The sequence below is a fragment of the Bos taurus genome, unplaced genomic scaffold (genome assembly GCF_002263795.3).
Source record: "Bos taurus isolate L1 Dominette 01449 registration number 42190680 breed Hereford unplaced genomic scaffold, ARS-UCD2.0 Leftover_ScbfJmS_1713, whole genome shotgun sequence".
Lineage (NCBI taxonomy): Eukaryota > Metazoa > Chordata > Mammalia > Artiodactyla > Bovidae > Bos > Bos taurus.
In genome coordinates this window covers 1-54417 of record NW_020190812.1, presented here as the reverse complement: position 1 = coordinate 54417, position 54417 = coordinate 1, and the positions used below count along the sequence as shown (strand labels likewise).

The 54417-nt window shown below is 42.3% G+C and overlaps 1 protein-coding gene across 1 annotated transcript; it reads left to right on the top strand.

Annotated features, from left to right (window-relative positions):
• Nucleotides 1–20381: 20381 nt before the first annotated feature.
• LOC112445525 (ATP-binding cassette subfamily C member 4) lies at nucleotides 20382–43718 on the top strand. Its single transcript, XM_024989038.2, has 4 exons — nucleotides 20382–20880; nucleotides 30887–30997; nucleotides 31531–31651; nucleotides 43655–43718. Exons 1-4 carry the CDS (start codon nucleotides 20807–20809, stop codon nucleotides 43700–43702), a joined length of 354 nt encoding a protein of 117 aa, XP_024844806.1. The 5' UTR covers nucleotides 20382–20806; the 3' UTR covers nucleotides 43703–43718.
• Nucleotides 43719–54417: the final 10699 nt, after the last annotated feature.

Genomic DNA, 54417 nt, shown 5'->3' with positions numbered 1-54417 from the left:
TCCTCTTTCACTTTCTGCCATAAGGGTGGTGTCATCTGCATATCTGAGGTTATTGATATTTCCTCCCGCAATCTTGATTCCAGCTTGAGCTTCTTCCAGCCAGCGTTTCTCATGATGTACTCTGCATAGAAGTTAAATAAGCAGGGTGACAATATACAGCCTTGACGTACTCCTTTTCCTATTTGAAACCAGTCTGTTGTTCCATGTCCAGTTCTAACTGTTGCTTCCTGACCTGCATACAGGTTTCTCAAGAGGCGGGTCAGGTGGCCTGGTATTCCCATCTCTTTCAGAGTTTCCCACTGTTTACTGTGATCCACACAGTCAAAGGCTTTGGCATAGTCAATAAAGCAGATATAGATGTTTTTCTGGAACTCTTTCTTGCTTTTTTGATGATCCAGCAGATGTTGGCAATTTGATCTCTGGTTCCTCTGCCTTTTCTAAAACCAGCTTGCACATCTGGAAGTTCACGGTTCACGTATTGCTGAAGCCTGGATTGGAGAATTTTGAGCATTAATTTACCAGTGTATGAGATGATTGCAGTTGTGCAGTGGTTTGAGCATTCTTTGGCATTGCCTTTCTTTGGGATTAGAATGAAAACTGACCTTTTCCAGTCCTGTGGCCACTGCTGAGTTTTCTATATTTGCTGGCATGTTGAGTGCAGCATTTTCACAGCATCATCTTTTAGGATTTGAAATAGCTCAACTGGAATTCCATCACCTCCACTAGCTTCGTTCATAGTGATGCTTCCTAAGGCCCACTTGACTTCACATTCCAGGATGTCTGGCTCTAGGTGAGTGATCACACCATCGTGATTATCTGGGTTGTGAAGAGCTTTTTTGTACAGTTCCTCTGTGTATTCTTGCCACCTCTTCTTAATATCTTCTGCTTCTGTTAGGTCCATACCATTTCTGTCCTTTATGGTACCCATCTTTGTATGAATGTTCCTTGGTATCTCAAATTTTCTTGAAAAGATCTCTAGTCTTTCCCATTCTAATGTTTTCCTCTATTTCCTTGCATTGATGGCTGAGGGAGGCTTTCTTATCTCTCCTTGCTCTTCTTTGCAACTCGGCATTCAAATGGGTATATCTTTCCTTTTCTCCTTTGCTTTTCACTTCTCTTCATTTCACAGCTATTTGTAAGGCCTCCTGAGGACAGCCATTTTTGTCTTTTTTAAAAAACTATATTTGGAGGCTAATTACTCTACAATATTGGAGTGTTTTCTGGGTGATGGTCTTGATCCCTGTCTCCTGTACAATGTCATGAACCTCTGTTTCTTAGGTCAGGCATCCTGCCTATCAGTCTAGTCCCTTAAGTCTATTTCTCACTTCCACTGTATAATCATAAGGGATTTGATCTAGGTCATACCTGAATGATCTAGTGGTTTTCCCCACTTTCTTCAATTTACATCTGAATTGGGCAGTAAGGTGTTCATGATCTGAGCCACAGTCTGCTCCTGGGCCTGTTTTTGCCGAGTGTATAGAACTCAATTTGAAGGAAGGATGTAGCTGGTTCTCATCCACTCCCCAGTTGGAAGACACATATTCATCTCCCTCTATGGCATTCTCTCACTCTGGCTGTAGAACTCCATAAGCCTGTTTTCTCCCTCTTTCTGAATTTTTCAGACTCCAAGTGGGAAATTGGGGTTTTTTACTTCACTCATAACACAGGCTTATGGCATGGGAATCTCCTCTACAAAGCTGATAATGCTGCTGGCTTCTAGCAGGAGGTAAGGCATGAGCCATACTTGAAGGGGTTTCTATCATACCCTGTGTCCCCTCTACTTTGGGTTGGTCATCACTGGGGACAGGCCTCTCCAGCTTTCTGCCTCTCATTCCCAGACCTTTACTCGCCTCTGACTTGGGTTTTGATCTCTCTTCTGTGGAGGAAGTCTTGGTTGTCTGTTTTCTTGCCAACTGTGCTCTTTATAACCAGCTAAGGTTATATATACCTTAGCTATAACCTCAAGAATTCCATGTTCATTCCTTTTACACAAGCATTCACACCACAGCAAGGGACAGTCAATTTAATACTCTGGTAAAATAGCTTGCTGTAATAGTTTCTACTTACTGATTTTCTCTTCTGTGCTATGAACTGCAGTAAGCACTTTCACATCAACAATAACTCCATGAAATTGATATTACTTTTCAGTATGCAATTTACAGATGAGAAATCTCATTCAGAGAATATAATTATCAACTGGAGTTTGGAAGAGTGCCCGTTTTAGGAGGTAGCCTCCCTTATTTATCTGATAAATCTGCTGGGAACCTAAGAGTTTCCAGTTTTTGGAGGAATCAGGTAGAAAGAAAAGATATGTTTTAATTATACTTACAAAGGTCTAATTTTCCAAATTGTTTTTTTTTTGTTGTTGTTGTTTTAAATAAATTTATTTATTTTAATTAGAGGTTAATTACTTTACAGTATTGTATTGGTTTTGCCATACATCAACATGAATCTGCCACAGGTATATACGTGTTCCCTATCCTTAACCCCCTTCCCTCATCCCTCCCCGTACCATCCCTCTGAGTCGTCTCAGTGCACCAGCCCCAAGCAACCAGTACCATGCATTGAACTTGGACTGGCGATTCATTTCATATATGATATTATACATGTTTCAATGCCTTTCTCCCAAATCACCCCACCCTCTCCCTCCCCCACAGAGTCCAAAAGACTGTTCTATACATCTGTGTCTCTTTTGTTGTCTCGCATACAGGGTTATCGTTACCATCTTTCTAAATTCCATTTATATGTGTTAGTATACTGTATTGGTGTTTTTCTGTCTGGCTTACTTCACTCTGTATAATAGGCTCCAATTTCATCCACCTCATTAGAACTGATTCAAATGTATTCTTTTTAATGGCTGAGTAATACTCCATTGTGTATATGTACCACTGCTTTCTTATCCATTCATCTGCTGATGTACATCTAGGTTGCTTACATGTCCTGGCTATTATAAACTGTGCTGTGATGAACATTGGGGTACACGTGTCTCTTTCAATTCTGGTTTCCTCGGTGTGTATGCCCAGAAGTGGGATTTCTGGATCATAAGGCAGTTCTATTTCCAGTTTTTTAAGGAATCTCCACACTGTTCTCCATAGTGTCTGTACTAGTTTGCATTCCCACCAACAGTGTAAGAGGGTTCCCTTTAAGTCTTCATTATCTTGAAAGGAAGGGTTTCCTTATATCTGGAAAATGCTAGCTAAAACCAGTAATATTTTAGACAAAAGTCATAAAAATCATAACCATATTCACAAGTTCACTCAGCAACTAGTCCTCTTTTTGTTAACAGTTTTATGAATACATCAGACTTTCTGTTAGAATCATATAATTCCTTACAAAGTTTAGCAGCAAGGTCTGAAATTTATCAGAAACCTGTATTTGTCAAAAATCCTTCCTATGAATCTTCCTGAAGATGAAGCACTTTGTAATACTATCTGAGTACAAAAATAACAATCTGTAAATGATAGAAGATCTTTCCATAAGTGTGCATTCTATACAAGTTAATAAACTGTATTTCTCTTGTTCATCTGTCTTACATCGTTTGAATCTCCAAGGCCTCAGCCAGAGAGCCTAGAAGAGTAAAAGAAATTTTCCTCTCCCCTACGCCGTAAAATATACAGAATGTAAAATGAACAATTTCCACCATTTTTTAAAATGTACTGCTCTATGGTATTAGTTATATTCACATTGTTGTGAATCCATCTCTAGAACGTCTACATCTTCCCTTTAGATTTTATTAGGTTTGTCATAGCTTTCCTTCCAAAGAGCAAGTGTCTTTTAATATCATGACTGCAGTCACTGTCTGCAGTGATTTTGGAACCCAAGAAAATAAAATCTCACTGCTTCGTCTTTTTCCCCATCTATTTGCCATGAAATGATGAGACCAGACACCACGATCTTAGCTTTTTGATTGTTGAGCATTAAGCCAGATTTTTCACTCTTGTCTTTCACCCTCATCAAGAGACTCTTTAGTTACTCTTTGCTTTGTGCATCTACAGTGGTATTATCATCAGTTCAGTTCAGTTGCTCAGTCGTGTGTGACTCTTTGTGACCCCATAGACTGCAGCACACTAGGCTTCAACTGCATATCTGAAATTATTGATATTTCTCCTGGCAATCTTGATTCCAGTTTGTGCTTTATCTAGTCTGGCACCTTGCATGATGCTCTGCATATGAGTTAAATAAGCAGGGTGACATTATACAGCCTTGTCATACTCCTTTCCCAATTTTTGTTTGTCTGAAGAAGTATTCATTTTTCCTTTACTTTTGAAAATCATTTCACAAACTATGGAATTCTAAATTGGTGTTTTGTTTTGTTTTGTTTTCTCTCAACATTTAAAGCTTTTCCACTCTACTCTCTCCTTGTTTTGGATGATTTCTGAGTAGAATTGGATACAATTCTTATCTTTATTCCTTTATAGACAAAGTGTTTTTCTTTAATTTGAAAATAATAAGCATAGTTGTAGGGTTTTTTCTTCTTTTCTGTTACACTGCTGTTTATTTCTAGCATCTCTTCTTTGTTCCTTCTTAGAATCTACATCTTTCTGATTCTATTGCCCATCTATTTTTGCATGCTGTATACTTTATCCTTTAGAGCCCTTGATATATTAATCATGTTATTATCACTGTTGTTTAGTCACTCAGGCATGTTCAACTCTTTTGTGACCCCATGGACTGTAGCCCACCAGGCTTCTCTGTCTATAGGATTTCCCAGGGAAGAATACTAGAGTGGATTGCCAATTTCTTCTCCAGGGGATCTTCCTGACCCACGGATTGAACCCAGGTCTCCTGCATTGGCAGGCAGATTCTTTACCACTGAGTCACTGGGGAAGCCAGAGTCGCTTTTATTTTTTATTTTTAATTTTAATTGGAGGCTAATTACTCTACAATATTGTAGTTGTTTTGACATACATTGACATGAATCAGCCATGGGTGTACATGTGTTCCCTATCCTGAACCCCCCTTCTAACTCCCTCCCCATCCCATCCCTCTGGGTCATCCCAGTGCATCAGCCCTGAGCATCCTATTTCATGCATTGAACCTGGACTGGCGATCTGTTTCACATATGATAATATACATGTTTCAGTGCTATTCTCTCAAATCACCCCACCCTCACCTTCTCCCACTGAGTCCAAAGACTGTTCTATACATCTGTGTCTCTTTTGCTGTCTCGCTTTTAGGGTTATCATTACCATCTTTCTAAATTCCATATATATACGTTAGTATGCTGTATTGGTGTTTTTCTTTCTGGCTTACTTCTGGTCTGATGTTTCCAACATCCCTGCTATGTCTGGTTCAGATGATGCTTTGTCTCTTCAAAAAAAAATTTTTTTTTCTTTTGCCTTTGCTGTGCCTTGTAACTTTTTCTTGAAATGTGGACATGATGTCCTGGATTAAAGGCACTGCTATAAGTGGGTTTTAGTAATGAGGAGGTGAGGTGTGAGGGCAGGCAGATCCCATTGCTCTCAGTGAGCCTCTTCCTCTGGACTGTAAACCTCACAAGTGTTTCTCATTTTTCTCTCCCCCACCCCTTCTCTTATATGGGACAGAATAGCTCAAGCCAGCTGGAACTGGGTATTCCCTTCCCCAGGTCAGTTGGCTCAGTTAATACTCTAGAGGATTAGACTCTAGTACTAGTTTTCCCCTGGGAAAGGCCTTCTTCAGAAGACTGAGTGTTCTGATTATTTCAAATTGGCTCCTCCCCATCCCCCCACTCCCAGCAGGAAGGCTGAGGGGACTTTCCCTGGTATTTCTTGTAGGATCCCGGTGAAACTCCTGGAGGTAAGGTTCACAGTATTATGAGTCCCTTCATTACCAGGTCCCCCTGGGGTTTTTACTCTCAGATTGTTCACACTGAGCCTCCAGCAGTTTTTCGGTTACGGCTCTGGTTTCCTCTCCAAGCGCAGGCTCCCATGGTGGTTTCACCCTGAGAAGCCTCAACTTCCTCTGTTCACCTGTGGGCCTCCCCAGTCTTGGGGGTGGCAGTTTGCCTCCTCTGACAGATGCAAAAGGAAGTCTCCCTTTCCTTTTTTAAATCTACACTCACCTAAGTTATCTTATCCAATACCAAGGACTGTTTTTCATTTTTTTACACTTTTGGTTTTTTAATTTTTTTTCTTTTTGCTCCCAGGTTTATAGAAGACTGACTCCTTGGCTTTCATGTTTTGGCTATTTCTTATCTGAGTAGCCTTCTTGACTACCCAATTAAAATCAGGGCTTGCCAGCCATCTCTAGCTACTCTCACTTCTTGTTCTTCATCAGTCCAGATTAGTCACTCAGTCGTGTCCGACTCTTTGTGACCCCATGAATCGCAGCACTCCAGGCTTCCCTGTCCATCACCAACTTCCGGAGTTTACCCAAACTCATGTCCATTGAGTCGGTGATGCCATTCAACCATCTCATTCTCTGTCGTCCCCTTCTCCCCCTGCCCTCAATCTTTCCCAGTATCAGGGTCTTTTCCAATGAGTCAGCACTTCTGATATTATCTTGTTCATTCATTAACTTGTTTACTGTCTATCTCCTATGAATTCAATGTAAACACGGTGAGAAGATAAACCTTACATGTTTTGTAAGCCATTGATTCTTAGTTCTTTGAAGGGTATGTGATGTGTGATAGATGTTCAAAAGCACTTATTTAAAAATAATTCCTAATTTATTTAATCATGTTGCTGTTGCTAAACTTGGAAGTTAGGGTGTTTCTAAATTCTATTATAATTTAATAATAATCATTGCTCTGAGAAACATTTGTATATAAATAAAGTTGTGCATAAACAGTTTTCTGTAAGTGACTTTTTTGCCTTCATCATCTTGTAGGTAAACATCCTATTGGGTAAAAGAAGGTGAACAATTTAAGGCTTTTAATAAATATCGTCAAATTATTAACTAAAAAGACTATTCTAATTTATAGTTTACCAATAGTAGATTACAGTGCCTATCACACTTTTAATTAGCATGGGATGGGCTGGATAAAGCACAAACTGGAATCAAGATTGCTGGGAGAAATAGAGTAACATCAGATATGCAGATGATCTTATGACCAAAAGTGAAGAAGAACTAAAGAGCCTCTTGATGAAAGTGAAAGAGGAGAGTGAAAAAGTTGGCTTAAAGCTCAACATTCAGAAAACTAAGATCATGGCATCCAGTCCCATCAACTTCATGGAAAATAGATGGGGAAACTGGAAATAGTGGCTGACTTTATTTTGCTATGCTAAGTCACTTCAGTCGTGTCCAACTCTGTTCGACCCCATAGACGGCAGCCCACCAGGCTCCCCCGTCCCTGGGATTCTCCAGGCAAGAACACTGGAGTGGGTTGCCATTTCCTTCTCCAATGCATGAAAGTGAAAAGTGAAAGTGAAAAATGAAAGTGAAGTCGCTCAGTCGTGTCCGACTCTCAGTGGCCCCATGGACTGCAGCCTAGCAGGCTCCTCCATCCATCGGATTTTCCAGGCAAGAGTACTGGAGTGGGGTGTCATTGCCTTCTTTATTTTGGGGGGCTCCAAAATCACTTCAGATGGTGACTACAGCCTTGAAATTAAAAGACACTTACTCCTTGGAAAGAAAGTTATGACCAAACTAGACAGTATATTAAAAATCAGAGACGTTACTTTGCCAACAAATGTCCATCTACTAAAGGCTATGGTTTTTCCAGTAGTCATGTATGGATGTGAGAGTTGTACTATAAGGAAAGCTGAGCACTGAAGAACTGATGCTTTTGAACTTTGATATTTGAAAAGACTCTTGAAATTCCCTTGTACCTCAAGGAGATCCAACCAGTCCATCCTAAAGGAGATCAGTCCTGAGTGTTCATTGGAAGGATTGATGTTGAAGCTGAAGCTCCAATAATTTGGCCACCTGATGTGAAGAACTGACTCATTTGAAAATACCCTGATCCTGGGAAAGATTGAAGGTGGGAGAAGAGGACGACAGAGGATGAGGTGGTTGGATGGTATCCCAACTCAATGGACATGAGTTTGGGTAAACTCTGGGAGTTGTCGAGGGACAGGGAGTCTTGGCATGTTGCAGTCCATGGTGTTGCAAAGAGTTGGACATGACTGAGCAACTGAACTGAACTAATTCTGTTTTTTTAAAAAGTGTTGCTAATTTAATAGGTGAGAATGAATATATTTGTATGTTTATATTATCTTATTGCAGATGGTGATTGCAGCCATGAAATTAAAAGACGCTTATTCCTTGGAAGGAAAGTTATGACCAACTTAGACAGCATATTATAAAGCAGAGACATTACACTGCCAACAAAGGTCCATCTAGTCAAGACTATGGTTTTTCCAGTGGTCATGTATGGATGTGAGAGTTGTACGGTAAAGAAAGCTGAGTGCCAAAGAATTGATGCTTTTGAACTTTCGTATTGGAGAAGACTCTTGAGAGTCCCTTGGACTGCAAGAAGATCCAACCAGTCCATCCTAAAGGAGATCAGTCCTGGGTGTTCATTGGAAAGACTGATGTTGAAGCTGAAACTCCAATACTTTGGCTACCTCACGTGAAGAGTTGACTCATTAGAAAAGACCCTAATGCTGGGAAGGATTGGGGGCAGGATGAGAAGGGGATGACAGAGGATGAGATGGCTGGATGGCATCACTGACTTGATGGACACGGGTTTGGATAGACTCCGGGAGTTGGTGATGGACAGGGAGGCCTGGCATGCTGCGATTCATGGGGTCTCAAAGAGTTGGACACGACTGAGCTACTGAACTGATTATCTTATTATTTGTATTACTTTGCTATAATTTTCTTTTTACTTACTCTTTTTCTAGATTGTGAGCCTAATGAAAACAGGGATTTCATCTTTTTAGGTATATTCTTTTCTGCTGCTGCTACTGCTGCTAAGTTGCGTCAGTCGTGTCTGACTCTGTGCGACCCCATAGATGGCAGCCCACCAGGCTCCCCTGTCCCTGGGATTCTCCAGGCAAGAACACTGGAGTGGGTTGCCATTTCCTCCTCCAATGCATGAAAGTGAAAAGTGAAAGTGAAGTCGCTCAGTCATATCCGACTCTTAGCGACCCCATGGACTGCAGCCTACCAGGATCCTCCACCCATGGGATTTTCCAGGCAAGAGTACTGGAGAGGGGTGCCATTGCCTTCTCCAAGGACACCTTTATCAACTCTTAGCAGTTTCTGGACACTTATCTAAATAATGAACTAGTTTTCCAAAAGGCTGGAATCAAAATAACTGAAAATCCCATTTTTATTATGATATCTTAATGTGGTTTAGTCAGTCGTTCTCTTTTGTGACCCCATGGACTGTAGCCTGCCAGGCCTCTCGGCCCATGGGATTTCCCAGTCAAGAATACTGGAGTGAGTTGCTGTTTCCTTCTCCAGGGGATTTTCCCGACCCAGGTATCAAACCGGAGTCTACTGCTTGGCAAGCAGAGTCTTTACCACTGAGCCCCCAGAGAAGTCATTGGCTCACATTGAGCAGTTTTGCTTCAGTTTTTACATCAGGGCTCTATATGATAGTATAATGATGCACATACGACTGAGGGCCAGTGGGAAGTAACACAGGTAACACATTACTAATAACAAAGTTCTGAAATGTGTGTGTGACTTCTTTTCATGAATTAGATCACATTCAAGATTTAAATACTCTCATGATACTTATTTACTTTCTTAAGTGGGAGATAAATTTGTGGTGTTAAATTCTGTCCATTGGTTATAGCAGTGCTGTCCACAGAAATATATAGTGAGCCACATCTATAAATTTAAATTTGCAATAACCATGTGAAAAAGTTAAAAGGGACAAGTTAAAGTAATATTAGTAAGACCTTTTTGAAACTATGTGTCAAAAATACATCAGCATGTAATAAACAGGAAAAAATCATTGAGACAAAAAAGTTTTATGCTATATTTGAAATCTGTGGTGTACTGTACAGTTAAAGCACGCCTCAATTTGGACCAGATGCATTTATGTGCATTATGTGAATAGTGTTACTGTATTTGACAACCCAGGTTTATAATATTAATAAGGATTTTCATGGGTTCAATGGAGTGAATGTAGTTTTCATAATTGGAAGCATGTTCCTCATAGGTGTCATAGTTTGGGTTCCCCCAGTAGCAGACCGTGAGGCAAACATTTGCATGAAAGTGGTTTATTTTAGAAGTGATCCTAGGAAAACACATGTATGGAGTGGATAAGTGAGACAATAAAGGGAAGGAAACCGATAAAGTGTGTGTTATCAAGAAAGTTACTGCTTTTGCCACTGGGTTCCTTCCCTGAGTTACCCTGGGAGACAGAATTATTCCAGTTGACAGGCAAGGGCACTGGGGCATTTATCTACCCACTCCCCATCCATCACTGGTTAAGGGCTGAATCCAAGGTTTTTTACTTGCTTTGCATATGGCCCCAGTGTGGTTCCATAGCTAGAAAGAGGCCCTAAGTGGAGAAATGCAGATAAGCAGTGAGCTCCTTGGTCCTGGAGAAGAGTCAGAGGACACAAGCTAGAAAGTAACAGCTTCTGCTCCAGCAGGTCACATCATCCAAGGAGGGATCCTGTTAGCCTCAAGAGCCCTAGGGACTTGATGTCACTGAGATTCTGCTTTATACCAATCGTGCTGTTCACTTATGTATCCCTAGTTCCTGGAATAGTAGGTGTTCAATAAATAGTTGTTGACTGTATGACTTTCCCTGAGTACCTGCTCTACTCTTTCAGGCTCTCCATGTAAATAAATGGGGCACATGGTTACCAATCATGTGTCATGTCCTTAAAACTCCCTCATCAGAAAGGAAAGAGAGGTGTTCTCTTTCTAGCTCCAGCAAAAAAGAAAACAGAAATTACCCCCGCTCAACATTCTCAAGGAAGAAATCCAGTTGGTCTGGTTAGCCATGAGGTTATCTGTGGGCCAAGGCCTTTGCATATTGACATGGCTTTTATGATTGGCTAGATTTCAGTTGGGTGCCCAGCCCTGAGTTTACAGAGGTAGATATATTTCTAGAAGGAGGAGTGATAGAGAGATTGTCACCATATTCAGAGCTATGGATACCCACAGGATTATGTTTAAATTGTGAATCCCATTTGTCCTGTATGTCTTGATAGAAAAATGCTTGAGGACCAACCAGCCCTGTCCCACCTGAGCCATTTTAGTTCTGTTGTTAAACCTGCTGCAGATTTAACACAGCTTTGACCATATGTCAGAGATCCTATTGCCGGGGCCCAGCTCCGGCTGATCCAGGGTATTCGAAGGAGAGACAGCGTAGGCGAAGATCAGGAAACAATTACTTAATTAAATGTTAATTAAGGATATAAGGAGTAATAGAATGAGGATAGCTCAGTAGGAAAATTCAGTGGAGAAAAGAGGCTGAAATAAGAATAGCTCAGTGAGGAAATTCAGTGGAGAAAAGAGGCTGAATAATTCAGCCAGAAGGTAAGAGAAAGAACGACATGGGGAGACCAAGTTTCAGTGAACAAGGCCCTCACTTTTTTTTCCAAAGTAGTTTTTATACCTTAAGTTATGCATAGAGGATAATGGGGGAAGGGGTAGAGTCCTGCAGCAAGCCAGGCTTTCTTCCTGCAAACTTATCATATGCAAAAGCTTAGGTGATTTGCATCATCTTCTGGCCCGGAGGCCTGTTAACATTTTAAGACCCTTTCTTCAGAAAACTTATTTTTCTCTAAAGGTGATAAGTCAAGCGCCACCCTCCAAAAGCATTAGATAAAGTTGCATTCCTACAGAGCAAAGGTGTGGTGGGCTATAACAAGAAAAAGAATTAACTCAAGGGTCCTAGGTTACAAACATTAAAGCTACTACTTACACCAATTATATTAATCAATACACTGCCAGGGACACAGCAGGTAAGGGATATGGAGACTTAGCAGCAAACATTGGGCCCAACCAAGTGAAAATCCGCTGTCCACCAATTACAATTTCTAATCAATCTTTTAACTGCTCAAAGGAACTGGTATTTAGACAGCTTTAGAACATCTCCTGCCTCTCACAGTTGGGAGGCTCTGAACAATCACATGTGGCCGGAAAAACCCTATCAGGCAAGCTAGAGGATTTCCAAAGGAGTTTTGTAGGTTTAAACACTGTCACACCCAGGAATTATTAACTGGAGCTGTAAGCTAACTCTTTTTTCAGAGAGAGGTAGTGGGGGACAGCCCCCATAAAGTCAGAGGTGTAGGTGAAGGCACAAAGCAGAAAGTAGGCAGACTCTGGTTTTGGGTGTAAATGCTCGAGAATTTCCAGGGGGACTCCTGAGGCTCGATCCCACCTTTGCGTATGCCGAGCCTCCTTCCTCATGACCTTTGTCATGGGTGGAGCTCCTCACACTGGCTCCCGGCAATGATAGAATTCCAGTTGAGCTATTCCAGATCCTGAAAGATGATGCTGTGGAAAGTGCTGCACTCAATATGCAATATGCACTCAATATGCAATATGCCGGCTCCCGGCATCCTATAGACCAGTGGTCTCCAACCTTTTTGGCACTAGGGACCAGTTTCATGAAAGACAGTTTTTCCATGGACCAGGGAGGGTGGGATGGTTTTGAGATGATTCAAGCTCATTACATTTACTGTGTACTTACTTCTTTTATTATTATGTTGTGACTATATAGTGAAATAATTATACAACTCACCATACTGCAGAAGCAGTGAGAGCCCTGAGCTTGTTTTTCTGCAACTAGATGGTCTCATTTTGGGGTGATGGGAGAGACTGACACCTGAAGTGTGCTGTTTATGTCCAATCTACTCTGCAATCACATTTTGGTTGCTGTCACTGGCAGAAAACCCTGCTTCCCAAAGAATATGGAAGCAGACTTTTCAGTGCTTTGTGGCAATCTCAGGACATTCTGTCTTTAATCTAGAACATATAGAGATTTGAAATTGTCTCAAACATACTTTTTAGATCATCATCATTTACAATCTCAAGAAGGTGATCCTCTCTTACAACAGATAAAGTCGATGCACCTTGCTTATTTGCAGATGGATCACAGATCCATTCCTTTCCAGTTCAAGACTGTTTCGTGGTTGGGAAGTAATGCTCAAACTCTTTCGAAAGCTGAAATAGGTGATCACACACCAGCCAGGATGAAGAAGGCCCTGGCTCAGTCTCTTTTAAAATCTCTGTTAATATTTGAAACATGTCAAAACCCCAGTGTTCACTTGTTACCTCCATAACTCCAGTTTGGCATTCAATGCAGCCACTTTATCTGCTGACTTAAACACAGTTGTCCTTCTCCCTCAAAGTGATAGATAGATTGAGTTCATTGAGGAGGTATAGTATGTCACACAGGTAAGCAAGGTTTGCAATCCCTTCTGTGTCACTGAAAGGTGCTGCCAGAAATATCTGGAGCATCTCTTGTATGTCAAAAACTCTGGCCAGTGATCTACCTTTGAAAGTCTTCTCACTTTTTTGTACATAAGAAATGTGTGTGCTCTGCATCCATTTCCTCACAGAACTGCATGAACAGATGTGAGCTAAGGTCATGCACTGTGATGTAGTTGATCATTTAGTCACATCCTGCAAACATTGTTAAGTTCAGGTGACACTTTTCAACTAGCCAGCATTTCTCTATGGATAACAGTGTATATTGACTCACATTTAAAAGCGATCTCTTTGACTCAAGTAGTGAAACAAGAAAGCCATCCAGTCATGGCAACCACTGTGTACACAGACCAACACAAAATGACCAATTCAGTTTTCCTGATATGTAATTTCAAAGACTTAAATAGTTCTGTGGCTGTGGTATTGGTTGGCAACAAAAGTGCCCACAACATATCCTCATGCACAACCACCTGAAAATATAGCTCATAGAAACAAGCATTGTTGCCTTTTTATCAACATCAGTAGACTTGTTAAGTTGGATTGCATACCACAGTGACTCATTAATCTTTCCTACAATTGTGTTTCAATATCCTCTGCTGTTTCACCAATTCATCTAGCTATGCTGCTACTGGTAAGTCGCTTCAGTCATGTCTGACTCTGTGCGACCCCGTAGATGGCAGCCCACCAGGCTCCCCCGTCCCTGGGATTCTCCAGGCAAGAACACTGGAGTGGGTTGCCATTTCCTTCTCTAATGCATGAAAGTGAAAAGTGAAAGTGAAGTCACACAGTTGTGACCGACTCTTAGTGACCCCATGGACTGAAGCCCACCAGGCTCCTCCGTCCATGGGATTTTCCAGGCAAGAGTACTGGAGTAGGGTGCCATTGCCTTTTCCGTCATCTAGCTATGGTACTAGCCAAAAGAGGGAACGGTGCCACCTTTTGAACTGCAGCCTCTCCTAAAAGTTCATGAAAGCTGTCCTCAGCACCAGGAAGGTTTGACTCTTCAGTAAGAGTGAAGGACTTTTTAACTTTAGCAATGATGTTCACCACTAAGAAAGATGCTCTCGGTGCAGACACATTTGATGAAGTTGTGGCCATCACTAATTGCTTCTGTTCTTCGTGTTCACATATTTCCTTTTGAAAAACTCCAAAGGCTTGTCTTTCAATGCAGGGTGCTTGTTTTCCATGTGAAAACAGTTGTGACAGTTTTGTGGCTTCATTGCATAACTGGTTGCAAATACATGTGTTGCAATTAACCTGTAATTGAAGTAGAACTCTTGATATTTTATCTTAATTGAAGTTTTCTTTTGTTGGCAGTCTTAGACTCTTTTGCTGTCTCATCATTGGGTCTCTCCCCCTTATCAAAGAAGCTCTGACTCTGTTTTTTACTCATTTTGGCTAAAGTTAGCTTGTGGGCTTACCAAAACTGTGACAGAGACAAGTATGCAGTGCAGGAAAGAGGCACTGATGGAAGTAATGGGCAGGCCTTGTGCACAGTAAAATTAGTGTCGGATTCTGCCTTAAAGACTGTCACGAGATGCAGCTGTGCAATTGAAGTACCAACTCATGTGCTCCTGTACGGCCTGCCAACAGATGCAGCTTGTCACTTGCCACTCATTGAAAAGGTCTTGATATGAATCTGCAAGCAAATGGCTTATTACAGACCCTCTGCTGTCAACCTCTCTGCTAATGATAATTGTACTTGCAGATGCTCCCCAGTGCTAGCATCATCACTTCAGCTCCACCTCAGATCATAATTAGATTCTCACAAGGAGTGCTCAACCTAGATCCCTCACATGAGCAGTTCACAGTAGGGTTCATGCTTCTATGAGAATCTAATGCTGCTGCTAATCTGACAGGAGGTGGAGATCAGATGGCAATGTGAGTGATGAGAAATGGCTCTAAATACCCATCAAGCTTCTCTTCCTCACCCATTGCTCACCTCTTGCTCTGTGGCCTGGTTCCTAACAGGCCATAGATCAGGGGTTGGGAACTCCTGCTGTAGACCATATAATAATTTATAGTTTGCACAGATACAGATTTCCCCTATGATCCCTTAGATTTATCTGGAAACGAATCATCAAGTCCAACAAGATTTAATTTCTCCTTAGATGTTGTTTTGTCAATGGCTGGCTTCATTAACTCAGCATAATATGTTCAATGTTCATCCATGTTGTGGCATACATACATGTATCTATCTTTACAAATAATATCCTATTGCATGTAATACTAGATTTTATTTATCCATTCATTAGGTGGTGTACACTTGCTTCCTCCCACCCCTAACACCCCTAATTATTACCTTTTTATGAATAATGGTGTTATACCATTAGTAACTAAGTTTTCATGTGGGCATATGTTTTCATTTATCCTGAATAGATAACTATGAGCAGAATTTCTGGGTTATGTGGTAACTTTGTGGTTGTACCATGTTACATTCCCACCAGCAATATATGAGAATTCCAGTTTCTGTACATCCTTTCCATCACTTGTTATTGTTCTTTTAGTTGTAGTATTGAACAATTTCAGATCAGTAAATAAGGGCAGATAGAGGTCTTATGACATCTCCCCCATGTTTGTAAGCTCTGTGTCTGGCCTAGAGGTCCTGCGCCTGAAAGGCATTCACTGAACACCTGTTCAAAACAAAAAGTTTTTTGTTGTTGTTTTTTAATTGAAAGGTAATTGCTTTACAGAATTTTGTAGTTTTCTGTCATGCATCAACAAGAATCAGCCATAGGTATACCCATGTCCCCTCCCTCCTGGATCTCCCTCCCATCTTCCTCCCCACCTCACCCTTCAGCCTTTCGCAGAGTCCATGTTTGAGGTCCCTGAGTCATACAGCAAATTCTCATTGGCTATCTATTTTATATATGATATTGTGAATTTCTATGTTATTTTCTCCATACATCTCCCCTTCTCCCTCCTCTCCTCCCATTCTATCCATAGGTCTGTTCTTTATGTGTGTTTCTCCATTGCTGCACTGAAAATAAATTCATCAGTGACATCTCTTCAGATTCCATATATATGTGTCAGTATACAATATTTATATTCCTCTTTCTGACTTACTTCACTCTGCATAATAGGCTCTAGTTTTGTCCACCTCATTAGAACATATTCAAATCTGTTCCTTTTCATGGCTGAGTATTGAGAAGGAAATGGCAACCCACTCCAGTGTTCTTGCCTGGAGAATCCCAGGGACGGGGGAGCCTGGTGGGCTGTCATCTCTGGGGTCGCACAGAGTCGGACACGACTGAAGCAACTTAGCAGCAGCAGCAGCACTAGTCCATTGTATGTATGTGTGCCGCAGCTTCTCTATCCATTTATATGTCGATGGACATCCAGGTTGCCTGCGTGTTCTTGTTATTGTAAACAGTGCTGCAATGAACATTTGGGCACGTGTGTCTTTTCAGTTTTTATTTCCTCCGGGTATATGCCTAGGGGTGTGATTGCTGGGTCATATGGTGGTTTTATGCCTGGCTTTTTAAGGAGTCTCCATACTGTCTTCCATAGTGACTGTATCAGTTTACATTACAAGAATGTTCCCCTCTCTCCATACCCTCTCCAGCATCCATTGTTTTTAGGCTTTTTGATGATGGGCACTCTGACTGGTGTGAGGTGGTAACTTCTTGTATTTTTGATTCGCATTTGTCCAATAATGAGTGATGTTGTGCCTGTTACCCATCTGTATGTCTTCTTTGGAGAAATGTCTCTTCAGGTCCCTTTCCCACTTTTTGATTAGGTTGTTTGCTTTTCTGGTATTGAGTTGTATGAGCTGCTTGTATATTATAGAAATGAATTCTTTATCAGTTGTTTCCTTTGCTATTATTTTCTCCCATTCTGAGGGTTGTCTTTTCACTTTGTTTGTAGTTTCCTTTGCTGTGCAAAAGCTTTAAGTTTAATTAGGCTGTGCTTGTTTACTTTTGTTTTTATTTCCATTATTCTAGGAGGTGGGTAGGAGATCTTGCTTTGATTTATGTCATCAAGTGCTTTGCCTATGTTCTCCTCTAAGAGTTTAATAGTTTCTGGTCTTACATTTAGGTCTTTAATCCACTTTGAGTTTATCTTTGTGTATGGTTTTAGCTAGTGTTCTAATTTCCCTCTTTTGCATGTAGCTGTCCAGTTTTGCAGCACCACTTATTGAAGTGGCTGTCTTTGCCCCATTGTATATTCTTGCTTCCTTTGTCAAAAATTAGGTACCCATAGGTGGGTGGATTCATCTCTGGGTTCTCTATCTTGTTCCATTGTTCTATATTTCTGTTTTTGTGCCAGTACCATACTCTCTTGATTACTGTAGCTTTGTAGTTTAGTCTGAAGTCAGGATGGTTGATTCCTCCAGCTCCATTCTTCTTTCTGAAGACTGTTTTGGATATTCAGGGTCTCTTATGTCTCCATATGAATTGCGAATTTTTTTGTTCTAGGTCTGTGAAAAGTGCCATTGGTAATTTGATAGGGATTGCATTGAATCTGTTGATGGCACTTAGTAGTATAGTCATTTCAAAACAGAGTTTTGTTTGTATTTGTTTTAGTTTTTACAAAATACTTTCACAAATTCTGAGGCTGACAGTAACCCTGTTGGAAGCAGGATGAGTGAGGCATCTAGAGCTCTGATCCCTTGGCTCCAGAGCCAGTCCTCTGAACAGTGTAACATTGGATTTGAACATTTCTTCTAAATATCATAGTAGTGTATGTTCAGAAAATATTCCTAAGAAGTTTCAAAAAATCTTATTAAAAAAAAATACAGCAGAAGCTGTAGGGACTGAGTGTATTTGACAGTTTGGAGACACTAATTATGGTCTTGAGACAGTTGTGGGGACCAGAGAGAACAGTCTGGGGAAGTGTGATGAGAGAAGTCACTAGACTTCCAACTTCAGCAAGCAATTTATTCATCTTTGAAGTAGAGCTAGTAGCTGAACATTTATAGGGATGGAGAAATGTAGAGAATTTCAAAGAGAACTGGAAATCAAGTGAGGAGTGATTATTTAGGTTGTTTGATTGCATTATCTGAGAAAGAGTTAACACCAGAAAGATGGGTAATTGGACATTGACAGTTTTCAGCTTTGTCTTCCTTTTTTCAATAGAAAACTTCAAACATGCATGAAATATCAAGAAAATAGTATAATAAACCACCAGCATGCCATCAATAGAAAATTATCATCAGTTTGCCATTCTTATATGTTTGAGTTATAAAAAATATTTGAATACATTAAGGATTTCTTTAAAATTAATTTCTCCTTCAGCTTTATTGAGGTCTAATTGATGATCAAAAATTGTATATATTTAGATGTACAACTTGATGACTTGACATACATATACATTGTGAAATGCTCATCATACCAAGCCAATCAATATATCTATCACTTCACATCTTAATCATTTAATTTTTTCTCTGTTGTATGTTGAGAACTCCCAAACTCTACTCTCTCAGCAACTGAAAAGGGCACAGTATTGTACTGTCAACTGTAACCAAATTACTGTACACTAGTTCTGCAGGACATATTCATCTTGCATAACTGAAGCTAAAAGTCATTAATAATAACACCATTTTAGCCAAGGTACATGGGAAATTATCAAAGAATAATGAGATGATCTTATTATAAGCACACAAACTTTGATCTTTCTTCATTTAGAATGAAAGAGAAGAGAAGCTGCTGAGCTGGTAAGATGGCCACACAAATAACATCACTTATGATTATATTCTCAGTCCTACAGCATTGATTCATTCAGATAGAATATTCCAGACACTTTTCACACACTGACCATCCAACAGTGAGACAGTCATGCTGGACTTGGACTTGAATCCAAATCAAAATTCGTCATTTACTGATTCAAAGATCTTGGAGAATGCTGTCCTTGAGCCTCATCATTCTCATCTGTAAAATAGAGATAATATCTTCTTGAACAGGGCATCGTAGGAGTTAAAAGTGAATTAAGTTTCCCACAAACGCACATAACCTGTATTCTATAACATATTGCCACTATTACTCCACTAGGCAGGCTCTGAGCTCATGATGAAAGAAATCATAAGGCAATCTCTCTGTCCCAAATTCCTCTTCAAAGAGGGCAGCAAAAAGCTCACAGAGATCCCCCCACAATGTAACCTGTGAGATGCAAGACACCTCACATGTTGTGGCAATATCCAATGAATTCATGTTTCGAAATCATTTTAAGTCTTCTAATCTTTTGTTACATTTGTTTAAGTCTTATAGCTCTACAAACAATCTGTGCTAAACCCTGTTGTTGGCCATCGTCAAATGTTTGGTGCCTGGTTTGTATTGGCCAAACCAAGCCCTTGTGCCCAATGTACACTGAGGTGATATGCACTGAAATGTTGGCATTCTGAGCAGAGAAAGGTTTATTGCAAAGGCCAAACAAGGAGTAAGGATGCTCATGCTCAGAAAGCTGGAACACCCCAGTGGATTTCAGGGGAGGTTTTTTAAAGGCAGACTAGGGGAGAGAGTGGAGAGTACTTGATTTAGCTCATGCACTATTCTCTGCTTGATGTTGAGGAGCACGGTAATGCAACAGGGATTATCATCATAAATCCTTAGGTTCCAGTTTATCATGGTTGTCATGCAGTTAACTTCTTCCACCCGGTGGACTTTTTAGCATCTGCAAAACAACTCAGGAATATGCACCAAACATATTATCTGTAGCCTTCTGGGAGGAACTAAAGATTCTGTGACTGCAGTATGGCTAATCTATTGATAAAGTTTTATTTATTTATTTATTTATTTATTTTATTACATGTTCACATTTTTCCAGTCATTAATCCTTGAGCCAGCCTTTTGTGATTCAGATGAGGCCTGGGAGACTGAAGATTTTCTACAAACAAGAGACAGGCACAGGGCATGGGGTTGGGGTAGGATCTATCCCAGGAAGGCCCCACTGGGTTCTGCTTCACTACAGTTGGAGAACTTCCCACAGGGCCCTTGTTTGGTTTTGATGAGGGCAGAGGGCCCAGAGAGGAGGCTTCTATCTCCTTCTGCTAGCTTTCTCCAGGTTTCCTCTGCAGCCCATGGGGAGCCTCTGAGCAGCAGAGATGGGCAGGGCCTGAGCCTCTCGTCTCCACCTTCTGGGTGAGTGCCTGGGCACAGAGCAGGAACTTCCGCAGAGTTTGCGGCCAGGTGTGTTCCTGGGAGCTGGGCTGGTTGTGCCCCTCAGTCAGCCTGCTGCCTTTATCAAAGAGCTGATAACTTTGCCTCCCACCTGCGTGAGGCTTCTGGAAGCATCTACCTGGCTGTCTCTTGGTCCTGCAGTCCCGCACGTGGTGCGCTGTCTCTATCCTATGCCTGTGGCAACACCTGCACAGAGCGGGTGCCTCAAAGGTGGACCTTGGAGGCTGCTCAGTCTTGGGAGGCAGACCTGGTGCACAAAGGGTGGTCCACTCTCAGAAGCAGGTGTTCTCAGGCTCCGGCCCAGTGGGCCTGTGAGGCGGCCAGTCTCCAGCATCCCCGCCGGCGCCTCCAGGAGCAGCAGGAGCCCCACCGCCGCCTGAGCAGGGAGACCCTGGTCTGTGACCACCTTGGCCGGCAAGATGCTGCCTGTGTCCGCGGAGGTGAAGACCAGCCCGGTGCAGAAGGCGAACTTCTGCTCGCGCCTGTTTGTCTGGTGAGCGCCCTGTCTGAGCTGTGACATTCCACTGCGGGGCAAGCCTGACACTGTCGGCTTCTGTTGGGGACCAAGGGACAAGGCGAGGGAGTGTGCCTGGGTGCCTGGGGCCGGTGGGGTTGGGACGTTGGGAGGGTAGGGTTGGGAAGGGTACCAAGGAACCTGGTGTCAGGGAAACTGAGTCTCCCTGCCTTGCTGCTCTCTGTCCAGCCAGCCCCGGAGCCTGAGAGCTGATGCAGCAGGAGCAGAAGGCAAGGAGGTTTGCTCAGGGGAAGTCACTGCCCAGCAGGAGAAGGGACTGGGCTCCCTACTCTCCACCTTATCCAGTGGCCTCAGAACCATTCAGGAATTTGCTGTCAGTTCTGAAATAAGCTGCAAGTCCCCCCTGCCCCCCCCACCCCCAAGCAAGCAGCTTGTGAACAATTTTCTTTATCTATTTAGTGCCCTGCATCTTTGCCATCTTCCAATAACGTCCCCACCTTTTCCCATGTTCCTTAGGCTCCCTCTTTCCCCCTGTCTATGACCATGTATTTCTTTCTGTCCCTCCTTTACTCCCTGTGTGGTCCTGTATGTCCTAGTACCTAGTTTTGGCCAATTTCATGTGTGTACAAAACACTGTTGTTTTGTATGAAATGAATAGGGACTTTATTCTGGAACATGTGTTGCTTTTGCCTGGGGCACACTGCCAGGAGTAGAGTATGTATTTGACCACAGCCCCTGGCCCTATTGTGAATATCTCCACTTCTACCTTTGAGAACCAAACCCTGGGGATGGGGTCCCTGAAACCTGTGGGGTCTTATCCCGATCTCTGTCCTTCAGAGAAGCAGTGCATGGTCTTGATGCAGGTGGTCCTGCCCAGGAGTCCTTTGGTCCCGAAACCACTGACAGGTCCATGAGCTTGGAGGAAACACAGAAATGAAAAGCACTGCAGAGAGTTAAAGCTCTTAATGGAAGTCTTCATCTAACAGCTGGGACTACAGATATGCAGGCCTGAACCTTTGGATTTTAATCCCACTTGGGTGATTATTAGGTCTTAAAGATAACCCATTTATCTTTTCCACAAATTCTGATACTTCTTTTATTGGACAGCCTAGGGGATCCCCAGGGGGATGGCAGCTCCTATGCTTGTTTTGATGGTGATGTATTCAGTGCATGTAGCTACATCCCTTGGCTATTTGATCGCCCTTTAGGAAAGAGGGACCTAGAAGAAGGAATATGTGTGTGGTTACCATAAATAATAGCAAAGTAGACAAATGTCTCTTTAACGTCAAGTAAGGCAAGAAACTCTCAAAGCACATTCTGTTTGTTGACTTTGAAAATGTATGTGCATAGAAATGGAAGGTGAAGACTTCCAGTTTCATTGGCACCCATTTCCAGTTTTACTCCTGGGGAGGAAGGAGCTATTACCTCTTATTTCATGCTTGAAGACTCTGAAGCATAGAGGTTGAATAAGCTGCTTACCATCACACAGCTTGTAAGTGGTGGAGTGGGATCTCAAACCAGGAAGTCTGGTTCTGGGGTCTATGTTTCCTGTGTATGTAACTGTTGTGCTTGTCATGGAATTGGTTGCCTGGAATTGTGCCAGGGGCCTAGCCCAGGATGAGACCCCTTATCATGATGGGGAGGTTCTTTCTCCCTCAGATTCCCACAACCAATAAGTAAACTGATGGTGAGACTGGTAGAGCACAGGCTTTGCTCAGTGACCAAAGAATGGAAAAGCAGGACTTAGTTTGCAACTCAACCTCTCAGCCCAACTGGGTATATAGGAGGGTTGAAGTGAAAATAAGGGAATCAGGTTAAGAGAGGGAGGAATATTCATGGCTTACCCAATAATGCAGTGTGATTTGGACCTGAAATTAAGGTAGCACTCCTTTTTAGTCCTTGTATGAGCTCTTTGCTTTGTTGTTATAGCCATTGTCAACTGTAGTGGTCCTGGTTGGTGTGTAATTTATCATGCTTATATATTACAGTGGATGCATAATGAGGCTCTGTGTCTACTAGATGTTCGAGCTTCTGCCATTTGGGTCCTACCTAGTTCTAATCAGTTCTTATTTTTTTCTTTCCTTTTATGATTGAACCTGAAACTCAGATAAGAGCAGTTGGTTTCCATTCGAGGGAGGGACAGGGATATATTTCTGGGTTATCAGCCTTTCTTTTTTACTGCTCCTTATTACTGAAGGACTCTGAAGGGGCAAAGGTTCATCTTCTGATCTTGCTACCTGCTAAGCATAGGCATTGTCACATACTGAGTTCAGTTCAGTTCAGTTGCTCAATGTGTCTGACTCTTTGCGATCCCATGTACTGCAGCACGCCAGGTTTCCTTGTCCATTGTGAGCTCCTGGAGCTTGCTCAAACTCATGTCCATTGAGATGGTGATGCCGTCCAAACATCTCATCCTCTGTCTTCCCCTTCTCTTCCCACCTTCAAACTTTCCCAACATCAGGGTCTTATCCAATGAATTAGTTCTTCACATCATGTGGCCAAAGAATTGGTCCTTCCAATGAATATTCAGGAAAGATTTTCTTTAGGGTTGACTGGTTGGGTCTCCTTGTGCTCCATGAGTCATCTCCAAAACACAGTTGAAAAGCATCAATTCTTCGGTGCTCAGTTTTCTTTATAGTCCAAACCTCACATCCATTCATGACTACTGGAAAAGCCATAGCTTTGACTAGACAGACCTTTGTCAGCAGAGTAATGTCTCTGCTTTTTAATATGCTGTCTAGGATGGCCATAACTTTTCTTCCAAGGATCAAGCATCTTTTAATTCATGGCTGCAGTCACCATCTGCAGTCATTTTGGAGCCTCCAAAATAAAGTCTGTCACTGTTTCCATGATTCCCCATCTATTTGCCATGAAAAGGAGTACGTCAAGGCTGTATATTGTCACCCTGCTTATTTAACTTATATGCAGAGTACATCATGAGAAATGCTGGACTGGAAGAAACACAAGCTGGAATCAAGATTGCCAGGAGAAATATCAATAACCTCAGATATGCAGATGACACCACCCTTATGGCAGAAAGTGAAGAAGAACTAAAAAGCGTCTTGATGAAAGTGAAAGTGGAGAGTGAAAAAGTTGGCTTAAAGCTCAACATTGAGAAAACGAAGATCATGGCATCTGGTCCCATCACTTCATGGGAAATAGATGGGAAAACAGTGGAAACAATGGCTGACTTTATTTCTCTGGGCTCCAAAATCACTGCAGATGGTGACTGCAGCCATGAAATTAAAAGACGCTTACTCCTTGGAAGGAAAGTTATATCCAACCTAGATAGCATATTCAAAAAAGCAGAGACATCACTTTGCCAACAAAGGTCCATCTAGTCAAAGCTATGGTTTTTCCTATGGTCATGTATGGATGTGAGAATTGGACTGTGAAGAAGGCTGAGCACCAAAGAATTGATGCTTTTGAACTGTGGTGTTGGAGAAGACTCTTGAGAGTCCCTTGGACTGCAAGGAGATCCAACCAGTCCATTCTGAAGGAGATCAGCCCTGGGATTTCTTTGGAAGGAATGGTGCTAAAGCTGAAACTCCAGTACTTTGGCCACCTCATGCGAAGAGTTGACTCATTGGAAAAGACTCTGATGCTGGGAGGGATTGGGGGCAGAAGGAGAAGGGGACGACAGAGGTTGAGACAGCTGGATGGCATCACTGACTCAATGGACGTGAGTCTGAGTGAACTCTGGGAGTTGATGATGGACAGGGAGGCCTGGCGTGCTGCGATTCATGGGGTCACAAAGAGTCGGACGTGACTGAGCAACTGAACTGAACTGAACTGAACTGTTGGGACCAGATCTTCATCTTTTGAATGTTAAGTTTTATGCCAGCTTTTTTCACTCTCCCCTTTCACCATCATTGAGAGACTCTTTAGCTCTTCTTTTCTTTCTGCCATCAGTTCAGTCAGCCAGTTCAGTTGCTCAGTCGTGTCCGACTCTTTGCGACCCCATGAACCACAGCGCACCAGGCTGCCCTGTCCATCACCAACTCCCGGAGTTTATCCCAAACTCATGTCCATTGAGTTGGTAATGCCATCTAACCATCTCATCCTCTGTCATCCCCTTCTCCTCCTGCCTTTAATCTTTCCCAACATCAGGGTCTTTTCAGATGAGTCAGCTCTTTGTATCAGGTGACCAAAATATTAGAGTTTCAGCTTCAACATCAGTCCTTCCAATGAACACCCAGGACTGACTTCCTTTAGGATGGACCTGTTGGATCTTCTTACAGTCCAAGGGACTCTCAAGAATCTTCTCCAACACCACAGTTCAAAAGCATCAATTCTACTGCACTCAGCTTTCTTTATAGTCCAACTCTCACATCCATACATAACTACTAGAAAAACCATAGCCTTGACTAGATTGACCTTTTTTGACAAAGTAATGTCTCTGTTTTTTAATATGCTGTCTAGGTTGGTCATAACTTTGTGGCAGCAATTACATCTAAAGTGATTTTGGAGAAAAAAAAAAAAAAAAAGTCAGCCACTGTTTCCACTGTTTCCCCATCTATTTGTCATGAAGCGATGGGACCAGATGCCATGATCTTCATTTTCTGAATGTTGAGCTTTAAGCCAACTCTTTCACTCTCCTCTTTCACTTTCATCAAAATGCTTTTTAGTTCTTCTTCACTTTCTGCCACAAGGTTGGTGTCATCTGCATATCTGAGGTTATTGAAATTTCTCCTGGCAATCTTGATTCTAGTTTGTGCTTCATCCAGCCCAGGCTTTCTCATGATGTACTCTGCATATAAGTTAAATAAGCAGGATGACAACATACAGCCTTGACGTACTCCTTTTCCTATTTGGAAACAGTCTGTTGTTCCATGTCCAGTTCTAACTGTTGCTTCCTGAATTGCATACAGGTTTCTCAAGAGGCAGGTCAGGTGATCTGGTATTCCCCTCTCTTGAAGAATTTTCCACAATTTATTGTGATTCACACAGTCAAAGGTTTTGGCATAGTCAATAAAGCAGAAATAGATGTTTTTCTGGAACTCTACAAACTTGCCATACCCCTCTCTCCAATCTCTTTTTCCGTGTCCAGTTTTAACTGTTGTTTCCTGACCTGCATACAGATTTCTCAGGAGGCAGGTCAAGTTGTCTGGTATTCCTGTCTCTTGAGGAATTTTCCACAGTTTGTTGTGATCCACACAGTCAAAGACTTAGCAATAGTCAATAAATCAGAAGTAGATGTTTTTGTAATTCTCTGGCTTTTTCTGTGATCCAACAGATTTTGGTAATTTGATTCTGGTTCTTCTGCCTTTTCTAAATCCAGCTTTAACATCTGGAAGTTCATGGTTCATGTACTATTGGATAATTTTGAGTATTATTTTGCTAGCGTGTGAGATGAATGCAATTGTGTGGTACTTTGAACATTCTTTGGAATTGCCTCTCTTTGGGATTGATGAAAACTGAACTTCTCCAGTCCTGTGGCCACTGCTCAGTTTTCCAAATTTGCTGGCATATTGAATGTAGCAATTTAAAAGCATCATATTTTAGGATATGAAATACCTCAGCTAGAATTCCATCAACTCCACTACCTTTGTTCGTAGTGATGCTTCCCAAGGGCTTACTTGCCTTCATGTTCCCGGATGTCTGGCTGTTGTCCAGTGATCACACCACCATTGTTATCTGTGTCATGAGGATCTTTTTTGTATAGTTCTTCTGTGTATACTTGCCACCTCTTCTTAGTATCTTCTGCTTCTGTTACATTCATAACATTTCTGTCCTTTATTTTGTCCATCTTTGCATGAAATTTTCCCTTGGTTTCAACTAATTTTCTTGAAGAGATCTCTAGTCTTTCCCATTCTAATATTTTCCTCATTTCTTTGCCTTGATCACTAGGAAGGCTTTTGTATCTCTCCTTGCTATTCTTTAGAAGTCTGCATTCAGATGGGTATATCTTTGCTTTTCTCCTTTGCCTTTTTCTTGTCTTCTTTTCTCAGCTATTTGTAAGGCCTCCTCAGACAACCATTTTGCCTTTTTGCATTTCTTTTTCTTGGGGATGGTCTTGATCACTGCCTCCTGTACAATGTCACTTATCTCTGTCTATAGTCCTTCAGGCACTCTGTCTATCAGATATAATCCCTTGAATCTATTGTCACTTCCACTCTATAATCATAAGGGATTTGATTTAGGTCATATCTGAATGGTCTAGTGGCTTTCCTTACTTTTTTCAATTTAAGACTGAATTTTTCACTAAGGAGTTCATGATCTGAACAGTCAGCTCCTGGTCTTGTTTTTGCTGACTGTATAGAGTGTCTCAATCTTCAGCTGCAAAGAATATAATCAATCTGATTTTGGTATTGACCATCTGATGATGTTCATGTGTAGTCTTTTCTTGTTTTGTTGGAAGAGGGTGTTTGCTATGACCAGTATGTTCTCTTGGCAAAATTCTGTTTGCCTTTGCTCTGCTTCATTTTGTACTCCAAGGTCAAATTTGCCTGTTATTCCAGGTATCTCTTGACTTCCTAGCTTTGCATTTCAGTCCCCATGATGAAAAGGATATCTTTTTTGGGGTGTTAGTTCTAGAAGGTCTTGTAGGTCTTCATAGAACCATTCAACTTCAGCTTCTTTGGCATTACTGGTTGGGGCATAGACTTGGATTACCATGATATTGAATAGTTTGCCTTGGAAATGAACAGAGAGCATTTTGTCATTTTTGAGATTGCACCCAAGTACTGCATTTTGGACTCTTTTGTTGACTATGATGGCTACTCCATTTCTTCTAAGGGATTCTTGCCCATAGTGGTAGATATAATGGTCATCTGAGTTAAATTCACCCATTTCACCCCATTTTAGTTCACTGATTCCTAAAATATCGATGCTGACTCTTGGCATCACCTGCTTGACCACTTCCATTTACCTTGATTCACGGATGTAATATTCCATGTTCCTATGCAATATTGTTCTTACAGCATCGAACTTTATTTCCATCACCAGTCACATCCACAACTGGGTGTTGTTTTTGCTTTGGGTTAGAGGAGCAGATTTCTCCTGATTCCACCAAAATGAATCTGATTGTCACCAGCCTAGAGTCCCAATTGCTCATAGCCTTAGGTAAAGACCATCTGCCACTTGGTTGCCTCAGTTCTCTAAGAGATAAAGCTAAAGAGACAATTGAAGAATCATGGGCCAAAAAGCCAGAAAAGGAGAATAAATGTAAGGGGTTCTAAGAATGGCCTTAGAAGCCCAGGGAAGCTGGGGAACCTTCTTTTGTTCCTGTCACAAATTTGTTCAGCCAGGCCCCTTCTGTTTTGAGTATTTGGCCAAGTGACCTTCTCTCTATTAAAGAAGAATTTTTATTGGAGTATAGTTGATTTATAGTGTTGTGTTAGTTTTAGGAGTACAGCAAAGTAAATCAATAGACATGTATCCACTATTTTTAAAAGGTTCTTTTCTTTAAAAAAGATAAAAGCTATTACAGAGTATTAAGTAGAGTTCCCTCTGCTACACAGTAGGTTCTTATCAGTTATGTCTTTTATATATAGTTCCCTGGTGACTCAGACTGTAAAGAATCCGCCTGCAGTGCAGGAGACCTGGGTTAGATCCCTGGGTTGGGAAGATCCACTGAGGAGAGCATGGCAACCCACTCAGGTATTCTTGCCTGGAGAATTCCCATGGGCAGAGGAGCCTGGTGGGCTGCAGTTCATGGGGTTGCAAAGAGTTGGATACGTATATAGTAGTTTATGTATGTCAGTCCCAGTCTCCCAATTTGTCCCTTCCTCCCTCCCTCACTGGTAACCATAAGTTCATTTTCTACATCTGTAACTCTGTTTCTCTTTGGTAGATAAGTTCATTTATACTGCTTTTTAAGATTCCGTGTATAAGTGATACCGTATGATATTTGTCTTTGTCTGAAAGCAGTTTTCTCTGGCAATTGGGATGTGCTCTTTTCTATCTAACCACAAGTGTTAACATAAAAACAGCAGGAAATGGTTGGGGCACAAATTCCCCCTTGATCAGCCAGCAGGTAGTCAAGAGCTTTGCAGTGATCAAGTGTCATGTGGACCAGAGGCTCTAGTGAAGATTTTGTCATTCTAAGGTTAGAACTGGGTTCTCTACTTACCTAGGCCAGTCTCTGACTTTTTTAATTTCTTTTTTTTATACTTAGGATATTATAAATTCTTTCTCATGCTAGGCTCACCAGGGATCCTACAAGAGTGACAACTGCTATTACCAGTCCAGCTCCCCTCCTGACTAGATGAATGGCCCCCTTTGATTCACAGGTTGTGCAAGTGTAATTAAAATCTGAATGTAACCTTGATCTGGGTGTGAACCACATATAGCCCAGTGTCCCCTGGTAGTTTTCTTGGAGATGGTTGATGGCCCAACATGGGTGGCCCTTGCTACAAGGTCCTCAAGGAACAAACATCCCTCAGGGGCACACACACGGTCTTTGAATTTTATTGAGTCTTGTTTAGGCTCATGGTGGTGCCCTTCCATCCAGGGTACTTGCGCATGGCCAGGCCCCTCCATGTTTGGTATGATCCTGTCCCCAGAGCCCTTAAGCATGGTAATTATCTAGAGTCGGCCATGCCTGTAGGTGGAGGGCTCATAGTAAATGGTTGGTTGGACCCCCAGAAAACAGGGATTTGACTAACACATATGTCTTTGAAGGGGTGTGGTGGCAGTGGGGGCAACCTTGATGTCCCTGGGCAGAAACCTGGGCATGGTGGAATTAAACTGTAGTTTGGTGATATTGTCAGCTAAAGTTCCCTGAAAGTCTGGTGAGCAATATTTATTCCCCAACTGAGGCTGATGGTGACAGATCCAACAATCAGTAAAATTCCAGCCCTTTTGGATGTTTGAATGTTACTTTTAAAAATAAATGAATTTTCCCGAGAGTGATGCCGAGGAGGACCATAAGAAGAATCAATCGCATTTTAGTTGGGAAGCTATTACTTATCTTGAGGTTGTCTTCAGAAGGTTGGGTTCAGAAAGAGGCTCACATGAGTGTTCTGGCTGAGGGGAGTCTGACAGGACTGTAAGTAGTTCCGGGTCCAGAGCCTGTTAGACTCAGGGTGTTGTGTCCATAAGATAACTCCCTGTAAAAACTTCTCTGTGTTGACAACTGATCTAAGGAGACCTTGAGACCTCAAGTTTGCAACTTCTTTGAATATTACTGGTGCTAAGACACTTCAGTCATGTCCGACTGTGACCCCATGGACTGGAGCCCACCATGCTCCCCTGTCCATGGGATTTTCTAGGTTTGAACACTGAAGTGGGTCGCCATTTCCTTCTCCAGGGAATCTTCCCAACCTGGGGATCGAACCAGCATCTCTTACATCTCCTGCTTTAGCAGACGGATTCTTTACCACTAGTGCATGTAGGGGAGAAGGCAATGGCAACCCACTCCAGTACTCTTGCCTGGAAAAGCCCATGGATGGAGGGGCCTGGTGGGCTGCAGTCCATGAGGTCGCTAGGAGTTGGACATGACTGAGCGACTTCACTTTCACTTTTCACTTTCATGCATTGGAGAAGGAAATGGCAACCCACTCCAGTGTTCTTGCCTGGAGAATCCCAGGGATGGGGGAGCCTGGTGGGCTGCCTTCTATGGGGTCGCACAGAGTCGGACACGACTGAAGCGACTTAGCAGCAGCAGCAGCAGCGCATGTAGGTATCCTTCAATCTGATACATTTCAGAAGATTTAAGTCCTCAGTAATACAGGAACATATCTGCAGCCTTACCCACAATGGCCATTCGGCTCTATTCTGCATGCCTGACCCACTGTTACTTTATTTGATTTCTAAACATTTTTTTTTTCTTAATCATTAAAGCAGATGTACAATGTATGTTCAGTAGGCCACAAAGAGGCTGCTTTAATTATGTAATATATAAGCCAGCATGACTTTCCTATACCTAGAATGTATGTGTGTTTGTAAGCATATATCTAATTTTCCCCATATCTTTATATATTTAAAATGTAGACTTTTTTTAACAATGTCCATGAATGTAGGTTTCTAATTAGAGATGTGTAATTTGGATATATGTCACTCTCCTTTTAATTTTTAACAGGTGGCTAAACCCCTTGTTTAAAATTGGTCACAAACGGAAATTAGAACCAGATGACATGTACTCGGTGCTTCCAGAAGATCGCTCCCAGCACCTCGGAGAAGAGCTGCAAGGGTGAGCACAGACATCAGGGAGAAGGGGAGAAAGAGTGAGAATTTCCACGTGGGGCTAAAGGTTTGAGGGAGGCTTTGCCTTCCTCTGGGTTCTTCTGAGACTCCTCTCCTGACACTGCACGCTCAGCCACTCAGTTGACCCTGGGCTTAGCCCACTTTGGAGGCCCGCATTCCCTGTGCATCTGTGGGCATGGAGGGAGCCCACAGCCACGGCCCTGGAGGCCGAGCTCTATCCCCGTAGGTGGGGTCCCTGGAGGAGGGAGTCTGCCCACCTGAGCTGCTTGTGACCTGTGAGTCCAGCAAATCTTGGCAGGAACTTGTTTCCAGAATCTGGAACTTTTGCCTCAAGGCCTGTTTCTCTGGTGCTTCAGAGTCTGCACTGCTTATCTTTTAGGAGCCCTGTGAGCAGTTAGCCAGCATCTATGGGGCAGCCATAGAGTGCCCTGTAGTGAAGGCTTATCTTCCCCTCTGTCCCTCTCCCATTTTCCCTTTGGTGGACACACTGTTCTTTACTGTGCTTTGTTTTTATCACAGGTACTGGGATCAAGAAGTGAAGCGAGCCCAGAAGGATGCACAGGAGCCTTCCTTAATGAAAGCAGTCATAAAGTGTTACTGGAAATCCTATTTAATTTGGGGAATGTTTACATTTCTGGAGGTAAAAGATTTTCATACTGTGCACTGCTTTTTGGTGTATGTGTCTCTGTACTGAGGTGGAAGGGACCAGTGGGGAGAGCCAGTGGTCTAAGGTCTGAGGATAAACCCTCATGGAAACATGATAGAGCTCAGAGGTTGTATTCATCTTTAGAATGGCGAGAACTGGACTCCAGGGGTTACTGTTCTTCTTTTAACTGGTTAAAGAGTGTTGTGGAAGGATGGCCTTGAAATAAAAGACATTTTATATTATGGTAGAAAGTTCCTGGTGTTCAGTATAAAGGCTGACTGATCTTTGACCAAAAGAAGATTCCAACAGCCTCAGGCAATATGTGCCCTGTGATTTAGAGGAAGGTAATTTGGACCCGAGCCCAGAATAAAGTACCTTTTATGGCGCTTTGTTATAGTTTAACAAGGTAAAAATTATTACCTTGACCAGGTCACATCTGATAAATGCTTTTCTAAGAAGATATCATCGCCTTTCCTCTTCCAGGGGAACAGAACCCAGCATCTGGACCATAGCTGCCCAGAACTTCTAAGAGCACACTTTTCCCCAGGCTGCCCCCTTCCCCGTGGGCTGGAACTGTGAGCAAAGCCCCTGGGGGAGGAGCTCCATCTTCACCATGAATTCTGTGCACCCTCCATGCTGCTTTCTTTCCCTGGTTGTGGGAGCAGATTCCTGGTTGAAGGGGGATCCTGGTATCCTGGCATTGGCAGAGGGTGTAGGAGGGAATGTGCAGGGCAAACCAGAAGCAGAAAGCTGTGAGGTCAGTGACCCCTGTGACCCTGAAGATCCTGGGTCAAGATCCCCCAGAGGACAATCCACCTGGGGACACAGTGCTGTCAGCCCCCTGTTCTGGCTGAGCCTGCTGGGGGTCTGCTGCAGACCCCCCCCTGGGGAGTTCGTGCTCTCCGTGGTCCCTTAGTGCTGCCTTAGGGACACGGGCGGCGTGTGAGTGTGTGAGGGCAGGACGGGTGGAAGATGCAGGTGCTGTGAAAGGGATGGAGGATGTGGAGAAGGTGTGAGCTGTCCTCAGTCCGTTGTGTTGGGGGTGTGGTAGGTGGGCCAGGTGGTTTACAGGTGGGAGGTGTGGCTCTTGTTTAAAGGCTGCGCTGGACTGAAGGGCACTGTGGGCAGTGGGCAGCTGGGCAGGTGAAGTCCACCCCACACAACTGGAGAGACCAGAGTATCCGTCAGCTCCCAGGTGACTGGATGGCCCTGGGGGATGGAGTTCTCACTGATTTCAGAAGAGGATTGGCCATTGTGCCAGAGGGTGGGACAGGTATGTGGGGCAGGATGCCGCCTTTGAGAGGGTACTGACCACCTAGCTACTGCAGTGCCCTGTGAAGGACAGGAGTGGGAGAGGGAGCAGGAGCCCGTCAGGCTGCCCCAGCCCTTCTTTGTCCCGTGTGCAGCTGTCCTAGTCATGGAATTTCCGCATAGTCACAGTAAGTCTGTTTGAAATACACAGGTGGCAAGCTGGTGTGGCCTGTTTGTGCAGGATTTCCTGACCTCACACAGCAGAGCTCTCATGAATTCTTATCAGGAAACCCTGGGGCCTCAGTGTCTGCCTGTGGCTCATGCCAGGTGCCTGGTTGGATGAGTGGCCTCAGGGTTTAATGCTGGATCATATCCTGGAGCAGGTCTCTTCCTGCTGTCCCTGGTTCTCTAGTTTCTCTTTGGTACCAGATGCAAAAGAGTCTTAAAGTCAGGTGGGTTCAAAGCAGAGCCCATGTGGCTGGGTTTGGACTGAGCTACTGGTTTTTCTTGCTGTTCTGGGCTGTTAGCCTCTTGAGTGGGGTCACTAAGCCTTGGATGGATCCCATTCTAATATGAGTTCTGGATCTTGGCTGTGGCAGCTCATGGGAGAAACAGACATAGAGAGAGAGGCCACAGGATCTGGGGTTCTTCCTGAGATGGAATCCTCCCCACTGTGGTGCTGGGAGTGTTGATTTCAAAGTTGTCCAGCCCCAGTAATACTTCCTGCTGGGGTCCAGGAAGGCCAGGCCTGGGGCTGCATAACGTGCAACTGGTAGAGCCCTGGGCCCTTTCAGGAGGTTGGTCTCTGGGTGGTCATGGCGGAGAAGTGGGGAGTTTAAATTTAGGGGCTCATCTGTGTGGCAGTACTGCTAGTACTAGTAGCAGTGCTAGTTAGTTAAATAATTGATTTTATGAAGCAACTTCCCGTGTTGTGATCAATCTGTACTGCTTGTTACTCTTTATATTTTAGATGGTGGAAGATCTAAACTCAGCCCAGGATTTTCTAAAACACAAACATATTTCCTTTTTGATCTCCGGCCCTCTTTTAATCCCTCAGGTGCACAGAATGCCCTGTGGATCATCCATGATCCCAAGAAGTGCGGTCTTTCCACCCACAGCAGGAGCAGGGCCTCCCAGGTACTCCTGGCAGCCCCAGTGGGAGAAAGCAGGGTGACGCCAGTCCAGAGTGAGGCTTTTAGGGTTTTAGGATTTTGAGATATGAAAACCTCTGTCCTATGAGAAGGGCTTCCCTTGTGGCTCAGCTGGTAAGGAATCTGCCTGAAATGAGGGAGACCTGGGTTTGATCCCGGGGTTGGGAACATCCCCTGGACAAGGGAAAGGCTACCCACTCCAGTATTCTGGCCTGGAGAATTCCATGGGCTGTCCTTTGAGAACTGAGGAGTATCTCTACCCCTCAGAGAAACAAGTACCAGGCTAAGGAGCACTTGCCGGTCACCCCTAATTAGAACAGAACAGCCGGAGCGCTCCCAGCACCCCTGGCCCCTGTGTGCACCTCCACGGGTACTGAGGGTGGGGAGGACAGGTCTCTGCCTGCCCGGGGCCCTCAGGGTGGAGAGGAGGGGCCTGAAGCCTCTGCCTGGGCCTGAGTCACAGAGACCACCTCCCCAGGTCATCAGTGCTTCTCTCTGAAAGGTGAGGTCTCCATTGCTGCTGTGTAAGTGGGGTGACCTCAGAGAGCCAGAGTGGGTTCACCCAGTCCCTTCCCCTGAGAGGGGAGGTGTTGCTGGGAGTTGTGTCCTTTTCCCAGGACTCTTAGAAGTGGCCCAGCCTTGTCTGGTCACTTGGCCTTTGTTTGAAGCCACTTTTGCTGATGGTCTCTGGTCCAGGTGGAGGCTGTGGGAAGCATGTGTGTGTATAAATGTTCACTTTGGAGCTCAGCTAATGGGCAGGAAGTAAACAGAATCCTCTGCATCCCACAGTGGGCTTTGTGCCTCGACTCACGGCTGGTTCCCCAAGAGCTGAGTGGTCTTTGCATTTATTTCCCAATCCTTTCTTCCATGTGTCCCTCACTTTGCTCAACCCAGGAGTCTGGGAAGTGTCTGTTGGTGGCAAAGACACTGTGGGCTGACAGCAACCACTGAGGACCACACAGCAAGGGAGAGAAGGAGGGGGCCTTGAGCCAAGCAGAAGGAGACCTGCCGAGCAGACCTGCTGTGTGCACCTTGCTGGTTCCTAAGAGCATAACATTAGCCATTAGCCATTCAGTTCAGTTCAGTTCAGTCGCTCAGTCGTGTCCAACTCTGCGACCCCATGAATCGCAGCATGCCAGGCCTCCCCGTCCATCACCAACTCCCAGAATTTTAGGTGTTAGTAATATCCACGGTGATGACCTTGAGTTATAAATTAGGGTTTTATATCCACCTTCTTTTCTTTTTCTAAGCATATGTAAATTTTTAATGTAAAATTAAAAGAATTTTTTAAAATTGAAGTATGATTGGCTTACAATGTTATATTAGTTTCTGGTATACATCATTAGTGATTTAATATTTTATACAGTACATGATAAGTGTAGTTACCAACTGTCACCATGCAAAATTATTCCAATATTATTGAATATATTTCCTATGTTATATAATTCCATGATTTACTTATTTTTAAAAGTTTATATATTTATTTTTTGTCCCCAGTCCCCTTTTACTTATTTTATAATTTGGAGTTTGTACCTCTTAAGTTCCCTCACCTATTTCACTTGTTTCCTCCACCCCTTCAATCCATTTTCTTTATGTAGTCAGGGAAGTAGGAGACTCTTTTTGAAAGATTGCATTCATAATGGTTAAAAATTGCAGCAATCTGGGTAGAAGTGAAACTTTATAGTCTAGAAAATTGGGTTTTACACATGACTTTTCTCAAGAGTTCTTGTTCCACTGTGGTCTCCTGTGAGGAACAATGGGTTTTCCAAGCCTTTGTGAATCCAGCCTCTGCCATTAAGAATAAATCTCTTACCAGGACTTCTAATAATAAAAGTGATGAAAAACCCTTGTTTTTGTGGTGGTTTCAGAGCACTCTGAGCTGTTGTAACTCATTTAGTTGTCCCAGGAGTCCTCTGAGGGAGGCAAGGCAGGTATTTTCACAGATAAAGGCCTGGGGGCCGAAGAGGGCACACGGTGGGCTTGGGGTCCTGTGACTGGCAGGTGGCCGACCTGGTCTCTGAGGCACTGTGCTCTGACTGCTAGACCCATGTTCTCTGCGTTCTGTCCTTTCCTCCCACAGCCTCCACTGAGGCTCAGAGCCAAGAGGAGCTGCTTTTCTAGAAACAGCTCTGGCCCCTCTGTCACCTGATTTCTATAGTGTTTTTTTTTTTCCTTTTTAATTTCCTGTAGATTTTTAAGAACATTTCAAAAATACAAAAATAGAATAGAATGAAAGGGTAACACAATGTGTCACTCCAGAATAGGGCATTCTGGCAGAAAAATTGTTGTGAGTTGGTTGTGTTTTTCAGAAATAGACACAGGAGAAACTCTGAAGACAGAGTAGAAGTTATTCTTCTGAGGGACATTTACTCTGATAAAGGAAATCTCCATTTGTAAAGGTGTCTCCCTCTCTGTACCAGAAAAAGAAGGATGGCTCTAAATCACAGCAGAATCCTGTTGAAGGACAGTCTTCAAGAAGGATGAAATCTGTATAACACACCCAACCCTGCTGTAGTTTAAGCTGCTTCTCCTGCTAACCTCTCATTGGCGCTCCATCACCTTTTCTTTTGTCTTTAGGGGGAGATGGCATCTTGATTCATCTGAAACTCACCCTCACTTCCCAAGATTCTTTTAAAGAAGTTCCAAGACATCAAATCATTTTTATCCATAAATATTTTAGTATGTATCTTTAAAAGATGTGGAATCTCCCCCCTCTAAACATATTTAGCATAAACATTATTTTTATAGACTTCCCTTGTGTCTCAGACAGTAAAGCATCTGCCTACAATGTGTGAGGCCCAGGTTCAATCCCTGGGTTGGGAAGATTTCCTGGAGAAGAAAATAGCAACTCACTCTGGTATTCTTGCCTGGAAAATCCCATGGTCGGAGGAAGATGGTAGGCTACAGTCCATGGGGTCGCAAAGAGTTGGACATGACTGAGCGCCTTCACTTTCACTTTATTGTTTTATGCATAAATATTAACTTTAATACCATTAGTATCTAGCCAGTGCTCACAGTTGTCTTTTTTCCCCTCTTCTGTTGGAAGCAGTATTAAATAAGGTACACTTGGCTGACACAGGTTATTCAGATTGCCTTTCTGTTCCCCTCCACCCCAAGCCTCTAGGTTGTTTGACCTGTAGAGATTCCCACAGTCTGGATTTGGCTGATCGCATCTCCCCCTGTCTCAATTAACTTGTTCCCCTGGCACCTTAGGTAGATGTTTAGGTCTAGAAGTTTGATACAGCTCATTTGGATTTTCTTCACGCCTTTCGTCTATGTAGGAGGTAGGGTTGTATATCCCCCTTATAAGGTACATAACATCTTTTGTGTGTGTGTGTGTGTGTGTGTGTGTGTGTGTGTGATGTTGGAGCTATTCATGATCCTTGCTCAAGGTCCATTAATTTATTAAGGGTTGCAAAGTGGGGATGCTCTAAGCTCTTTAGTTAACACTGAACTATAGTGTTTATAGAGAGAGTAGGGAAAATAATTTTTTCCATTTTTAAAACCTGTTTTCAAAATGGGGAATTGGTTCTCCTCTAGTGAGGAGAAGGGCTAGTGAGTTTTCATGGTTGGTTGTTTGGTTTGGTTTTGTGAATGTCAGTTTGAGCTCATGGATTTAAGCATTTCTGATCTGCTTCAGTCCATTTTATTTGTTATGCTTATATCAATCTTGGGCCATCTTTGGGCAGTGGGAGTATATTCAGGTTGGGTCCTAAGTCTTTTGCACACACTCTAGAAGTCTTGGCTATTTTTTTTTTAATGTCTTTTTTTGCTTGTTTTTTTTTTTGTTTGTTTTTGGTGTGACAGGATGTTTCTAGTTCATTTTGTACAGCATTTGCTCAGCCCTGGAATCATCCATTTCTCCAAGCAGCCCTGTCTTCTTTTAGTGTGAAATGGTATTTAAAGACTATAATCTGGATGTTAGAGGGGATATTGCTCTTGCTTATTGTTTTTTGGCTTTTTTTCGTTAGACCAAGTTAGAATACATTTTTAAGGTAAACAAATATGTTTATATGGGTGTTTCCAATCCAAATCAGATACAGGACACTAGTTTTTTACTTAATCTTATTTTGCTTACATCTGTATCTCTTTTCTCCCATCATCTATTCTCTTTGTCCCATATCTAAGCCCAATTCTCAATGATATCAACATAATTATTTATTTGTTTTACCTTATAATGTGACTTCTGAAACATAAAATTTATCTTTTTGCAGTTATTCTGTCTTCACATGGGTGTATCATGCAGAGAATGTGTTTTCAAATTGTTTTGTTTAAAACCACTTTTGATAGTTCTTTTTTTGTATGGCTCTTTGAACCAACAGGATGGGTAGATATATAGGTAGTTTTATTTTAAATTTACTCTGAAATTTTAGGAATTGCTTTTTCAAAAAATTAGTTCTTTTATAATTATAACTCTGTATAATGCTTTCATGATTCCAAAATCAAGACAAGGCTACTTTTAAAGAAGGCTGATATCCTTGTTAGCTCTATTCTAATTCTCCTTATCCTTTTAGAGATAACTTTCCAGGCTAATTTTGACTCATCTGTTTATTAATGTTTTTTAAATATGGTTTTTATCTGAAATTTTAGTTTTCCTTACCGTGCAGAATGAAAATTTTCAATTTTCAATGCTGTAATCTCTGGACTTGGGTTTATAAAGATTTTTCTGGAAGCATGAAATGTGTCATGGGACTCTGGTTAAAACTCTTTGTGATCATTGTAACTCCTTCATAGCAGGTCTGTAGCCATTCCAGGCTCAGATGCAAAGACAATGCAAGAGTGGATGGTTAGCAGATGCTTACATGGGGTTAGTTTCTGCATCCAGACTCTTCCAGGGAGAGGAATCTTCAGGCTCCACCCTAATCAGTTGAACCTAAACCAGTTTCTGGAGGCTGGACCTCGGGCATCAGAGTGGCCCTTATCCCCACCCAGGTGATTCTAAGGTTGCAGTCAGGATGAAGACCACTGTGTAAAAAGAGGAGTGAAGGTTAGGATATCTAGAATGCTGGTGGTATGATTTTCGCAGATTCACTGCTTTTTCTCCTCATCTTTGGATTTTTCTCAACTCTACTTTAGAACTCCCGCAGTTCTTCTTTTTTTTTAACTTTACAATATTGTATTGATTTTGCCATACATCAACATGTATCTGCCACAGGTGTACATGTGTTCCCCATGAACCCCTCCTCCTACCTGCCTTCCATACCATCCATCTGGGTCATCCCAGTGCAGCAGCCCCAAGCTTCCTGTATCCTGCATCGAACCTGGACTGGCGATTCGTTTCTTATATGATATTATACATGTTTTAATGCCATTCTCCCAAATCATCCCCCCATCCCTCTCCCACAGAGTCCAAAAGACTGTTCTATACCTCTGTGTCTCTTTTGCTTGTCTCACATACAGGGTTGTCATTACCATCTTTTTAAATTCCGTATATATGCGTTAATAAACTGTATCGGTGTTTTTCTTTCTGGCTTACTTCACTCTGTATAATAGGCTCCAGTTTTATTTACCTCATTAGAACTCCCCCAGTTTCTAAAGATTAACTGCATGTTCAACTTTTCCCTACAAGCTCACTCTTTTCTTCTTATATGTTTCACTCAGTGTTTTTCTTTTGTTAGCTTGCTTCTATTTTGTGTGTTTATTTCCGTGAATGAGATGTGAGGAAATTGGGTGAGAAATGTTTCAAGTACCTTAACTTGGAGGAGGAACTCTATCCACTGCAGAAGTTCTAGTTTCTAACTGAACTCTGCAAGAAGTTATCCTAAGAAGCAAAAGGTGGGACCCAATATCAGGTGCTTTCAGGAGGCTGAATACCAAGGACTCTATCAAGAAATGCCTACCACCAGTTTCCCTCGCAGTCCGGTGGTTAAGACTCCATGTACCCAATGCAGATATGAGGGTTTTTGATCCCTGGACTGGGAACTAAGATTCTACATGCCACAGGGTGTGGCCAAAATAAAAGTCTGCCTCAGAGACTCAGACTGTCAGATAATCCTGAATAATGGATGTTGCGGTATTAAATTCAGCTCTTTTTAAGATCCTTTATGATTTCAGAGCTGTGAAGAATTCTTGTGAAAGAATAAGAACTATATTCTCAATTGGTTTGTGGAAAGAATATGCATGTGGTATAGATTGATGTCAGAGAGGAAAGGTTTAAGGGACAGTGTTTGACCTTGTTCCTGCTTATCAAGAAAGTTTTAATTCGGTTAGCTTCATGATTGATAATGAATATTTTCTCAGTTGTTTTATTTCTTATTAGTTGATGATGAGAATCGGGAATGTACAGATGAGAGAATCCCTTGGTGGTGTCTGCCCACACCAGTGTACATGTGGTGGGGGCAGCTCCCAGGAATGGCTGCCACCAGTGTCTGTGTCCTCAGGGTGAGCCACAGCCACTCCTTGCCTCTCTGAGAGACTCTCCAAGGCAAGCAGAGTCTTCTGAAATTCAGTCTACCCTTGGGATTCACACCACCGTTTCATTTGGAGTTAATATTTGGACTAGAGCATTGAGCATATGCAGGAGTTAATCTTCTGGTAGCTGGACAAACTTTTGCCTGGTTTGCCTCAGACAGTTTTACCAGATGTCAGAAATGGAAACACTCACAGATTACAAATGCTGCTGCCAGCTGTCCGGCTCTCCATCTCTAACCTTTCTTTGTGTGTGGAGGGGATGGATTTACTCAGTCTACCTTTCATGGCCTCAGTCACGTCTGCCCTGTGTGTTCTGGAAGCTTTGAAGAATCATATTTAATATGTGTCTTCTTACTCTGTATATGTACTTGGGGTTTTGTTTTCATAATTTTGTGCTATTCATTATTTTGCTTTCTATTTTTTCTTTTTGAGAGAAATTACTGGAAAATTGTTTTTTACTTGCTATTTTTCATATGGAGCATAATATCAATTTTCTGTTTTCCATAGTTGCAACTTATGCCAGAATGGAAATTCCTTGTATGTTATACTTTTCTTCACTTCTCTGAATTGCCGTGACAGCTCCTTGCTGGAGGCAAAGTTGTGTGTGTGTGCTCAGTCACTCAGTTGTGTCTTGACTCTTTGTGACCCCAGGGAATGTAACCCGCCAGGCTTCTCTGTCCATAGGGTTATCCTGGCAAGAATCCTGGAGTGGGTTGCCATTTCCTCCTCCAGAGGATCTTCTCAACTCAGGTATTCAACCTGCATTTCCTGTGACTCCTGTATTGAGATGGATTCCTTACCATTGAGCCACTGGAGAAAGTCCCAAAATAATAAATGACTCTCCCCCCAAATTGCATCAGTAAACAGTTCATGTTTGAAGTCCTTTGCTATCTTTTTGAAAGATAAGAAATTTTCTATCCCAATTAAATAATAATCATTATCAAGAATAAAAAGAATTCATAGATGAGTGGAAGATATGAGCCATGAAGTGGCATTATACGTTAATGAGGCTATTTCTCCAACTGTTTTTTGGTTTTGTTTTGTTAATATTGATTTATTTGGCTGTGCTGGGTCTTAGTTTCTGCATGTGGGATCTACTTCCCTCACCAGGGATCGAACCAAGTTTCCCTACATTGGGAGTGTGGAGTCTTAGCTAAAGGACCACCAAGGAAGTCCCTCAACTAGGTTATTAAATACTGTTTCTCAGTGAAAAACTCCAGATGTGCTTAGGCAGTAATGACCTGCCTTTATCTACACTCCTGTTTGCTGGATTTATTGAATTTATCCATATTATCTTAGGTGAGTGCTATTACTCTGATTTCTCCTATAATTACAAGGATGTTGGGCTCAAATGGAGAGCTGAGTAACAGGCAACAGTATTTCCCAAATAGAATCATAAGTTTCAGGAAAGTTTTGGATGGCAGATATTACTGCTGCGCTTCTGGTGGTTGTGGCTCCAAGCACTGGACTGCCCTTGGCAACACCTGGGCTGGGACTGCCTGTGTGTACAGTTTGATGTTCTTGCTTCTCTGTATGAGCCTCCACATTTCCATCGCAGGAAACTGTAAACAGTGTGTTTGACAGTCCACTGTGTGAAGGACTCTTCCAAGAGCTCTCTGTGCCTCTTGGGATGGATGACAGGACATTGTGGAAATGTATCAGTTATATTTTACTCAGGTCTGATCATCTTACTTACACTTCTTCAACTAAATAGTGTTCCCTTTATCCTCTATCGTGGATGAAAATCTCCATGAGTTCATGGAGGGAGAGGCAGTTGGTGCAGAGCCTGTTAACGTGTTGTCCATTTGTGTAGAACAATACAGGAATGTTAAGGTTTTAATGAGACCCCCATTGAGGGATGGGGACATCTTTTGATAAATATCCTGATCAAGCACTGGTTGGCTGAGCAGAAAATACTTGGTTTTTTTTTTTTTTTTTGGTGTTTGGTCTTATGGATTCTCCTTCCCTCCTCTTGTGTGTGGGTTCCTTAGCTTCAGACAGACAGAAGAGAGCTATCAAAGCATACTGGTCAGGTAAGCAAAGCTTACCTGTCTGTGTTAGTAAGGCGGGATTGCCAAAAAAGGAAAAGCCCTGTTCCTGAAAGACTTCCAAACTTTTGACATTTTGTCTTTTGAGAAGTCTGTGGAGGAAATGAATTGCGGCCCAGGCGTTTAGTTTTGGTAACTTGGATTTTGTTGAGTGATCTTCCTTGAAGGTGAAGAAGGGGACCTAAGAAGAAGGGGGCCTTCAGGGGTGACTAGAGAGAGGAAGTAGGTTGTGAGGTGGAGTGGCTGTTTGGCAGGGTGGTAGGTTGTTGCCGTTCCTTTGCCTTTTCTTTGGGAAAGAAACTTGCTTTCCTAAGTCTTACTCAGGGTGGAAAGCCTCAGTGTACTCTGAGTCAATCGGTGTAGGCCTTGGGAAAGAGAGGATGGTAACATTTCTTCCAAACCACCAACTTCAGTGATGGTGGATCAAGAACTATGGAGACATGATTTTTTAGCTTGGCCTCCACCATGTTTAATTTTTTTACTCCAAGGAACATTCCAACTTCTAGAGGGTAGAGCATAGTGAGGCCAGTGCTCTCGGGAGCTGAGAGCCTGCAGAGCTGCCAAACCTGGTTTCTTTGTGGTACTCCAGCCAAAGCCGGTTTCCATTCCCTGGATCTACATGTGGAGTTTGGGGTTAGAAAAGGGTGGATGTGTTTGTGCCAGTGTCTCGCTTCATAAGGATTCCATGAAGAAGGTGATGAAAGCGTTGTCTCCCATATGTGAACCACATTGACTTTCTATTGGGCTGGGACATTGAGAGTATGGGGGACAGAGGCAGGCTGCCAGCAGGCTTGTTCCTGTGGAAGCAGATTTCTTCCTCTTCTTCTGCCACCTTTTTCTTTATTCATCTTAAGGCTCAGTTGGTATTGAGCCTGTTTGTGATATTTGTTGAGCATCCATGGTGTGCTAAGCACAATGTACTAAGGCTTTACTATGTTAGAATGGAAAATTTTGCCTTAAGGTTTAAACTGTTGCCTGCTTATCTTATAGGAGATAATAAATCTGCATATTTTTCTTTTAAATTAGTCACAAATGTAGCGTTTTGTCAAATGTATTTTAAACATGCTAATGATAAAGTAAATCTTGTGTAAAGAAAAACTGACATTTCTAATTAAGACTTTTTTTCTTTCTTTTAGGAAGGCACCAGAGTAGTTCAACCCATATTTTTTGGGGAAAATGATTAGTTATGTTGAAAACTATGCATCCCAATGATTCTGCTGCTTTGCATGGAGCCTACGGCTACGCGGGCAGCGCTGAGCGCCTGCGTGCTCGTGTGGGCCGTCTGCACCACTTGTGCTTCTACCACATGCAGCGTGTGGGGATGAGGCTGAGAGTAGCCGTGTGCCACATGAATCTTACCGCAAGGTGAGTGTCGCTAGGTACCATGGTGTGTACCTCCCCTGAATCCTCAGGGACATTAGGGAAAGTTCTCTGTAAATTACAAATTTTGTAACTGGGATTGTTTACACATTCCTAGAGAAGCTTGCTTTTGCATCAAGCCAAGTTTGTTGTTGTTGAAGCAAACTTACCAATAAATAATGAAAAGTTTTCTTTTGAGATTGTGTGGGCTGTCCTTGGCAACTTTTAGCCATAGGCTGTCACATAATAACCACTAAATATGTACTGTAAAAATATTAAATTATATTCAAGAATAAGTATGAAAAGTATCAAACCTGATTTTCAATGCCTTCGTGCCCAAATCCCATAGTGCTGTTTATGGAAATTTTTTGTGGTCATTCATTAATACTTTCAGGTACATCAAATTTGTATTTAAAAGTGAGCTTCAGCAGATTGTTATCTATAAAACTATATCTAAGAGCAGAGAATGTATTTGATAAAGGGACTGATTCTAATTTTAAAAGACCCGTCTAATTATATTCAATATAATTATGTTTGCTAGGGAAAAATATAAAGAGAATTCATGCTACATATAGACTCACTCCTTATATTTTATAGATAATTTTTTGTTAATTGTATGAAAGGAAATAGGATATTTGAGCATGAAACTCGTTGAAAATTTTACATTGTTTTATGAATTCTAGAGAGACTTTTGTTGCTTCTTCATTTTAAATATTTTAATACAATATTTCCTTTTATTTTTAGTAATGCATTGTAGCAGTTTTTAATAAGAACTGAGTATTTAATGTGTTTAAGTGATTCTTGTAAATTTGACGGAATGCCAATGAAATTAATTCCCATAGTTTACCCTTGTTAAACTAGTATAAAAAAGTGAGGCTTTTTCAGGTATCTTTACAAGGTATTGCCACAAGACATATCAGTGTCAAGAAGCTGAAGGTCTGTATAAACTTGATTCCGGATATGTCTTTGCCTTAGACTGTTTTAAAAAAAAAATCCTTAACTGTAAATTGTATCCTTGAAATTTTGCAAAGAGAGTAGATTCTTAAATGTTCTCACCACACATGTTTAAATAGGATAACTAATAATTAGGTAGTGGATACTTTAAGTGGTTTACTCCAGTAACTATTTCCCAGTGTGTAATTTATACCAAAGTATCATGTTGTAACTACACATATGCAGTTTTTATTATAAATAAACTCCTCAATTGGAAAGACAAACCAAGCAAGCTTTAAATGAAAATATTGCCTTCTTTCCTGGTGCTGCTTATCTAGAGCTAGTCTGCTTCTTCAGAATACTTTTTTGCAGCAGGAAGTGAGATTGTCTTCTCATTTTTCCTTGAGCCAGAGTCTTGGTACTTTCAGGCTTGTTGTGAAACTGGGGACCCTGGCATCTCACTGTTTGTCTGACAACAGCAAATCTGAGCGCTTACTTTCCTTCTGGGTGAATGTGGAAATTGCAACTGTGCCTGCAAACTGCAGTCAGAGGTCTTCAACTGTCATTTACAATCATCTTTGTTAATCTGTTGCGTCTTTAACCCGTTCTGATTTTTAGGAGATGGATCACTCAGATTTCCCCACAAATTGGCTAAATGTTTGTCTTTCCAGATCATCACTTAACTCTCATAATGGTTTGTGAAATTTACCTGAACAGTGTTGTGAAAAGCTTAAGTTAGGGGTACAGGTGATGGTTTTACCTCAAAGCCTCACTCTGCTGCACACGGTGAGCCACTGTCTACCTGTGTTTCTTCCTCTTCCCACCACACTTTGGAATCTTGCCTTTGGAAATGTGATCTGACCTGGCAACACTTGGCTATGTGAAATGTAAATACTCCCAAGAAGTTCATTTAACTGCCTTGAATTTTTAGCCTAAATGTTGGCCCTATATGAAATCCCGGACTTACGGGGGATTATAACATAGACATAACTTGAAAATTCAGAACCTGGAAAAGACAAATTTAACTCATGCACAGCCTTGCATCTAGAGCCCTGGCTGGGGTGCAAGAAAACAAGACATTGCTTTTTCAAGGTTACCAGGGTGGGCTATTCTTTAGGGGCACAGCTGGTGCCTGGCCGAGCAGCTTCCTGAAAGGCCGCTCTGAACTTCCATGCTTCATGCTCAGGCCCCACCTCCTGGATCGCTGGTCCTGGGGAGGAATGCAGATTGGCATTAGAAATGGAGTGGCTGCTAAAGCCCGTTAGCATCGTTTTGTTCTGCCCATGGATTCCAGGCTGGAGCAGGTTCCAAGGAGGTCTCTAAGGCTGCACATATTCCACCTAAAATGGCCCATTCAGCATTTCGTGCTCTTGCAGGGCTGAATTTTGAAGATTGTGAAAGGAGGTCTGCGTATATAAAAAATGACTTGCCATTTCCACAGCTTTGGTAAAATTACGCTTTGGCTTTTGAATTTCATTGTGGTGGTGGTGGTGGTAAAATACACCAGTGTAAAGGTGACCATTTTCACTCGCTTTTTTAAGTACAAGCATTAGTGACATATGTACACTCACATTGTTGTGTAGCCCATCCACCATTATTCATCTCTGGAACTTTTTCTTTTTCCGCACACTGAACCTCTGCATCCCATTAAACACTAACTCCCCAACCCCTCTTCCCCGCACCCAGCACCATTCTACCTTCTATCTCTGTGGAATTTTGAGTAGTTTTAGTAACTTTCATGTAAGTGGAATCAATACAGCGTTTGTCATTTTAATGTGAGGCTTAAGTCTGTAGTCAACCGATGTCTTCACGTTCATTCATATTGTGGGCAGGTGTTAGAATTTAATTCCTTTTTTAAGGCTCATAGTCTTCCACTGTAGGCCTATGCAACATTCTGTGTGTTTGCTCATTCTGTCAGTTGGACATGTTTTGTTTCAACGCTTTTAGGCTATTGTGAACATTGCTGGCTGTGAATATGAGTGTACAAAATTGTCTGTTCAAGGTTGTGTTTTTAGTTTTCTGAGTGTATCTTAGTAGTGTAATTGCTGTATTGTAGCTAATGTCAATTTAATTTTTTGAGGAACTTGCCGTATTCCTCTTCCATTGTGGGTTTATATCCATTTTAAACCTTCTCACTTGATCATTGTTTTCTTCTTACTTGAGAAGTAAATAAAAGTTTTCTTATGAAGTATGACTCTGTTTCGGATCAAGTGGCCTCAGTTGGTCTGTTGTAAGCAACTCCTGGTGTTTTTCAGTTTCCTCAGATCTCTAGGGCATTTTCTTAACTAAAATAAAGGGATTGACCAACATGGGTTGTGTATTTTTGTAAAATCAGCAGACTGGCATCAAGACCAACAGTTTCCTCACAGAACAGTGTTTTTGAAACATTATTACTTGCTCATTCAGAATGAGGGAATAAGCCCAAAGTGTTTTAAATTTATTGTTACCCACCAGAATGAATGATTGAATAACTAGTCTCCTGAATTTTCCTTTTCTAAGGCAACCTCTCCAGTCTCTCATTCCACTTTGGCTAAGATATTGCTTAGTTTGGCTCCTAAGTCTAAACCTACACCACTTTAACCTTCAGACAGGTGAGATTCAACTGGAAACAGGGGGTGGATTTTGCTTTTACCTCCTGCTCCTCCCTTTGGCTGTCCTTGTGATTGGGGCTGCACCACACTGAGGACTTGAGGAAACTGAACAAGGGTCCCCTAAGAGCTCCTGCTGTCAGGGTTGTCATCCTGCCTCCTGCTGACACCACTCAAGACCCCTGGAACAAATGCTTCCATTGTGGTTTATGTTCTAAGAATGACTTGGTATCTACTTAGGAATCCGGAATCTCTGTCTCCCTCTCTATTTAGGCCTTCGCCTGAGTAGCCAGCCATGGGGAAGGACCCCAACAGGCCAGAGTAGTCACCCTGCTGTCCCAACGATGTGAACAGGTTTGACCAGGTGAGCTGCCCCGAGGGATTCTCTTCCATTTCCTTTTTTCTCACTGAGTTCAGCCTTATTGGGATCCAGGTTGCCTAGGGTTTGGTGTCAAGCCAGGGGTTCTGTTATGAGGGATGTAAGACAAAAGGTTCTATTTATCCAGCTTTCACTTCTCTGTGTGCAAAATTCAATGTAATTATATGTATTGTTTCATAAGTGAGAGTTTTGTTTTTCTAATACGTTAATGGCAGCAGTGTTTCTTGCCCAGCTTGGCTAGTGTTCCTAAGGGGTCCTCCTGAAGCGGCCCTTCTTGGCACGTGGTGTAGTGTTGCTGAAACTCTCTTTCCTCCTCCTACTAGGTGATGAAGGGCTGGTGGTCAGGTGGATTGTTCTTTCCCCTGCACCTGTTTAGTGCCTGCTGCAAATAGGGAAGCCTTCAAGTGGGGTGGTCCCCAGATACAACTCTCTCTGCTGTCGCCACACACTCTTTTTCCACTGAACTTAAGCATAGATCACATGACCTCAGAGCATCGTAGCTATTGGTCAGAATCTGTGTTGTAGGTAGCCACTTCTCTTTCCAGTATTCATTCATCAAACATGAAGTAAGGCCCCCACTAGAGACACTTTCAGGGATGATACAGCTTAGTTTCTGCCTATAGAAGCACAGTCGGATCAGGGTAGGTAAATATCACAAGTAATTACTGGAGGCAGCAGTAGGTACCCATAATACAGGCTTCTCCTGGGATGCTGGGGAGCCCAGGGGAAAATGGGGGCTAAACTCTGGGAATGCAGAGCATTTAGAGAAGCCCTGAGTCAATCTGTGTTGTGGTCAAAATGCCACCTCTTCCTTGATTGCTGCTGATCTGATTCTCCCGGGACATCCCTGAATGTAGCCCTGTGCTGCCTGAAACAGTGTCAATCTGGGGTGGACACTTGGATTTCTGCTTTAGCCGGTTTAAAAACCCGTGAGATAATTTCTATTTAGGTTTTCCTGTCTGTTCTTCAGACATACTGTTTCTATTCTCTGTCCTTAATGCTTTTATATCATCACAGGAAAGAGAGGCCTATGTTAAAGAATGCTCAAACTACCTGTATAATTGCACTCATCTCACCACGCTAGTAAAGAATGCTCAAAATTCTCCAAGCCAGGCTTCAGCAATACATTGGAACTGTGAATTCGCAGATGTTCAAGCTGGTTTTAGAAAAGGCAGAGGAAGCAGAACATCAATTGCCAACATCTGCTGGAATTCATTGAAAAAAGCAGAGAGTTCCCAGAAAAACATCTATTTTCTAGCTCTATTGACTATGCCAAAGCCTTTTGACTGTGTGGATCACAATAAACTGTGGAAAAATTCTAATTCGTAAGCCTGTGGTGGATTCATTTTGATGTTTGGCAAAAACTAATACAATTATGTAAAGTTTAAAAATAAAATAAAATAAAAAAAAAAAAATAAAACAAATAAACTGTGGAAAATTCTGAAAGAGATGTGAATACCAGACCACCTGACATGCCTCTCGAGAGAAAACTCACCTGTATGCAGGTCAGAGCACCAGGTTTAGAACTGGGACATGGAACAACAGATTTGGTTCCAATTTATAGGAAAAGGAGAAGTACATCCAGGCTGTATATTGTCACCGCCTGATTATTTAACTTATATGCAGAGTATATCATGAGAAACACTGGGCTGGAAATATCAATAACCCTCAGAAAATATGGCAGATGAACACACCCTTATGGCAGAAGTGAAGAAAGAACTAAAGAAGCCTCTTGATGAAAGTGAAAGAGTTTAGAGGTTGAAAAAGTTTGGCTTAGCTCAACATTCAGAAAAGGTAAGATCATGGTATCCATGTCGTATCACTTCATGGCAAATACAGTGGTGATTTTATACTTTTCAGGGTCCAAAATCAACTGCAGATGGTGACTGGAGCCATAAAATTAAAAGACACTTACTCCTTGGAAGGAAAGTTATGAAAACCAACCTAGACAGCATATTCAAAGCCAGAGACATTACTCTGGTCAACAAAGGTCTGTCTAGTCAAGGCTATGGGTTTTTTCTCAGTGGTCATGTATGGATGTGAGAGTTGGACTATAAAGAAAGTCTGAGTGCCAAAGAATTGATGCTTTTCAACTGTGGTGTTGGAGAAGACTCTTGAGAGTCCCTTTGGATTGCACGGAGGTCCAAGCAGTCCATCCTAAAGGAGTCAGTCCTGGTGTTCATTGGAAGGACTAATGTTGAGAAGCTGAACTCCAATACCTCGGCCACCTGATGTGAAAGAGCTTACTCCATTTGAAAAAAGACCCTGATGCTGGGGACGATTGAAGGCAGGAGGAGAAGGGGATGATAGAGGATGAGCATGATTGGATGGCTTCACAGACTTCAATGGACATGAGTTGGGTATATACTCGGGAGTTAAGTAATTTAACAGGGAGGACTGTATGGTGGCGGTTCATGGGGTTCACAGCCAGAGTCGGACAGGACTGAGGCGACTAAACTGAACTGAACTGAAGGAAGGCTTTGGTCTTTCTCTTTTAAGGTAATGATGTTCTTGCAGCTATCTTGTGGGCGGGGCCACTGCTGGCTGTCACAAGTGACGCACCCTGCCTCTGGATGGAAATAGGAAATATCATGTCTTGCCGGGAATGGCGGTTCTCATTATTCTTCGCTTTTGCAAAGCTGCTTCGGGAAGTTGTTTTCATCACTCCGTGTAGTGAAACACTGGTTTTAAAAATTGATAATATGTAATTGGTACATCCACAGTCTGCTTGAATGCTTTTGTTCAAAAACAAGGCCAATGCCTTCTCTAGTCTCTTCTTTGTGTGAGTTGTAGACCCTACAGGCTTAGCCAGTGCGGCCTCCAGCCTTAAACTGAAGGGCTGATACCTGAAACAGGAACAGGAAAGGCATTGCACTGGGTCCTCTTGGCACTGTGTCTGAAAAGTAGAGTGTCCTTCAGCAGAATCCCATTGTTCCAAGTTACTTAAATATTGGTAATAGTAATAATGCTTGTAAGCCTCCATTTATCTCACTGCATATATTTTTGCTATGGCTTGTGTTGGAAGCCTTTCAGGTATTATTATTCATGTTTCCATTGACGTTATAAAGCAACCCCCGCCAGGGCCAGGCTGATCTTCACTTGTGTCTTCATGAAGCCCCACAGTCACCAGCAGCAATGTGACAGAAAGGTGGCTGGTGGTGAAGAGCCTTTTCCTGCTGCTGAGTTAGACCTGAAGCAGGTCCCCAGAGGGTTTGGAGGTGGGTGGTTTGTCAGGTGATGGAGATGTTGTGCTATTTGACAGCTCACTGAGTTGTGTTTGTTGTGTGTGTGCAGTTTCTGTGCTTCGTGTTCTTTCTTTATTTGGAATTTCCTTTCGCTGTCCTTTGCTGAGAGATAAGATGCTCTCGTATCCTTCGAAGCCCTGTTCCATGTTGCTACACATGTCTCTGAAGCTCTTCTTTGTTCTCCTTTCCTGTAGAATTAACAGCCCCATCTTTTTCTGCTCCCAGAACTTCTCTCCTATTTATTAGCAGCACAGACTCTGTCTTCCTGGTGTCTTTCTGCCTCCCTACCTTGACCGTGACCTCTTGAGCAAAATGGTTTGTATCTGACACATTTCAGGTCTCTTTTAGCCGATGCTGCACATTTCTCCAAGTGTACTTCTTGAAATGGAGCTGAATGGTTTGACTTCCTAGTTGAAGCTTTTTCTCCATTTGTACTTTGCAGTAGACCTGCCTGTGTTCTAAGTGAAAAAGGGTTATAGAGAATAATTTTATTCCTAGCCCACCCCCATGCACACTCCTGCTGCTTGCTGCTGAGGAAAGTTGAGCTGCCGGTCACTAAGGCTCATTCGAAAGCATCTGTCCCTCAGGAGTAAGACCGCCTGCTCTCAGCAGACAAGAAGGCACTCAGGAACAATGGGTGAAAGTCATAACTGGCATCAAAACAATAAAAATGAATGCTTGGGAAAAGTCATTTATAGATCTTATTAACCAAGACTGAGAAATGGAAGTTTATCTATATAGATATCATTTTTTGTTTCTCATATTTTCATGCTTTATTTCCTATTCTTATTGGATACTTTAGTGTCTACAAAGAAGTATTAAGTTCACTTCACATTAAGAGTGGAACTTGAATACCAAACTATGCACTGCATCAGCCTAATGTTGAGGAGGGTTAAGAATATGTGGAGATATCATTTAACCTCCTCTTTCATTTACCATCCCTTCTCAAAAAGGAAAAAATATATATGCTTCTTACTTAATATAGAAATGAATTCTAAAGTAGTTCTTAAACCTTCAAATCCCAATAAGCAATGCTTTTTAACATAGTATTTGAGACCATGACATTCAAATAAAAATTGTAATTTATGGTTGATGGCTGATAAACGCAGGAAGATTATGGAGACTTGGTATACATGTATTGGAGCCGAACTGTATGAATCAACTAATGTGTCCGTTGTTGCTGTGCTTCGTCGCTCAGTCGGATTGACTCCTTGTGACCCATGGACTTGTAGCTCGCCAGGCTCTCTGGCCATGGGGCTTCCCAGGCAGGAATACTGGAGTAGGGTTGCCCATTTCCTCCTCCAGAGTATCTTACAGACCCAGGATTGAGCCCGGTGTCTCTGCTATCGGAGGTGGATTCTTTACCACCATGAAAGCTCATGAATACACTATTATGCATTTCAAAATGGAAGCTATGAAAATATGTGCCCTTTTGTTTTCTGCTTCATGTTTGTAGGATGTTTCTCCATCTTTCATTTAACATACCTGCTGAGCATTTTCTGACCCCACCTTGTCACCTCTCACTTTGCACCTTTTGCAGAGACCATCTTCCTTCTACTGCTGGCCCCAAGCCTGACTCCAGCTTACAATCTTCAGGGTCCATGTGTGGTGTGGACTTGCCTTGACTCCCACTGCTCTGAGTTACATATCCAGCTCTGGGTTCCTTGGGGGCTGTCGATGAGGCATCTCTGTCTATTGTCTCCTAATTTTTGTGGTTGCTATTCTCTTGGCCCATAAGTTCATGAGCCGCCTGGAGGGACAGGCTGTTGTCTTTCTGTGAGGACCTGGGGCACAGAAACTTGTGATTATGAACGTTTTGTTGAAATGAATGTTCAGACCGCCTGTTGGATTGACTGAAAAATGTTTGAAATTGTGACAGAAAGCCTCTTACTTGAAAAGAGTGAAGTGGGGAATGAAGTGTGTGGTCCTGTTTTGAGGCCAGACCCCTGAGTGTGCAACTATGCTAATGTTCCATGATGTGAGGGATGGTTTATCTTAATCTGTGTCCCATTCCATAGAAAGGGGACACTTACACAGGGCACTGAATTCATGTCTTGTATGGCTGATGATTCTTATAAAATCTTTGTCCTATTTTCTTTACAGTAAGGAATTTTCCAAGATTCTGAGAAGTTCCTTACCTTAGGGGCATGAATATGGCAAACATTTTTCGCTTGTGAGCAAAATCATGATTTTTGTCACCTTCATCACCCAATGAGGCTCCTTGACAACCGATCTCAAGCCAGCCAAGTGTTTTGTGGTGGTGACGCTGTTCGAGGCTCTGCGGTTCTCGAGCACCCTCTACTTCCCATGGCACTTGAGGAAGGTGTCAGAGGCGTCGTCAGCATCCAAAAGAATCAAAGGTTTAGTTGAAAAATAACTTTTAAAGTTATAGGTGGAAATTTTACCCTAAAATGCTCCTTTTATGTGGGTATCACTGTTGTGCAGTTAAGGTGAGACTTAACTCTTTCAGTGGCCAAGCTGGCAGTCTTTCCAAAATGTATTATCCTCTCTTTTTCTTCGGTAAAGTGCGTTAAAAGTAATTTGTAAGATCCATGCTTCTTTAAGGACCAGTATATAAAATAGCAGCAGCAGGCTCTTGACGTAGCAGAGAATGGCTGCAGGACGATTAAAATGTCTAAAAGCCGGAGAAGCGAACAGATGCATCTCCTGTGCTTGACTGGAATGACTAGGCAGTGACAGTGCCACAGTCCTGGGTGATAGGAATTCCTCTCTGGTCTGGGAGGGCGAGGAACTTGCTGAGAAAAGTCCCTGTCCCTGGGCAGGAAGAGTGGCCTCAGATTCACTTAGTTCTCTGTGTTTTAAAAATGGGAGTCTTTTCCTCCAAAAGATGTTTTTCTGTTGTATTTCCTGATCTCTACAATTTTATTCCTGTCATTTTATTTTTACTTAGTGTCTAAGCCTGTCTCTCGCTTGCCCTCTTCCTTTCAAACTTGTAACTCCGCACCATAACTTATTGTCTCCCTTTTAAACTAAATGTCCGCCTAAGTAGTCAGGGTAAATAAACTAAATGTCCTAAGTAGCTCACACAATGGCCTGGCACACAGTAAGGTGTCAAGTATTTTGTTTAAAATGAAGATTTAATAATCAGCTCTGTAAAAATGAATGATTTATTATGACCTCATAAGCCCCAAGAACTTGCTCTCTATTTTTCTCTAAGTAAGGAAATGGGGACCCATGTTCCTGGCCTTGGATGACTCAATAGGGTTGCAAAGCACGCATTGAAAGTCTTCAGTAACTTTTAACCTATCTAGTAACAATCTGTCTCTGAGGTTGTTTTCCATTACCGAGCTACAACCACGTTAGTCTTTTTGGTAGTATCAACTTCCCTGCATAACCTGTTTTGGGATACTGCAATTCATGGCTCACTGGCCATA

Excerpts from the sequence above, each read along its gene's own strand:
- LOC112445525 (XM_024989038.2), top strand. The coding sequence starts at position 20,807 with ATGCTGCCTGTGTCCGCGGAGGTGAAGACCAGCCCGGTGCAGAAGGCG. Across the intron at positions 20,881-30,886 it reads TGCTCGCGCCTGTTTGTCTG|GTGGCTAAACCCCTTGTTTA; the intron begins GTGAGCGCCCTG and ends AATTTTTAACAG. Across the intron at positions 30,998-31,530 it reads CTCGGAGAAGAGCTGCAAGG|GTACTGGGATCAAGAAGTGA; the intron begins GTGAGCACAGAC and ends TTTTTATCACAG.